Genomic DNA, 72,089 nt, shown 5'->3' on the forward strand with positions numbered 1-72,089 from the left:
CACGAAAGCCTCTTGCTGGCAAGGAATTTGAACGTCTGAGCCTTGTAAAAATGTGATCGTTGAAAACAAAAGCCTACTTTGAACTGTAAAACAAGAGGTGTACAAGGTACTAATTTGGCTTTCCACTCACTGCCAAAACATTGTTTTTTTTTATTTTTAAGGAGAACATTACCTCTGCAATACTGAAAACAGTTATTGCTAATAATAATTGCGTTTATCTAGTGCTTTTTAGCACAAAGTATCCCAAAGAGTTTGACGTTCAGGAATGATCACCCACCACCTGGGTGGAACACAGTAGCCATCCTGTGTCAGCAGACCTACTATACAGCAGGGCAGGCCCAGAGCTTTCAACAACTGAATTAAGGAGAAATGTGAGCAGGGCCAAATTATACATGTCCACAGAGGAATTCAACTGACAGGGATTTAGGACTTCAGGGGTAACAGAGGGCCACAGGATGTTTAATCTCTAAGTGGTTAGCACAGTACCTCAGACTAATGTCTATATCCTCAGATCAGAGTGTTCCTAGTCACCATACTAGGGCATTAGTTTGAAATTCAAGTCCAGAGGAAAGAGTGCTCTTGTTTATATGTTTATACTGTAAGTAAGTAAGAACAAGAGTAATACTGGTTTGATTAATGATGAAGTGCTACAGTACCTAATCCTACTTATGACATACAGCCACACTGAAGTGCATTTTTTCAGTTTTTGATTAGAACCATGACACTATAAGAAAACTGTCTAATTATACAAAATAATTTGGTTAATTGTTTAACTGACTGTTCAGGTTGGGTCAGACACCAGGAGTGCAATTGTCCAATTTTACATCTCTGATATACAGTAGAGTGTTAAAATTTGGAATACCTCATATTTGTTGATTCTTGACACATGTTAACACAAATGCTACAAAATCAGAGTGACTGTGGCATTGCACAGGAGCCTAAGCATGTTTGTTTCCATCTTTGTTTCCATTGCTAGGCTCCAATTGGGATTAGCTCATGGCTCCCAGTATTGATGACCAGCCTGATTTTACCTGTTCTGATTCTGGAGTGTCACATTAGAAAACAGTAAATGCAAAAGATGCTTCTGTTGCTCAGTGTGGCGTGATGTCTTCTGCTTGACATCTGTCAGCAGGTAATTATGCAGAACGCTGACACTCCAGGGTGAGGGAAGAAGGCTTGGTTGCCTACCTTCTCACAATAAATCTGAGCTACACAAATGTTTTCACAGATTAAACTCCTAATGTTAAAATAAGCCAGATTTGACAGTCTTTCAGAGGTTTTCTTAGTGCAACAGAAATATGCATATATTAAATATATAGCTAGACATAACATAGAAATATACAGCCGTGTAGAGATATACATTACAGATCAGATAGCTGGAAACACTATGAACAGAGAGGCTGGGGGAGACAGCAGTAGTGTTGATTTCCATATAACTCTCTCCTCTTTTACAGTACTGTATGCTGAAATGGTAAGCAGGGTGGAGAGACAAGGACAAAGAAGACAGCTGAAGAAACAATGCAGAACTGAGCACTGTTTCACTCTTTTTAGAAATCCAGACATTTGTCCCATCAGGCTTGCCCTGTAATGTCATCTGTTTAAAAATGCCTTTTGATTTAATGTGTGTTTTTTCAGAAGTAAGCACTTCTCCTATTTAGAAGCTGAGAACAAGTCAAGGTTCTTTTTCCTCACTGTCTAAATCCCAAACTACCTGTGGCTGTTGCAGAAAACGAGGCACAGCACTACCTCCACAGGCTGGGAATAACAGCTGAGGGTGCAGGGAGCAAAAGCCGAGACCATAAAGATGTGAATCTGTGCTTCGGTTCAGTGTCTGAACCTTACTAAACTCATACTGTATCTCTGTCCATGTCTAACTACTTTATCCAATAGCGGGTCGTGGAGCCTGTTCCAGCAAGCATTGGGCGCAGGGCTGGAGACACCCTGGACAGCATACCAGGGCACACACAGCCACACACGCTCACACCAGGGCCAAATTTCCCAGAAGGCACTTAACCTTCTGGGTTAAAAATAACCTACCAGGACTGTAGGAGGAAACCCATATAAACAAGGGGGGAACATACAAACTCCAGGCAGATATCACCCCAGGAATTGAACCCAGGGCCCCAGCTCTGAGAGGCAGTGTGACACAGGGCTCTCTGTCACTGGCCACAAGCAGTGCTTTACAGAACAGGCAGCAATGTGAACAACTGCACCACAATGCTTCCCGCCTTACTCAACCAGAGAGTCTAAATAATACTGCCTCTCTGCCCGGCATGCACACAGCACACAGAATGTGATCATAAACACATGACGGAGTCTACAAAGCTGAAATTATGTGATTGCCTAGAGTCGAATTAGCCTCTGATTTTTCCCCTCGTCTATAGTATAAATTTTACTGATGACTCAGTTTTAATAAACTAAAACTAAACAGAACTCAGGGTCACACAAAACCAGACTACATTCACTGCAGACATGGGGAGAAAAGCAATTAGAATTGAGCGGTGGAGACACATCTTGACACAAGGGGAGGTAGGAGTGAGGAACAAGCTTCCCAGCCATGATGTTAAAGCAGATAGCCTGACCTCTTTCAGGAAACGGCTGAATGAGCTTGTTGGTTCAGTTTGGTTGAAAGCAACCAAACAGCCTGATATTCTGAATGGCCCCCTGTCATTTGCAATCATACTAGCGCCCTTATGTTTTTAGAAGTTATCGTTCTTTCTGTCTCTCCGCACTGCTTCCACACATTAGCATTTAACTGTCTCTCCCTGTGCTCTTGTGGATTTTTGCCAGGTTTCCTCTCGCCTTCCAAAGACTCCCATGAGGATGACTGGCTGCTCCAAATCGACCCCCTGAGGGAATGGAGCCGGTCTACCTCTCTCCCGCCCTGCTCGAGGAACTGAAACTATGCAGGAAGGCAGTTAATATACTTTGCCCTCTAATTAATTATCATTTAGCCTTGAGAAGTCTAATCAGTGCAGATCAGAAAGCCATTGGAGATATTTCTCCTCGTCATTATCAAAGCCGTAGCACACGAGCACCTGTTGTTGGCCCATTTGTTTTCGAAGCGAACGGGTGCAGCGAAGACAAATTAGCTTCATCTTGACTCCATCACCTCTCGCAGAAAGTATGGATGTGTCCTGGAATAAACTTTGATTTGCGTTTGACAGTTGTGCAATTTTTAACAATTATAGAAAATTAACAGCATACCCTGCTGCCTAGCCGAGGAATGCCAAGTGGTGCATGAATAAACATTTTTACACTTCTCCTTCTCTCCTGTTGCTAAATCCCAATGGCTGTGTTTACTGCCTCTCTCAAGGATTTACTGTGTCCTTTCAGTAGTAAATTATGCTGCAGATTGTTGAGTCTCTGCTGGTCTACATATCTGCTCCTGGTAGCTGGGATGTCTCATAATCAAACCCAGAGGTTAGTAATAACCCAGGGCAGCCTGCTGTAGTCCTCTATTTACACAGCTACAAGGATATTAATTCAGAGCGTCTAAATGAATGATCAAGACTGACTCTGAAAAGGGCTTGAAATCACAGCAATGAACATAAATATGAACTGTTTTTTCAGTTGCCTGGTGTCGCTGAAAAGAAAAGTGCCTTCTCACACCTAGAAACAAGAAAGGCGCTGTTTTATTTTAACAGTCGTGACTGCTATTTGCACACATTGGCCATGGATATTGCTGAAACCAAACCCCTGCATTCTTCTGATATTGACAGTTTTTTCTGTAACAGCACCATATGGATGAAATGTCACAAGTAAACATTCAGTAAAGAAATTAGCAGGTTAAGAAAACTCCCAAACTATAGTCCACTTAAACCACTAATTAACTGATTTAGTTCATGAGGATCTAAACTAAATAAAACTCACCAGCATTTCAAAAAAAATAAAACTGAATAAAACTCACCAGCACTTCAAGGCCAGATGACTGGACAGCCATGTCACAGAAATGTTGCAAATTTTTAAATGTTTTAATTTCACAGGTCTAAGAACTGAAAATGAACATATGAAGGGTAGATACAGTACATTTCCATCCAACTACTAATATCTTAGATGACATGTTTCACTGTTCTTATAGTTTAACTAAGACAACCATAGTTTTTCTTTCTCAACACACACTTAAGACAGTAAGTAGCGGATGGTTTCATTTACACATTCTGTACAATATACTTCATACACTGTTATGCAGTTCAAAGCTTTATTTTTGTTTTGCTCATGATAAAAAATAACTTTAGCAGCAATAACAATCTGAAATGTCAATTTCAGAAGCCACAGTCGACAGTATTCGGGTTTAAAAGCAGTCTGAACTCGGAGAGCTCCAGGAAAGTGCTGTCAGCATCCTCTGTGCAGTGCCTACAGGCTGGCCACACACAGACAAGACGGACAGGAGGATCACGGGACTGAAGCAGGACAGAGTCACGGCTCTCGTGGATTTAGCTGTGTGTGTGAGGAAGGTTGCTCCTGGGTATCTGCTATGGTCGCCTGCTTATCCCTCCCCACCTAGAATGTGTTTGCATGTGCATAGTCTTTCATTTGTTAGCGCTGTTTTTCACGTCTTCTCTCTGTGCCTGGTCCTCTGCAGTAGACGGTGATCCCTCTGCCCATTAGGCCTGTCGGTCCCTGTGTGGCCGTGCTCCGGGTCTGATTGAAGGCGGAGGTTACATTTTAAACCAGGCTGATCCCGATAAAACTCCATTTACAGGATGTGTGGCTTCCAAAAAAAAAATGTGTCCATTGTTCCAACAGTTTAATTGTTTTAGCGTTAAATGATGGACTAAGATCTGGACATATAGAAAAATCAAAATCTGAAATCCTCTGCTGTTCACTGGAGAAACATTGTAAAAGCAATACACAGCAGAACAACCTTGATCTAAACTAATTCTCTCTGAGGAATAATATGAAGAATGAAATTCATTAAACACTCTAGAGGTCGATTAAAATTGTTAAGTCATAAGATTATTTTGTATGTTAGTATTAAACTGATTTTAAAGCATTAGAATTGTGATGTTTTTTTAATTAAAACTGTACAACATTTTGAACTTTAAAGTGTTTTAAAATTGATCATCCAACTAGCTACAGCTTTGCAGAAGACTCAAAGGCATCATTCAGGTGATCTTTTTATGAGTCCAACAGGGTTAGAAGGAAACACAGCAGGTAACTGTGAAATCACCACACTGCAACATGTCTGCCTGGAATGTCCTGCACATTTTCTCTGTGGGGAGAGGAAATTTATCACGTAGACCTCTGCCTGTTAATGGCCTGCTACCCTCAAATTTATGTCATAGAACCGAATTCAGAATTAAATCCTATTATAACTTATCGAATCTACTGTACTTGGATTCTAATGTCTGCTTACGACTGACACCACCCCCTTGCGAAGTGTAAAGTGAGGCAAATTTATCAGAGCACTCTTTCTATGAATCATTAATTTTCAAGGCAATGACCTGAAAGTAATACAGATGACACAAGAAGCAAAGATTACATTGCAATGAAATCTGCGAATTTCAATGCACTGAAACACCTTGAGAAATGTGTTTCGGCTACATAAATAATTTTTTCCCGCAATGAATACACATCATGACTTAAATGATGACCATAAATTACAGGCCTTATACCTGTGTCGTGCGCATGAGGAGGGATACTTTGAATGTCAAAGTGAAATTGTTCTGGAACAGTAATGGACAATATAGGTTTCAAGGTGTAATATTGTTGAGGGGATTTTCCTCATGTTATCTGTGGTGAAACTGCAACATGGAGTCTTTGTGTTATCCTGTTCTCTGGCTCTACATGCAGTATGGAGCACAGACCTTAGGCAATCTCGAATCAGCTAATCTTTTTTGTGTTGGAGACTGTTCATCTTGACCTTGTCAAGAACTGAAATTAAAAAGTTAATTGCATTTTGGTGGGATTTGACTCCTGCTCATAATAATAATACTAATAATTGCTTGCACTTATATTGCACTTTTCTGGACTCTCCACTCAAAGCTCTTTACAGGTCATGGGGATCCCCTCCAACACCACCAGTGTGCAGCCCCACCTGGATGATGCACCAGTACACTCCCCACACATCAGCTCTCAGTGGGGAGGAGAACAGAGTGATGAAGCCAGTTCAGAGATGGGGGTTATTAGGAGGCCATGATTGGTAAAGACCAGGGGGAGAATTTGGCCAGGACATCGGGGTAACACCCCTACTCTTTTCAAGAAAGACCCTGAGATTTTTAATGACCACAGACCACAGAGACCACAGTCAGGACCTCGGTTTTATGTCTCATCTGAAGGACAGCACCTTTTTACGGTACAGTGTCCCTGTCACTATACTGGGGCACTAGGACCCTCACAGACTCACAGAGTGCCCCCTGCTGGCCCCACTAACACCTCTTCCGACAACAGCCTAATTTTTTCCCAGGAGGTCTCCCATCCAGGTACTGACCAGGCTCACACCAGCTTCAGTGGGCTGCCAGTGGTGAGTTGCAGGGTGCCATATCAATATACAAAATTATAATGACATAGAACTGCAGCAAAGTTAATTTTTTCCTCACCAGTCCAATCTGATTTTTACCCATTGAAACTCACCTTTCTCCCTGGTTTCATTTTATATTCGTCAGTATGTTAACCTCCCCCTCAACACATACAGTATATCGTCACCGCATGGGATTAGTAACAGATGCCTGTTTGTTCTCTCCTCCCCGGCCTGTGCCTGCTTTCCTGGCTTTGTCTGGCAAAGGGGACAGCGAAAGAGCATCTCACCTCTGCCGAGAGATTTCCACTGGCCTCACGCTCACCAAGGGCCTGTCCCCAAAGCACAGCTCTTACATATTGATTACTCTTTTCTTTTGCTTACAGACACCCTCATTCGTGACTTTTGGTGACTTTTCAAAAAAATAAAACGGGTAGCATAAAAGAAAATTTACAGGAAGTGATGTACAAATTAGTAAAAGGGTGGCTGGCACGAGCTGGACAAGCAACTCAAGTGTCACACAAAGAAAGATAAAAGGACAGGAGCTGAAGCTAGCCAGTGGTGGGGGGTACAGAGCAGTGATGTACTGTAAATACCAGCCCACAGTGACTAAGTGCTTCTCTCGTGTGGCTGGGAAAGGAGATTTCTCTTCACACCAACCTACAGTACCAGACCTTTGAATGTGCAACCAGAGTAATGAAGGTGAAAGCAGGGGTCCAGACAGCTTTGGATAAAGAGGCTGTGGCTCGTAGGACTCCTGTGCTTTTAAAATATACATTGCTCTCCGTTCTTCTGTCTAGGCTGCTCTCAGTGGCTGACATCGTGCCGTATGAACTGCTGACGCTTGCCACCCGTTTATCTTTCTCTCCTGCCGTCACTGTGAGAATTAATTTGAATCCAGGTCAGGACTGGCCTAATCCAAATACAGTATGTGAGAATGGTTTGCAATTTCACAGAATAACAATGCGAGCGCATTACAGCCTGAGACCAGGCATGTGGAATTTCAACTCATCAGTTGTTAAATACAGGTGACATTTTCTATTGTTTCAGTTTTCAAGCACAAAACCGAATTTTGCAATCTAAATACTGATTGGAAAAACATTTTTTTTTACATTTCAGCTCCTGGCTGTGTGCTATGCAGTAATAGCTTTAGGATTTATTAGAAGAGTTGAATGATTCAAGAAAGCTTGTCTCAGGTGTTCAAGGTTTTAACAACTTGCATTTTGCTCCAGTGTGTGTGACAGCAGGCTCGGACACAGAGCCCAGCCTTAACCCTAACCCTGTTCCTGTTGTCTAGCTCTTTTCTTGCTTCATTAAAATGCAGTTTCGAATGATCTAATTTGACCTTCACTCAACAATGCTTTACCTGATAGTATATCCACCTGTTATAAGGCAGGTATACCAAAGAGCTTACCTGCACAGGCTACAGCTAAATATAATATTGGTTCTTAAACACATGTCACTTCTGAACACTGATCTGTCAGCTGAGAGTCCAACCTGCTAGCACTGTGACGGAGTCAGAGTGGGGAGGGAAATATCCAGAAATATACCGTGTTCACACAGACAGAACTGCGTGTAATTCTGGGAATGGTTTTGCTTCTTCTGATTGATTTTGTGTTTTATGGAAGTCATGGGATTATAAACCCCAACACTAGTTCCCTCTATTCAGTCTTCTTCCACATCTTGCTGGCATCAGAGCATAACAGCCACGGCACCAGCTGGAAGACAACTGGCTGAGGTACTGTATGTGCCGCTGAAGATATCATTGAAAAGAGAACTGAAACTGAACCGGCCAGATGAGTCATTCACATACTGGTGAAATACTTCCAGGAGGAAGAATAGAAGCAAGTGATGTGATTTAAAAATAAACTTGTGTGGTTACTGTGCATATTTGCCCTCAAATAAAATTCGGAAATGCTGCATAGAAACTATTGCCACATACAAAATATAAAAATAGTTTAAAAATGCATATAAAAAGACTCAACAGAAGAACATAATAATTTTAATGATATGATTTGTGGTGGTATGAAAACAGAACCCTTACTTATTCTGTGTTGTCCTTTATTGAGCTACACTATGCCTTTCAGGGCTTTTCTGGGCTTTAGGCCTAATGACGACTATAAGAGGACAGCCTCAAGGACAAATACATTCTCAGCACAGTTAAGAAAGTATTTCGTTCCAAAGACAGAGAACTTCTCTCACAATTTAGATTATGCCAAGAGTCCAGTAAGGGCTGCAAGATGACCCTGAAGGATACCTTGGTCAATGTTGGTCAAGTGGTTGGGTCGGTACTGTGTTAACCTGTGAAGTCACAGCCATCAAACTGCTTTCAGCTCCCACTTGCCTCACGCTTTACCTGATGAAATGTCTTGTCGTGGGAAAACTTAAGTTCGAATCTAGCAGGGATGGTGCTCGTTTATATGTTCAGGAAGTGCGCGTCACAGAGCAGCACTGCAGGTCATATGTCCTTAATTTAGAGATAGTCTAAAATAGCTATTTCCTAATTTACTTATAAAAGCAACTGCATCCAACAAGGTTTACATTTCTAAAGTTAGAACTGTGCATGAAAAACAGTTACTCTGATGATTCTTCTTGCCACCATACTTGGTATCCAGAACATGTATGAAATTCTTCTCTGCTTCCTATAGCCACCGTAGACTACACTACAATTTTTTTAATTAATCAGACCTGGCTTGCGTTTAATGAAATCGTTATCGGGTTTCTTGATGCATGGAGACGATGGCACTCCTTCCTCTTAATTTCCTCTGAGCAGCTGCTTTCACAGATTCTCCTGCTTTGCCCAAGTCTTAAGGTAAAAGACTAATCTGAAAATGTCAAATGTAATAACACTATCTAGTTCTTCTGAGCAAAAAACGTATTTCCTGTCTTCTTCCAGATGGAAGGATATGATACTGCTTGCTATAGATCTCATAATAATTCTCAAACCAACCTCTCAGTTCTTGGAAAGAAAGCATTTGTATACAGAAGCACATAGAAATTGTAATTATTTTTGTTCATGTGGTTTTAAAATGCTGATTAACATCACAACAAATTAATAGTAAGAATTTATAAGATGCTGAAGATACTTAGGTTCAGGATGACCTTTAAATTAAAGTTTTTTTTTATTTAAAAGTTTGCTGTGCAGAGATTTGTGACAGCTCACTGATACAGTTAGGAGCCTAATATGGCTGAGAACAGGCTTCACTTCAGTACAGCTATACAAATCTTATACGGGTAGCCAGTAGCCTGCTAATAAGTAGCCCACTAAAAACCAATCAGCATAAAAAGTACCTTACAATCACTTGTTTGGTGCTGATACTTGATGTGCTAATGGTGATTTCAAACAGAAGTTCAAAAAGGAGGTCAGATCTCTAATCTGCGCCACTTCCACTCTCCTACACAGGAATATCCCCCCCCCCCCGAGCTCCTCCTTTGCACTTTATTCTCTATCCCCTCCCCCCACCTCAGCTTCACCCTTGCATTAGCACCCTGGCTTATTCCTCATGAGGAGTGGGGGGACCACTCAGCCTCGTCCTGGGGGGCAGGCTGCTGTTCCTTCAGCCAGGCCAAAATGATGGCATGCCAAATAAACTTCAATACATGTCATCTCTACATTGCCTTAAATAGGATCTGCCCAAACTGCTGCTTGTTTGAAATGGTCACAAACATCTGCATAATAAATGCCTTAAACTGTATGCAAATAATATGAAATTGTAATTTTTGTGCAGAGCTTGACGACAGCTTACTGATACTCTGAGTGTGGGTAACCAGGGAAAGTGTTCTGCGAGTCTGTGGTATTGTGCTTTTCCCAAAGGTGTTATAATTCACTTCTTTTAAAGTATAAGCTGTTTTGGGGTGTGAATTTGCATTGATAACTCGCAGTTGTGCAGAAATGTGTCGATTTTATATTTTGGACTGGCAGTGGGAGGGGGCAGGGGGTGATGCAGAGGACAGCAGGATATGTGCAGGAACAGGGAGCTGATGGAGAACATGAAGCAGCAGAGCTGCACTGGAGAACTCAGGCTGAGAGAGTAAACCGCTAGAGCAGCGAAGAGAGTCAGGATGAGCGAAGACACTTCCAGACAGAAGTGTGATAGAAACAACCGGCTTGTTTATCAAGTCAAAAAGCAAAAGCATCATGGTCAGTAATCAAATATGAGAAGCAAAAGTTTATAAAACAACATTGTTTGACTTTCATTTGTTAAGAAAATCATTCAGTGTGAAATCAGAAACAAAATAGAATGCAAGGTTGTGGTGTCCGTCCTGTGACTCCGACCTAGGTGGTACAAGTGACACCAGCATCCTCAGAGTGTGAACAGTCATTCCTGCCCCATCCAGGAAAGGTACAGTCAACAATGGATCTCTCTCTTCCTGTACAAGCAACATTATCCATGAGTATCTTCCCAGATCCTACAGTAAATAAAAAACAGGGAATTTTATTTAAAACCATGAACAGAAAGAAACCCAAAGAACTTCTTTCCACAAAAGTTGCAGGGAGTCTGGAAAAAGCTGCTCAGCCTTTGTCAAAGTCAATAACATCGCTAGCTTGAAGAATGGCCGGAGGAGATACTGTACATGGAGTTAAAGGGGCCAGATAGCCTCCTCTCATTTGTAACCTCTGTTATGTTCTTGGGTTAGTTTGAACTTTTCCAAACTAACTCTTCACCTGCTTTTCGATTTTAGTGATGGTTTGTTAGTCAAACCTCTTTTTAAAATTGAGCAAACAGGAAAGAAAAGGAGGTGGCCCAATTCAGAGGAACTGTCAGAAATCCACGTAGACAGTTCTCCATTTACCCCTCCAGGGCAAGATTACACTGTTCCAGTTTCTGTCTGCATCCTGTCACAGGGTTTCCTGGACTGTTACTCCAGAAAGACATCAGAAAAGAAACTTATCCTTACATTTGGTGCATCTTCCAGATCAGCTAATCTCTTTTCAATCTCTCCACTCATCTTCAGATTGCTACCTGCTGCATTTTCTTTCCACTTTTCAGTGTAGAATTAACCTTGTGCCTCTCTCATGGACCCAGCTTCAACTCTAAGCTCTGCTATATAAAGACCATTACAATGTTCTACAGTATATGAAAATAAAACTCCAAATTTAAAATGTCACTTTTATATATATGAAATATATGCACAATCAACTAAATTTGATGTCTGCAGATGTGTGGTTAACTTACTATGCCCTAAAGTCTTTTCTTTGATAGGACACTCATTATTGTTCTTGTTGGTATTTACCTTTTCCAAAATAGGCGCTTGAATGTACTTTTAAAGAAGTTCTAAATCCAAGCATTTTGCAGACAACCATTCCATCTAGCAAGTCCCACTTGTCATCGCAGATGGTGCCCCACTCTCCTTCATGCAAAACTTCAACTCTGCCTTCATTATTTGTGAGTCCATTAACCAGCCGCACAACAGCTACATGCATAAGAAAACAAGACACCCCTGATGAGCTGACTAGTATCACACATTCATTTTTTAAAATCCTTACAGTACAGTATAACAATGTTCACGTGCCTGCTCTACATTGTAAAATTTGTTTCTGGAAAGTCAAAACATGTTTAACATGTCATTGAGTATTCTGATATGTTTTTTTAATTCACTCATTAAATATTTTTGCACTCAATTTAGTCAGGCTTTTCTGACTTGGGTCAGAATTAAATCAGGGTTTTTGCACCATGAAAGCAATTTTACAGTGTAAAGTACTGCTGCTCTTAATGTAGGCCTTGATTGAAAAAACTACAAATATCCAAAGCAATGTTTTAACAGACATAAGGAATCAACAAGCATATGGACCAGTTCATTATTGCTTCGTAAGAACTGTGATCCCCAACTACTTTAATGCAATGTCTTCTGTTGGCTCTTACCAGCAGGAGCAGGAGGAGAAAAAGAAGGCTCAGCTACCACACCTTAGAATCACACAAAGACACAACCACAGAAGATTAAACATCTGGAAGAAGTAACATTTAGACTAATTTACTACATGTATGATGCTTTTTATTATAATAATATATGAGGAACACTAGTACTATGATTAAAATGGATTTTGTATATACAGAGACATAATTTGTGCATGTTTTCTGACACTGCATTGCACAGATAAAAATAATTTATCAGTGTTAAAAATCTCTTTCTGAAGTGTAAATATATGCATTTGGATATCGGTAAAATCACATTGTTAAAACACTCTTTGTTAGCTGATTATTTATAGAAATGAATGTCACTCATAAACAAATGCTGAATTACCTGGATCACCCTTCTCTCCCTTTTCACCCTTAAGCCTTTGAAGATCTTAAAAAAGAAAAGAAATTGGCATCACTTGGATTTGTAATTAGGATATACAATATAAATAAAAACACTGCCTACCTTTTGAAAACGAGACATCATTTTGAAGTTGTGTTTTTCTGCTTTGGTACTGTTACTTTTTCATCTTATGTTACTTTTTTATCTTTAAGCAATGTATTTAAAAATGTATTATGTAAAACTTTATATAACTTATTTGGAGAATGCATGCTTAAACATACAGTATATTGAGATTCTCTTTACATGGGCAGACAGTAGTTAGTTCATTTTACAGTAGATTGAGATCTTAGACTAATGTTTTGTAGTTTATCTTAGGCACTAGTCTGGCTAAACCCGATATCGAGAAAAAGGACTATACTGAACTGTCTACAGATTCCCTCTTTGTAAATTTATCCACTGTTCTCAATGTATGTATGATAGGAGCATGATAACCTTCTGACTTTTTACTAGAAATCGTAAAAACAGAAATGCCAAAGACATTCTGAGCCATAAATCAACAATAAAACAGTCTGGATTGTAATTAAAAATGTATAAATGTATATCTATTAAATCCCTGTTAAAAATATTATGTTACTAAAATAAATATACAGTGCAATGAAAACTGACATTCCACCATTGAACAAAGGAAACAAGTATCTTACCTGCATTCTTATTTTTGCCTTTTTAAAACCCAACCAAGCTCTTGGATTTTTTAATGTTTATCTGCATTTGGATTCAATCAAGCTCAGTAAAGACTTTTATTTAAGTTGTTTAAGTAAAGCTCTTTGTTTGATACCTCTATATTTATTTTTTGGGAAAGTCACCTGAGCTAGAACGCACTCCTTTCACTTTACTTTACCTTGGAGCCCAATCACACCTTCGCTTCCTTTTGGTCCAGGGGGCCCTTAAACAAGACAAACAGGCAAAAGAAAAAACGCAGGTTTATATGCTGTATAGAAACTATTTCAAATTGAAAACAGACTGTCCTTCCGGGAAATGGGTTGGGCAAGCACTTATGAACAAGTGGGCCTGTCAGGTAAAATAGGCCACTGTCTGTTGCAACGTTGTGAAACTGTGCCTTGGAAATGTCATCTCACAAAGAAGACCCCCGTCTTGTGTAAATCTAATTTCTGTTCGGGATGAAGAAGGGAGGCTCTGCTTCCCTGGTTTCCTTGAGTGCTTTTAAGTGCTACTGTATGTGTTTCTGAAAACGACAATCTGCACTGATAAAAAGATGGGCAGACGTGGCCCGTGTGCCCTGCTTAGCTGAGGCTGGTTCAGAGCCATTACGTGAAAAAAGCAAAGTCTGAAAGCGTTTTCTGTTGTCCATTCTGTTTTTGTGTGGGAAGTATCAGGAATCAATGGCTTGTGAGCACAGGGAATGAAAATGACCAGTGAGCCCCAGCCTTTGTACTGCATGGTTAGACTGTATAAGCCACACCTGGGATTCCAGGTATCCCAATTCCTCTTTCTCCTTTGTCTCCTTTCTGCCCTGGCAGACCTGGAACACCTGAAACAGGGAAAATAAATAAAGTGCATGAACTATATCATAACTTCCAGAGCCTTTTGGATGCTAGTGTACTGTCTTTCAAAGTCATTGTATCAGCTGTCTATCTGTTTCAGAGCAAGTGAAGTTATATTTTTTAATTTCATCTTCATTTTGTGTTTTTTTATCCTTTCAAAAATTTATTAATTATACCCCCCCCCCCCCCCCCATTCTTTGTGTTGCTTGTTGCTTTTATTTGTTAATTTTCTAGTAAATGACAAACAGGTGTTTTCACGGATAGCCTGCTCTGCTGATCCAACTCTCCCCGACTCCCAGGAGATCTACTGGATCTGTGCAAGACCCGCACCCACCAGAACTGAGCTCTGAATCACTTCCTCCTGACAATTTAACCTGGGCTCAGGCTTGAATTTGTCAGAAGGACCCCAAGCCATCACCTGCTCAAATTCCACCCCCTGCAAGGGAGCACTGTGGGACGACAAAGCGCGGAGCTCCTTCTCTGGAGCCCGGGCTGTCTGCCCGTGTCCGCGGGTCTGTACGCGGTTCCCAGGATGAGGAAGTACAGACTCACGGGCAAGGCCTTTCCCTATTGTAAACGACAACACCGATTTAAAGCCACTGCTTTCCAAAAATCGTGTTGAGTTACGGTGTGCCACTTTGCCACCAAGATTTCAAATTTGATTCCAAATTCACCTTCCACATGTCTACTGTACGTGCAGCAGCTGTCTGCACTGGTGTATAGACTGCCAGCACTGAGGCAGTGTTTTCCAGTGCAGCTGTGTGAGAATGCCTTATATATCCGTACCAGGAGGCCCAGGAATCCCAGGAAAACCCCATTCTCCCTTGTCGCCTTTCTCTCCCCTGGGCCCCGGGGGACCTCAAAAACAGACAGAAAAAATACAATTCTTAGGGTAATGAAAGCCACCACACTTGAACAATCCCCCCGTCCCTGTCCCTTAGGAAAGGTGACTAACTCAGCCATGCGTGGAGACAGACACAGAGTAAAAGGATTCAGATACTGTAGATCCTCATTCGAGTTTTTCATGTTCCTTTCTGCAGAATTAGCAAACATTGTCAATCATATCACACCCATACGATGAACAGAGATATTATTCATAATGCTATAATGATAATCAAACATACCCAGTGTTATGGAAACCTAATTATTAGGAATTACAATTACATGTCATGTAAAAACGAGAACATATTGTGATGGATGTTTTACATCTTGGATGTACAAAATCAATTTCTTTGGTCCAAATTGGAATATTTTCCAAAAAAATCATTGCTACTGAGTAAAAACAATTATTTTCCAGAAGAAAGAAAGCTCAAATGTACAGTATACGAGGAAAAGTATGCTAATTAACATGCTCACCTTGGATGGCTGTGATGTTGCTTAGGGCCAATGACTGTTCCCAGTCTTTCAGTCTCAGGTCCTCAGTAATATTTTTCAAAATAGCCATTTCTTCTTTCACTTCAGTGGCAATATTGATGTGTTTTTCTTTCAACCATTTAGTTGTTAGAGACAAGTTACGAAGAGCAGAAGTTATCTGATCAATATTCTGTTGGTTAATGTGATTCCATTAGACTTGACTTTACAACTTATTGGAAAACATTGTTTGATGTTTCTACATTTATATAACAGAGATCATTTTGTATGCGCGCTACTGTCCATATTACTGTTGCAGCTCAAAACTTATAAATCACATTCATAAACTATCAATCTTTTATATAGCCCTGTAGATAAAGATACTTGCAAGAGAAACAGAAACAACAAAGACTTAAATGACAGAAATACTTAGAAGAATAAAATCCATGCTGAGAAGCAATAAAATCAGTAAGAAAAGTAATAACAATTGATAGAGATCCAAAATGTAAATGTAAATATTGATGCAAACAATATTATTAAGAAAAGTTTGTGTTTAGTAAAATATTGTTTTAATGTAATTAAAATTAATTAATTTAATTATTTTAATTGAATTAAAGATGAAAGGAGAAAGCCTCCTTCATAAATGGTGGCTGGTCATTCCACAATTCGGGGCCTCACAGGGGAACGATTGGACACCCCAATTTGAAAACCCTGATAAGGACTGTTACAGTCAAAAGACTGAAAACCAGACTGAAATCTTATTTCAATAAACCAGTAAAGCTGATTATCTGCAGCTTTCCCTAGAACAGGTGCTTTAGTGGATTATGTGTTTATTGGTTCTTTCTACTTCAGAGAACCATTATTTTTGTTTTGTCTGAGTGTCATGAGTTATTTATTTACACCTCTCCTAAAAAGATGTTTAGCACCCTATCTGGAGACCCCAGATCCCTCATTCGCTATGACAGATCCGGAGCCTGAGGTTGGATTTATTTCTACCTTGAGACTCGCAGATCTATAGACCTGTGCCTCTGTGTGTATTTTCTATTAGTGACTCCTTCTGTGTGCCTGTCAGTCATGCCGCAGTTGTGGCAACGAGATAATGGAGATGGGAAAGGTGAATGATGTCTTTGTACCTGTGAATGAATCGAGATGTCTCCCATGCAGGTGCTATTCACAGACTTCACCATCCCACGGATTCCATTGATATCGTCTTTCAAGTCATTGATTGAGTTGGCTGTGTCCTGCAGCGTGCTCTCAGTAGTTTGTATCACGGAAAGAGTGTAATTCACTTTCAGATCTAGAGTGTACGTCAGCTGTTTCACGTCTTCAGTCAGTTTTGATATGTTGCCCTCCAAGGCAGAGGACGATCTGCTCAGGGATTCCTTGACAAAGTCAACCTGCTCAGTCAGGGCCTCCACATTTTGTGTGAGCTTTGTCAGCGAGCCAGAATGACCGTCTTCGTAGACATTTTTAAAACCCTTCCGCATGTCTCCTTTGATCTCATCTGTTCCACCTGTCTGTTTGGAAACAGCACTCTCACTCATTGTCTTCCCAGTGCCTGCTACGTAATTAAAAGTAGGAAGGGAATAATTTTGAAAAAAAATCACTGTTTTACATAGTTTACAATAATCATGAGAAGTGCCGTAAACTAGGAGCAAACATATTTTTCAATAGAAAAAAAAATAACATTATGAATATATACATGAAACTTGTAAGATAAAACCACTATACAAATCAAGAAATATCTGGCAACATCTATCCAAATAAAAGTAATTGAAGCCAAACTCAAATCTTCTTAAGTGCAGATAAGCTTTTTAGTAATTGGAAACGGTGGTAGATTAATGCTGTTGCTTTAAAATACAGCCCTCGCTGTACTTTTGCTGAATTTAAAGATGGGGAGAGTTATTCCTGTATCACCGGTATCCTGCCATGTGCGTGGAAAGAATTTTTTGGGGGTCTTTTCAAATTAAATGAAGTGCACATCGAAGAAAGGAAGGAAGAGCTTACACAACTGGAAGCTTGTGACAAGGAAGGCAGGAGACGAGCAAGGCAAACTAAACCCACTCACAAATGTACTAACAGAATAGTTTCGAAACAGTGGAAATAGGATTAGGTTTCTTTTATACCTATAATGTAGATGAAACCTGCCATCATGCACATAACAATCACATAGATTACAATGATTGCTGTTCTCAGTGAACACAGCTTTTTCTTCATTTCTTCAGATTCTTTGTTCTTCAGACAATCTGAAATGGAAACGACAACAGGTCTTCTGGAAAAATGCTTTTTAAAACGTTCCAAGCATCCCAAATGATAAAAAGTAGAAGTTTAACTCTCTGTAGTGATGTAAATGAAAATATTGTACAGCCCAACATTCTATAAAATACAGTAAGAAAATGGTTATTGAAATGTTTAGTCATTATGAATAATGAACAATTCATTTCTCTTTTGTTGACAAGCATAATATATAGCCACCGATTCACCGAGCAACATGACTTCAAAGCAAACAAAATTATTACTATCTGTGGACCAGTACAATTTCAAATCATGCAACTCAATATGATACGCGACACGTAAAGATTTTTGCAGTTAAGTGCACTAAATAATGAAAGATGGCGAACATTAAAAAATAAAAATCATAAAAGCACGTGATATGCTCAAGAATGTAATACTACCAAGACGTGTAATGCTGGCCCTCGAGAACTGTAGTCTGCCCAGACAGTCTCCATGTGAGTCTGTTACCTGCATTCAGAGAGCTGGCGTCCAGTGAGTTGTCCACAAAAGTGATTTGTTCTGTATCGTCAGTGCATTTATTCCACTTCGCCATCTTGTGCAGGAAAAAAAAAACACTTCTCCTGAAGTTAAAACAATACATGAATACTCAGTAAAGCCAAAGAACACCAGAATACCTTTGGTAAAAACAAAGGAAGAGTTTATTTTTTTTTATGTATCAATTTGAGAATTTGAAAAATTTAACTTGGGTCTGTGTAAAATGGTTGTCTTAAGCCCTGAGTGACCGTGCTGTACCTGCTAAACACGGGGTGCTGTCCAAAGTACATGCCACATGCCACACTGGCATACAAGCAGGCGAGCCGCTGTGGCCCCCACGCAGTTTTTTAAATTAAAGAGTCCCTTTTGTTTCACTCTTATAGATTGCTCAGTCAAGACACCACACAATGAAAAATCTTACCGGGATGAAACTGTGATTTTCTCCTTGATTTTGATCAGATTTCCTTTTAGCTCAGATCCCGGACTTTACTGGTGTGATACAAGTAAAGGAGGAATGAAGATCAACCGGTGCCTCCTTCGTTATAAGCAATTAGTTTTAAGACTGCAGTAAGTCAGCTGACAGGACAGCCAGAGCACAGAAAGGCATAGAATATTAGGTTTAAATGGTCCTTCTTTCACGTTTAAAAGACACACAAAAGATGCAACTTTAATCCTAAAAAGTTCTTTTGTTACATATTAGAGAAAGTACAGATGAAACCTCAACTTATATATGAGAGCATTATGATTGAAATTACTCCTACAAAGTGGCAGAGATCAAGGAGAATGAGAGGCTACGAGGACAGAAAACATCATACAGTCTGTGAATTAAATCTTAACATCAACAAATAATAACAAATAAAAATAATGCTGATGAATTTTGAGCATTACTGAAAGAGTCAAACAAATAGTCTCATAATTAATAAAACTAATATAAACTGTATAGGTTAAACAAAAAATGCAATTTTTTAACAAACAATAAATGTTATTAGTGATTGTTTTTCAATATTCTCATTAAATGTCCAGTCCATGTACAGTTTTCAGTTTTCTTCTACAGAAAAAGCAAAACACAAGAAATAGATTTAAATTATTTCCTTCCATATACTGATACTGTATAAATTTCATTTTTAAGAGTTATTATCTTGCAGAACCATTGTTTTCTCTGACAAAAATGAGAAAAGGCTGTGAGGCGGAGTGAATACAGAGTTCTACTGAGAACAATAAATTTGAGGCCAGTCTGTAGGCTTCTTAATGACAAATTCAGCCACCTGTTATTACATATGAACTGTCTGCTTTCTTTCAATTTATGCTTCCATTCATCATTGTGCAGTCAGACATGATCAAATTTCATAAATGATTCATTGAAACAAACAGTCTATGTTGTTCATTCAAGGTCTCGGCAGTCAAACAATTATCAATTTCTAATGGTTAGCATTTTCAGAACTGAATCTCAAAAATAATTTGTAATATGCTTCTGGAGAATAAATGCAATTCCCTGACATCTCCAATATTACCGTACACCTGACCACATAGAGCCACGACATTCAGCAAAAATGATTAATGTGAGGTTAAGGAAAGCAGAAGAATAGAGCAAGGTAAAACAAGGCGAATTAAAAAATGTGCCAAGCACCCTTGTTTACTGCATTCATTTAAAAAAAAAAAATTAAATATTACTTAAGGCAGCTTGTTTGAGATTCCCTCAGTCTCCAGGTCCACAGTCTGTACTTTAGTTCCAAACCACTTCTGAACCCTGAGACAAGGCAAGATTGTTAAAAAAGCACATCAGCAAGCTGCTGATTCAGGAATGGACACGACGTACTTCCTTGGCACTTGTGCAAGTCAGTGTGTGTAAAGATAATTCACATCGTTCAAATGTAAAACTCAGATTTCAATCACATTCTTTTTCAACAGCTTTTGTTCCACCTTTAAGTGTTTTCTAGAAACCTGGATAAAAGGAGGTTTCAGCCAAGGACAGTCAATGGCTCAGTGAGGGATCTGTTAACGTAACGAGCTCAGCTGCAGTGAAGCCCAGCAGGTGAGGGGGGCACCAGGATCAGAATTGAGGACCCCTGCTCTAGAACATCTACACCCTAGACTCTGGGGGGAACTGGTCAGTGAATTTGGATTACAAGGGCAGAGAAAATGCAAAAGTAGGAAAATGACAGCAGAGAAGTCCGCTTCGCCAACAAGTTGGGCTTCAGCCCATTGTCAGAAAGTCTCTTGTTCCTGGTCAGGGCGATGGCAGCCCAGAGTCTAGGGGAACCAGTTCAACTAGTCCACATGCCTTCTGGGATGTGAGAGGAAACCAGTGCACACAGGGAGACTGTGCAGACTCCACACGGAAGGTGACCCAGTTTGAAATCAAACCCAGAACTTGAGGACTGTGGAGCAGCGGCACAGCAATACCACTCTGCCCCCCCGGCCACTCCTCCATTTTACACACAATCCATATTTAGGGACATGGGTATTGTACTAATAAACTAAACGTGATCCCCTTATACTGCTGTTTTTTTATGTGCAATTATTGCAAAACAGTATGACAACATATGACCTCCAGATAAATGAGTGGTGTAATGCAAGATGTTTTATTTTTAGTATGGTCTGCAGCTGCACATCACAAGACAAAACCAAATATGGCTGATGAACAGAAAACATAGACAACATGGAAGACTCAATCTCCCATTTCCAGCATGTCACTACATGGGACATGGGGGGAAACTGGTGCACCTGGATAAACTGAATAAAACATTCATACTCTAGATTTTTGGAAATGTCTTGCTTTTGGAAAAAGAGATTATTTTTTCTCCTGCTACCGTCCGAAGTTACAGTTCTCTTGTTTCTCCTTTTAGATTTTGGTAATGTTGCCATGAAGAACACAATCTCTGGTTTTCAGTCTCCTGTACAGCTGACCAATATACCTACAAACAGCAAAAATCTCTCTGGTTGAAATAACATTACAGATGCAATATTAACCATGCACATTTCTTTTCTGACTAAAACAAAGTTTAGCAGTGTGTTCCCATTTGCATTTTCCAAAACACTTGTTAATAACCCCAGTCTCCGTACTGTTACAATGATTTTATTTATGAATCAAGGTACAAGGCTTTGTTTTATAAAATGCTGCAATTAAGTCTACATATTGATCCAAACAAGTTGTTGTTCACACTGAGGAGTTCCCTTTGTTATGAAGCTGTTTTATTATTATTTTCCACTGCAGTGAAGTTGATCATGTCCTTTTTATTGTTTTCATCGACATTATTAGGGGCAGGTTAGAGTGAGGTGTCACTCACAAAGGTGTTCTCTTTAACTCCCTCCTTTCATTTTCTCTTGTTCTTTCGTTTTTCCCACTACCACTCTCTCTCCCTCTAGTCTGCACAAACCTGAAGCATCTTAATTTCTTCTCTTTGTTACTGCTAAGCACAGAACCTCTGGACCCATAAATGGTGAATCGATTCTGGTTATTTTGCAATATTTAAAATCATATGATCATACATATCATATATCATACAGTAGAATGTCTATACTTGGCTTTCACGTACAGTATGTCACTCACACACTTGTTGAAATAATCTGTTGTGCTCATTGAGAAAAATCTGGCTGCAGTGTTACCACCTAGTGGCTTGATCCCAGAGGCTCAGCAAAAAGTGTTGGTGGTCCCTAATAAAAGAGCTCATGATTAAAAATGAAACATGTTACAGTATTTGCTTTTTCCACTCAAAATTCAATTTGGTTGTAAAGAGATGATTGCTAGATAAAAGTTAGTGATCCACCTTACGAGATGACAGGCCCGAGCGTCTGTAGTGATTGGTTTATAAATGCTCTACAAATTAAAACGATTGGAAGTTATCACAGCCATGCAGGATAATCATCTCTTTTTATTGCCATCCACTGCTCTCCTTTCAAGAAAGACCTCTGGCAGTGTGGAACACCAGTGCCGTTGTGTGAAGGTCACTCAAATAGCTCTTGACTGTGCTGAGGGTCACCGGAAAATAAGCTGATGGGTTCAGTAATTACATTGCACAATATTGCTAAATATAGAGTGTGGTTTTAGTTGTGAACAAGTGAAACGCAGCCAGACCTGTTCCCCCTTCGATTATGTAATTTTCTCTAGTTTTCAATCCCAGCCAATGGGCCCTTTGAGATATAGAAAATTTTAGACATGCCACTTACGTGTCTAGTTCTACTGTGACAGCAGTACGCATATTCTTTTCCATGGCTTGTTGGTCCAAAAAGTCCACTAGTTCAAGAGTTCCAACCCAAATGCCCATTAGTCCAACAATTCTGGCCAAAACCTGGTCCAACCTAATCTAAACCCTGACCCTGCTGTCTGGCAAAATGGGTGATTTGGACCAACAGCCAGTCAGAAAATTGTTCAGAATTGCTTAGCATCCATTAAAACATTAAAATCAGTAATGGCAGTAAGCTCACTGACTGCTTATCTGAAGAAAACAAAAACATCTGTGAAAAAATTTGCTTATTCTTTCCCTTGCTAGGCAGGAGAGAATTGTACCCAGCTGAGCTGTCTTTTCTTTGGAGATTAACACAGTGAATTAATTAATCAGTCCTACAGCATTCAGCCTAAACATAACAGCTATTTCTGCCTACGAGTCTCCCTTGTGTGTGGTTACCCCAGCAGATCCCAGCTCTTGAGATGAATCTTAGGGTTTGATGAGGCAGAATGTACTTTAACAGCACAGATATTAATTAATTAATTATAGTGCGATGAAGGTGGTGCTGTTTTATTCTTAAAATATTTCAGCTTTATAAATTGTAACTATGCATAATTGTTAAACAAGTACGTTTTCAAGAAGCACCTTTTTTGTAATCCTAAATTATCCATCAGTTTTCTAACCGCTGTAGCCAATACAGGGTTACTGGGGAGCTGGAACAGGTGCAAGGCAGGGTACACCCTGGACACACAGACACAAACACACGCCAGAGCACCTGCTGGAAACCCACACGAACATGGGGAGAACATACAAACTCCACGCAGACAGCAGCCCATGAACTGGGCCCAGGGCACCAGGGCTGTGAGGCAGCCATGTTAACCACTGCGTCACTGTGCTGCCCAATGTTAAGTTAAGTATAGTATAATTACAGTATTATTAGTACAGTATTATAATTACAGTATTATTACTAATTACAGTAAACATATCTCTGATTTCCTTTCTAATACTGTATTTCCACTTGTTTTGGTTATACTTGTGACCGTGTGTACAATACCTTAGAATATTTTGTTTTGAAAACTTAAACCTCTGGCTTCTACGTTTATCCTGGCATGTTTTAACTCAATTCCAAATAGGGGATTTTTGACTGAAATATGCAAACCAGCCCTTCAGAACAGCCACTATTCAAAACAAGTATTTCTGTGCTTTCTTGTCAACATCAACAGGGCAAAAGCTTTTAAAAAAAAAAAGCTGAACTCAGATACTTCTTACTTCCAGGGGGTAAGAAGTATCTAAATTTGTGCAATTTGAAGAGTTACATAGAAAGCAAAACCTGGCGGGAAGTGATTATGCCTGCACATAAAAGAATGACAGCTTGCAGATTTGCTATTGATCAAGAATTGTTATACTGAAGGGTGTGTTGCGTAACCAGAGCTTGATTTCCTCTTTCCCTGGCTCTGAGTAACGTTTCTATAACTCATTCTCTTCATTTCTGCTTTTCCTAGATTTCTGAAGCACAAAAACATTTTCACCATTTGAAATATTTCAAAAGACACAGGAGTGTCTTTTGACTTTATATACAAAGCTCTGCTCTGCCTCATTGGTTTTTTTTTATTTACATGGGCCTGTCCTTCTCTGCTATGATTACTGTGCATATTGGATTTTTTAGAAAAATTAGAGTTCTGACATATTCTGTTCTGGAAATAGAGTTTATAACAGAAGTTCAGGAGGTAGGTTAGAACCTAATCTTGCACACTTCCACTTGCCCTTGTATATAAGTTTCACACCCAAGATTTCTCTTCCTAAATCTCGCTCACACTCCTCCTGCCACTCCATCTACACCCTTGGAGCAGCTCCCTAGCTCATTCCTTGCAATAGTGGGGTGGAAGGGGGTTTAGCAACCTCATCCTCCCAAGTAGGTTGGCATTCCCCCAGCTAAGATGTCTCATCACATTTTGTCCCCTAATCACATTATTTAGGATCTAATGGAAACATTATGCAAGAAGATTCAGCCTAGTCAATATCATTGAAAATATAGAAATTAGATCAAAATCAGACTCCCCCAAATGTTCAAGACTAAAAGGTTCTGTTCCTTCGGTCTACACATTCCTTTAATTAAGCCCAAGAAAATATCTGGTCACTCTTCTCTGAACTGATTCCTGGGCAGCCATATCCTTTTTTGACATGTTGACCCATATTGTACACAATAATGTACAAAAATCTATTCTAAAAGTCTCACAAGTATATTGTACAATTGTATCATAGTACATGTGATTTAAATTCTACGAATACAGGCACAATCCAGACCTTCCTGCCATTGCTGATGTCTGCTTCTCGATTTCCATGTCTCAGCTTTAATACTCTTCAATAACCTTCAAACCCTTAAATACGTTCCACACATTGTTTTAGAAAACATTTAAACATATGTAATTGTTGATGTGGGTAGAGAGATATGATGGGTGTTTTCCTTCATTTGCTCTCTAACAGACAGGAGCCAGCACTTTAAATTTAAATCTTTCTTTAAACCCCTCCTGTATTTGGCTCTGTGTGTTTTCTGCGTTGCTCCTAATCAGAATAATACATTCTTGCTATTGGATGCTAAAACATGACTGTCATCTCCACATGACAAGGGTCACTCAGTGATAGCTGGAAAGCAGTGGTCCACTGCTTCACGGCACACGTTAGACCAGCTGAGTTCTCAAAGACAAATCTGACAAACATCGATGTCAACAGCAGCCACGGCCTAACAATAATGTTGATCTCAGAGTTGGGATGAAGACTGAAAATCCTTAAATCACATTCGGGTGCATTCATTGGGTTGCACTGTAGGGGGGCAAGAGGTGAGGGGGCAGTTTGCTGCTGATTTGGAAGAGTCAAGAGGACACCCCTGTTCTTTCATTTCTTCAACTGTAAAGAACAAGCATTTCTAATGTTTCTTGTTCCCTGGACACAACCACAATCTCTTATGTTACCATAAATCTCATGACAGTCAATGAGGCTTTTCTGGAAAGTCCTTGTGCATTTAAGAAGAATATGACTGACCCCCAAAAGTGCTACCCTTTCAACGTCCAGTTGTCTCATATCTCTCATAGTCCCAGTTGTCTTAAACACAGACATCTGCCAGAAAACCCATCTCTACAGTACATTTTTAACATGACAGGAGGTACAGCTTAATTGTATTTTTGTCAGTACAGAAAGCCCAGACTCAGACACGTTTGGTCTTTCTTTCAGGACTTTAATGTTTAATTAGCCCCTCCTCCTAAAATTGCTTCAAAATTGCGTGCTCTGTGCTTCTTCAGCCCAGTCTATATCACACCTATGTCACACCATTTTACACTTTAATGATTGACACCCCACGTATTGATAACTTACATAGGAGTAGTTGACTTGAATACACCATGTGACTCTCTACACCACTTGTGTTTTGACCTGTCTTGTTGGAAACATGTTCAGAAGTCATGGATTGACATCACAAACTCTTCAACTTCACCCCATCAAACCATAGACTCGAGTCAGAGGCTCATTTCAAAAGTGCTTCAGTATTTTGTCGATCTGCTTTTGATTTTGCAGTTTTTGTCATATTGTCCAAAAACACAGCCATTACTACACTAAGCACTATTTTGAGAAAGAAAAAAAAAGGCTTGTGACCTCATGAGCTGGGGTTTGTACTAATTTCAGTTTTGAAAACTTTTTCAGTTTGTTTTCTAGGAGTCCAGGTTTATAAAATAGCCTGGGGTAGCTATTGATTTTCTGTAGAGCCGTATTGAGAGTATACTAAATTATTCATTGTGTTTACGTGCTCCTTTCTGGCTCTTCTTGAGCTCACTGGTCATTGACATGCTTCTCTCAAAGTGTTTAGTCATTACTACTTCAAATCAAAAAGTAAATGGGCCTTAAAACCATGTTTAGTCAGTAATTTGTAAATAGCAATGCTAAATGAATATATGTACATCTGGACTGAATTAATTTGGAAAAACATTGTTAATTAACATCAATGTAAAGAATAAAAATCCCACTCTTCTGTGTTTGAATGCCACGTGTTGATAGGTTAAAAAATAAATGTCAAAGTGCCAAAAGTCACGAAAGGGAGAGGGCAGAGATGTATCTTTCTTTAAGTTCCCACATCTTGTGCATTTCAAATCTCTTACTGAAACACCACAAGGGAAGCGCTTCTCATTTTATTCTTTTTCTTTGGCTAATTGGTATTGTATATAGACCCATTTTGGAAGTGGTTCCCAAATGAAATCTTGTTCTCATGTGTTTGTTGTATCTGAAATAGTTGTGAGGTAGAATAATCGCATGACGTTTCGACTTCCCAGGTTGTCAAGCACGTGGGTTGAAATGTACGTCGTTGGTAAAAACCACAACAAGTGATGCTTCAAGGCAAGCAGTATCTGGATTGAGAAAGCAATAAGAACAGCATGGTACTACGAAACACAAATGTGCGGACATTCACAAATATAAAGTCCTACTTTCAGGGTGGACTTCAAAATCCTTCTACTTACTTACAAGGCTCTCAGAGGTCAGGCACCTGTCCATCTAATGGAACGTATTAATATTTACCATCCAAGTCGCCTTCTTAGATCACAGAATGCAGGTCTTCTTCATATTCCACACATTAATAAAAAAAACAGTCAGCGGTAAAGCCTTTAGTTACAGGGCCCCTAGCTTATGGAACAGTCTCCCACCCCATATTCGGGAGGCCGAGTCAATCTCCGTATTCAAATCCAGACTGAAGACCTATTACTTCAGCCTAGCCTACTCACACCTTACATCATAGCCTGCTGTAACCATGGCTGCTGGTGCTGCTGTCCATGCCATTGTGTGTCTCTGTGTTGGCCCACCAGGTAGATACATCTGTTCTGACCAAACTCTCCTATTCTCCTCCCCACATGTCCGGATGGCGCCCGGGCTGGGCACCCTCTGAGTTGGATACTGCATCACTGCCATGGATCCAAGAGGGACATCGTGGATGTAGCTATTGTTTAGGAGGATTTTGCTGGTCTACAGATATCTGCATGGAGTACTAACACACAGAAGACTTGATGGATGGATTAATACCCTTATTAATTTATTTCCTTTTTTATATTATATAATGTTAGCATGCCCAAAGGGGTTGGGCAGCCAGTTGACCTTGGACCCCGAGAGGTTTTTTTGTCTCCTTACTAAGGAGTTTTTGGTTCCTCTCCTCTGTTGTCTTCTGGTCTTCTGTTCTGTATTGACAAAATGTAGGGTCACTTGCATTGTTAAGCGCCTTAGGGCAACCTTGTTGTGAAAGGTGCTATATAAAGATACATTGAATTGAATTGACTTAGATAATTACTGCTTGTGCAATATTGTGTATCTTCGTTAGTCATCTTGACAAAAGGCTCTTATTTTTTGCTACATGTTACAGATAATGAAATGTTAAGAATTGTAATGAAGATGGGCTTTTGCCCCTCAGAAAGAACAAAATTTTCATCTAAATAACATCTTGCTAACCAAGAAAATGAGCTTTCTGACACATTCTAGCTGAATCATTGTTACTCATGCCCAGGCAATTTTGTGTTGTGTGACATTTTCAGTACGGTGCTTGTGAAAGCAGTGAGCCAGGACTGTCACTTCCGGTGGTCTCTGTATCTGTTGTGTAGCCTCTTGTACATTCCTTGTTTCTTACTGAGCTGCTCCAGAGGTGGTCTCACCATGCAAGATTTAAATAAAACGGGACAAACATCTCATTTTCAGTTTATTATTCATCTTTTGTCTCTTATTTCTTCTGCTTGTGTCCTTGTATGCTTAGTCAGGGATATGTTTTAGTTTTGGAAAGAATACAAATACAAATAATATCCATAAACCCAAACAGGTTTTGGATTAAATTATTTTCAGAATTAATTAACTAGATAGATCTAATTATGTGAGGTAAATTAGTACAAAATGTTGATGTTATCTGTGGGAAGATACAGGGGAGAAAGTTTCTATACTAAATAGTTTGATTTTATCACACCATGTACTATTGACTATATACAGTACTTGCAGCCTTAACCTTTGCTGAGAATAAATCAAGGAAGTAGAATCGTTACCTGCCCTGCAGAAGTATTCATTGAAAGAGGCCTGTTCTCATTCTCAAGAGCTGGCAATTTAGCAAACGCACATAGTTGCATATTGTTTGTGGTCTACAATGTGTCTGGACAGCGTTGAAAGAAAGAGCTGGGTTCAGATGTAAACAGTTCAAGAAATGTTCAAAGCAGTCTTATATGTGAAGAGGCTTTAGCATGATCACAATATGGTGCTCCAAATTCATTTGCCACAGTTTCATCCCAGAAGAGCAGACATGCGATTTATTTCAGGGTCTGTCAAAGCATTTGCAAATGTAAACATCCCAGTTTCTTAAACATGTGGTACAAATCAATTTCAAAATGCATATTTCTATAACAACAAGAAGAAAACACAAACACTGTGCGGCAGGCGGCACCTAGTAAAAAGCTGTGTAGACACATGTGCTTCCTCTTCTGCTATCGATGGGCGCACAACATAACCCAAAAAATGAAAACACAGATTCATATTTCAGACCGCAGCTTTCTGCTCGGGAGCACCAGGGAAGTGCGAGGGGCACCGCGCCTCCTTACTCACGATCTGCCTCCAGCTCCTGCTCGGGAACGTCAGCTCAATTTGTCAGCTCATTTTTCACAGCGGCCTGGCAGGTGCGCGGAGGTGGCGGGCGGCTGGTGTGAGACCAGCGGGTGGAGGGGTGGCGACAGAAGGGCCAGATGACGCCGCAGCGCCACGCTGCTGGCGGGGGGGCGGGCGCAGCAGATGGCACGGCAGCAGCGGGGAGCGGCCGAGCAGCGTGTGCCGGGCAGACGACATAACAGCAGTGCCTGGCACGTGCCCGAGGAGGGGGCGCCCGCTTCCAGTGCCTCCCAGCCATCCTGACCGGAGGCCTTTCCAAGAGGAAACGAAAAGACAGAAACCCATCGGCGGCTGGCGTGTGGCAAAGGCCTGCGAATGAAGGCTTGCTGGTCGCCAGGGGACAACATTTTAGTTTTAGGGAAGTAAACTGAAGACAGAAGGGACCCGCCATTCAGGACGGTACACAGCCATTCTCTTGCTGGGCCGAAGACCATTCACTCTCATTCAGCACAAAGTGGCCCCAACAACTTCTGTCATAAAGCACCACTATTGAACTGCTGAAAATGTGAAATTGATGAACCAGGATATTTTGGGGGGTCTCATATGAATGTAAAGGTCATTCTGTGAGTGTATGTTTTTTTTTTCTATTTAGAGATCCTACCAGGCAGGAGAGACACGGCAGTAATAGATTAGTATTTATACAACCATGTCGTGAAACTTCTGGACAACTCCACTGTGTCTGGGCTCATAATAATAAAGCGAAACTGGGTTCTGCAAATCAAAATCAAATCAAGAGTGCGCCTTTTAAAATTGAAAGAGTGACTTTTTGAAGTTACTCTTTTTTTAGTTATTTTTAGTTATTTTTAAAGTTACTCTTTAAATACATTTAGAAAGAATATCATTTTTCCACAGTAAATTATTTCATGACCATGTTAATTTTTTTTATCAGATCCTGGTGTATGTTTGAAGATTTACTATGTATGTTGACTTCACTGAACGAAGGTGTGTAAAGTTAGTATCTGTTCACATTCTTAGCTTTCTTGGCCTTTAAAGACTAATTTGGAAACCATCTTCAAACCAGAGGACTATAGTCTAGTTCCAGTGGAAACTACAGAAAATTGCATTGAAAACTGGAAACAGCAGGCAATGCCTTACCTAAAGAGTGCAACAAAACACCCAGCCATGTGGTTGAAGCCAATACCCTGGCTTCTTTCAAAAAAAGGCTGAATACGTTCTTCAGATGCATTAGCTATTAAAAAGAAGGGTTGCTGATGGGCCTGATGGCCTCCTCATGCCTACTACAGATCTTCTATTCATCTGCAACCACACGTGCATCGTGAATGTTGACCCCCTGAACCTTGAATGTCAGCACCTTCTCAGATCACCCAAAGAAGGCTTCACAGCCAAAATGTGTTTCTGTTCTTCTCTTTTCAGCAGGAATAAACCTTTACTTGTTCCTTTGCAGCCTACGCATGCTGACGCAGCTCCCTACTTTCTCAGGCCACTTTAGATACAATTTGAAATTTCAGCTCCCCCCCCCCCCCCTTTACATGTAGGATGTAAAATATTTCAAATGATCTTTAAGGTATCAAAAAATGGGTATGTGCCATATATAACATTAATTCCAGTCTTTCCCCTTCTTTGGAAGTTGTTGGTGGTGCTGCCTGATGTAGCATTCCCTGTTGAAATGGATCACTATAAGGAATTTGACTGAGCGCTTGCCTTCAGATGCTTTTATGAGCTATGCTGCATCCAAATGAACTCTGAGCCCTCATTTGGCAGCAACATGCTGGGTCCACAGCTCACTTCCAGCTATCAGCATATTCTGGGGAGCAGACAGTTTTCCAGAAAGAGGTGTCATGGAAATAGCTTGCACAACCTTTGCAAGTGATTGATTGCGAAAACGTAAGCTTTTGTCAGAACACTATGTTTTGTACTTTAAACTTTCTGTCTAGGGTATTATGCAATAATTTCTTTTTTAATTATTATTAGTTATTTCTGGAATCAAAATACTGTTTTTCACCAGAAGTTTATTTTTATTGTTGTCATTTTCAATTGTTACACAGGAGACTTTACACACTTTTTGGTTTTTTTCATTACTATGGCAAAAAGCTTTTCCAGTCATCATCCGTTTGTCAAAATGTCAGCACTACAAGCTGTTTAGTTCCACTCATTTCTTGTTCTTTCTGCTTGCAGTAAATCGCTTCTGCTTCCCTGCTTCCAAGAGAATCCTGAATTTTGATTACAGAGGAATAATAAGACATTTTAGCTTCCCTTAGATTTCGTATTTATTTTAGTACAAGACCTTGTTTTCTTAACAGAAACTCAATGGGTATCATCTGTTTGTGTTCATGTTATTTTGCAGTGAAGATTATTGTTGATTTATACAGTAGCTCAGAATGGGACTTGTTAGTTTTTATGATTATTTGCAAAAAAGGTCAGAAAGTTATCATCATGCTCAATCTTGTTATTGACTGATTGCATGATTGAACATTTTGAATTTCTATACAGTTTTTTTAAAGTGCATACTCTTAAAAAGAAGTATTACAAAACAAAAGCAATAGAAAGAAAGACAAAGATGTCATATCTATGAGAGAAATGAAATGTCAGATTTCAAGCACTTTCCTCTTCCGTCTTCTGAGCTCTGCGTTTCATGGAGTTTGCAAATAATGCTTGAGGAGGAGCTGAAAACATGTGTTCGCAAAAGCACATAAATACACCAGTGACAATAATTATAAATGCCCATGGCTGAACTTCATGTTACAAAGTTTTGAAATTCAGATCGTATGTTCATCAAAGTTCTATACATTACTGTACATTTAAACCAGAGGAAATTGTACAAAGAGAGAATCTGTAGAAAGTTTAGTATAGTCCTGTTTCCTGATATGATATTTTGTTTACCCCATTTTCAGATGGCTAAGATCACAAACTAAAATTATATTAACAAAAAGAGCTCAACTTATACAGTATTTAAATATCCATTTTATAAATTATTTTTCAGCGTTTTAATTATAAATCTCTGCAGAGATGATTTACTTATATAATAAAACCAAATTAATAGTAGAGCAACAAAAATATAATTTTAAAATGACCTTTGTCTCAAAATAAGTGTTTCCTACTTGCATGTCAGAATTACCAATCCAAGTGATCTTTTTTTAAAAAGTTCCACTCTTCACGTGCGAAGACTGAGTTCACATTTTGACTTCCTTTTTCTGAGACATGTGATTAGTTTGTGCGTGTGGAATGTGGTCTTTTTAAGGAAAGCAAAGATTTCAGTACACAGAATCTGTTAAAAATCTGTCCAAACAGCAATGTCTTTGGCAATATTTAACTGTTGTTGGGGTGGTTATGAACAACATAAGCTGTTGTTTTTTTAATTTTTATCTACAGGAAGTTAAGCCAAATTTCCATTAACAATTTCTTTCTGGGTTCTACAATAGGGTTTGGTCCTCCAAAGGAAGCAGAATTTAATTTAATCTAGAAACTTGTAAAATTCTTGTCACTTATTATTGACTCATTTCTAAAAGGTTATATTCAAACAACACAGATATTATTTGACTTAACCATGTGAATTATTAAAACAATGTTCAGCATGTTTTAGATGTTTTATTGTTAAAAAATGCAAGAAATATCATTCTTTTTTGCATTTGGGTGTGATGTAGAAGACTCCCATGTTCAATCTCCTGTGTTTTATTAGAGCGGTTGACATTGACACCTCAGTTCTCCACCACTCTACCACTTCCCATGCAGGGAACACAGATCTACAAAGATAATCATGTTGAAGACACCCAACAGCTCAGTCTCACCAGATGTATATGTGTGTGTAGTGTCATTACATATATTTTAGATTAGATTAACTTCTGGCAGAAAGTTACTCAGATTCTAACAGCATGTTTTTAAGGAGTGCTTATTCACCTCTGTATGGTAACTGTTTTGGGCAATGTTTCTGTTTGTCTCAGTTTCAGTTAAAAATAGATTAAGTTTGCTCCAAGAGCTTATTTTTATGGTATGGTATTTTTCTGCTTGTTGTTTTTTTCCTTTGGATTGTCACCTTCTTGGGAGGAATTCTAACCAAACAACAGTTTCAGCTGAAGCAAGTGGACAGCCTGAAAAAGACGCATCTTTAATTAACACACAGAAGTAGGATTTTACCATCGCAAAGTTCTTGTATGTCACATTTCACAGGGGTTTTTTTTCCATTTAGCTGACTTCAACTGCTAATAAATCACAAAGATTTACAGTATGTCTCTCTCTGGCTACACAATACACCATCATATAGTTATAGTATTTTATGATTTGATCTGCAAAGGTTTAACTTTCAAATTATGCATCCTAGGCAACTTGTCATTGGAAGATCCACATAATAAATAATGAAACAGTGATTCTTTTTTTTCAAAAGTATTTTCTATTTTTTTAAAAAATATCATATGTTTCTCTCCCTGCATCCCTGATGCAAGAGTAACTATGAATTCCATCTGCAGGTGGTTTCCGAGGAAGAGTGCTGGGACACCTTTATTTACATCTCTGTCTGCTCCATTAGTCCTTATATTTCCTCCCGAATACAGAAATTCTGAATTTCATCGTGGCTGTCTGCCTATTCCCACATTTTTCAGAATACCCCCAAACACATATGAAAACACATTTAGTGGCACTTCATTTCCACAACCTTTCCGACTGCTCTACTTCTGCTCCTTTTGAGTCTGTCTTCCCCATTCCCTGACTGGTGAGGACCTTGAGGTTACCGTTGATCCCTTTATTGTCCTGCTCTCGGCACATCCCATCCCTTCCCCGACCGTCTTTATCTGAACAAATTGTGCAGGACCTGGCACCTCTTCACACCAATTCTGACTCAGCTCCTGGTCCCAGCTCTTGACTGGCCTGCCCTGTAGACTGGACGACTGCAGCTCTTTCCAGGCCAGCCCCCCATCATCAGCAGCAGGACATCCCTCACCCGACCATCACAGTCTCTCTTCTGCAGCTCCGTCCTCTCCATCTCTATCATTCCTTTCAGCCGGTTTCATTTGATGAAAAATCCTTGACCTTACTTACGGATCCCATTATCCCCTTGTCCTCTCTGAGGTCTCTTCTTTCAGGCCCTCCAGCCCTCTCGTCTCCTGCTGCTTCACTTGGCTGCTCGCTCTCCTCCCTGTCACCCCAGCGATGGAGCCAGGTACGCAGAACCATAAGGAAGGCCCTGTCCTTGTGTCCTTGTCCTACCATCCAGAGCATTCAACATTTCCATGATTAACACTTACTTACAACTTACAACATACGCACAACTGTGGTATTGCAATGAGCAGCACTGACACAGGAAGAAACAGCTGTGCAACAGCAGCGCTAACTACTGCACCACCTTGCAGCCCTGGGAGGAAGTTCCTATTTACCGAAATAGCCGCATGCTGTCTTATGCAGCACCATGCTGAGAAGTTGTAAGGAAGCTGCTGCTGGTGATCAGGCTGCCAGTATAAACCTTGCAAGCATGATTTTTGTCTTCCAAGACTATTCCGGTGACTGCAGGATGCTGGCGTCTTAAGATGTGCACTGTATAATACATTGTCCTCTCTGCATGTGAGTGGGAGTTTCCTGAGCCCTGGCCATCCTATTTCTGCTGAAGCCTTGACAATTACTGTGACAGAAAAGGGGCCCTGGAAAGAAGATTTATTGAGGAATTAACATCAAAAAGAGTAGCAAAAAGCACTTAAACTAAACTCAGTAATTACATACCCTTTGGGCCTGGGCTATTCCATGGCTCTGAATGTGTTAACAGTGCTCCTCAGACGTCAATCCATCATCCAGAGCCTTGTATCCTTAGGATGAAACAGCGAGTCAGAACTGAACCTGGCAGACAATGGCTGTAAAGCAGGACAGGACACCAGTGGCAGGACATACAAATAGCACAGGGACTAGAGACACCAGTTAACCTGCCAGGCAAAAAACCCACATGACTATGGTTTGGAGCACGCAAGTGCCACAGGGAAAGCCAAAGAGATGACCCGTAGATTGGCCGATTGTGACAGTGAAAGTGTTTGTGATAATGCTAGTGATGGTGACTGATAATGTTGATGTAGACAGTAAAAGTGATAGTGATGGCGACAGTGATAATAATAGTGATAATGATGATGGTGACAGTGATAATGATAGTGATGGTGACTGATCATGATGACAGTGATAATAATAGTGATAATGATGATAGTGACAGTGATAATGATAGTGATGGTGACTGATGATGATGTTTGCAGTGATAGTGATGGTGACAGTGATAATAGTGATAGTGATGATGGTGACAAAGATAGTGATGGTGATGGTTACAGTGATAATAATAGTGATAATGATGATGTGACAGTGACAGTGATAATAGTGATATTGATGACGGTGATTGGTGACTGATGATTGTGATCCCAGTGATTTAAAATGATGATATGGGAGTGGGAAAAGGTTAGATATAATGGAGGTTAAAACATACTGTATGAACTGAATGCTTCAAATCAGGAAGCTGAAGAAAAAGGGACACAAAGTATTTAATCTGCTCATCCCATAGCTACCTAAGTGTGGAGCAGTGGTTAGTACTCTGGCCTTGTAACTGGGAAGATGTAGGCTCACGTCTTAGGCAGATTGCTGCTGTTGCAGCCCTGCCCAAGGTACTTCACTTAGATCGCTCAGTGAAATGCACAGCAATATAAATGTGTACCAATGTAAATTGCATTGGATAAAAACACGCTGTGAAAAAGTTAGTTTAAATAGTATATTGAATCAAGGACAGTGTATATCACAAGATAAAGAAATGATGAGAAGGTCCTCAAAAATGAATAATTTAAAGTGATAACCTCCTACTGAGTGACATTTTTTCAAAGACCAAAGAAATTCTCAGAAGCAATATCCAAGGTCAGCAGATCCAGTCTTTGCAAAGACTGTGAAGATCAGGGAGTCAAGAACATTAAATTTAGTTTCAATTTTAAATGAACAGTCTGAGGTAAGAGGCTGAGCCCAACACTGGGCACAATTATGGCACAAGAACTGATGATGTTGTACGGAATAAAATTCAATTTAAAGCAAAGTTTACATCCCAGACTAACAAAAGTGAACAGTTTTGTGTGTGTGTGTGGCTGCTGTTGAGAGAAAACATTTCAGTTGCCAAACTGAAAATAAAATATTCAGAGGGTGTTTGATCTGCAAACTATAAATAATGTACTTGTATGGAATATAAGGAAAACTCCCTAAAATAATCTTGTCAGAGTTGATAGAGTGTTTTCAATGAAATATAAGGACATTTTAATAATTCTGGTATTTATGACTTATTAATTTACATTTGCAGTAAAAAGATAAGAAAGATCAGAGGAACCCATTTTGTCTATATAAACTTGCTAAACCGATTGGTGCTGATTTAATTATCCAGGAACCTTATCAGGACTGATTGAATATGCACATCGTCCAACACAGGCCTAGGCAGTGAATTATACACTTGAGCAAGAATTTATTTGAATGGAATTCAAGAGTTTTTCCGTCAAAATCCTAATCCTGTTTTATTGCATCCTTGCTCCTCCTGGAACGTGCACTGCTGAGTAAACAACAAAAACCAAGTCTTTTCATTCAGTCGCTCTGTTGGATCCATTTACTATTTCTAACAACCAGGTAAACATGCATATAATGATCCATCTCAGCACAAAGCATTAAATCTCCATATGAAAGCCACATGCTTGCCCATATTAGATGCCTGCTTTCCTTGCACAAGTCGGCTTTTACATGTTTGGCGAATCGCTGAGTTCCAACAATTTCTTGGTTCCAAATGACAAAGACTCCATTGGAATTAATCTTCTTTCACTTGTCACCACAAAATAGATAAGCCAAAGTGCTGTTAATGAAGAGGATATCCACATTCCCCCTTTCCTGCCTCATTCCTACTCAAAAAACCACAACAGATCCAAAGATCAAACTCTGAAAGGGATTTTCCTGAAGTACACTCAGACACAGCCACGTAACACACTAACTAGTGTTTTGCCCAAGTTGTACCAAGTGTGCCATAGTCCCAACTTGTATGACCAATTAACACTTCTCTCCTAAATGTAAAACATTACACATTCACTGGTATTGGTTTCTATTTGCCATGCTTTTGCACAGTTCATGTCTGCGTTTTCTTACACAGCTGAATGCTAAGTACTCTTCCCAATTATGTACTGTCTTCAGAGCTTACTAATGGTACCAAACAGTAGGTGATTCATATGAGAACAGAACTGGTCCCGATACTAATCCCCATGATATCATGCTAAGAATGGGGCTGATTACACTCTGGGAAACCCAGACACAGCTGATGAAGAAGAATACCACTATTTCTCAGTCATGCTAGACATAACACAAAGAGGCTGAAGTTCATACAGCATTAAAAATCTATCATCTATACCCCTAAAAAAGGAAAGAGTGGTAAAAATATTTAATTGTGAAAACCTAGAGAATTCATGCTGTAGATTTTTTTTGTAAATTAGTCACTCTGATTATTTGTCTGTCAGCAGAACTATAAAAAAAGAACATATTACAAAATAGCTGTAACTGCACCTTTTCTGATGGCACTAATTATGCTGCCATTATTCTGGGACGATTTAAATTCTATCACAAAGCAAAATTTTTGCCTTCCCCATTTATTCTACTCACTTATGTTAAATGGGTTTGACATAAATGGATGACTAAGTCTATCCCTTGAGCATCCAGTATTGTTTTAATCTCCCAAAAACACAGCACATTCTTAGCACTTATAATGCGTGCAGAGGTTGTTAGATTTTGTATATAAGAACTTAGGAAAGGTGACAACTAAGAGGAAGCCATATGGTCCATCTTACTTATTTGTTTTAGTTTTGCTAAGTGATCCTCCAACTGCTTTTTGGTAAAGCCCAGAATTGTGGGCAACCGATTTGCAGGTCTGTTTCAGACGCCCACTACACATCATGTGAAGAAGTACAGTATTCCTCTTCGTATAGAACGAATGTCCCTACTGTATATTAATTTGTTCAAGTTTCCGATCATGGTCATGTTTACTCGTTTTGCTGCTGATTCTTGCGAGTCTCATGGACCGACCAGACTTTCTGAGGATTTCATGTACATGCCGGACGTCTTTTCTCAAACTACTTTGCCCCTGATGGTGGAGGATTTGCTCTTTTAACGTCTCTATATATGGGGAACGTCCTAGCAATCATTCTTGTAGAGTTATTCTGGAACTCTTTCAAGGGCTAAAATATCCTGTTTGTGGTGGCATGATCAAAACTGAGCACAGTGTTCTAAAGGCCTAAAACAAATCCTTGTGGTACACCTTTCTTGACATCTGCCCCATTAAAGGTTGTGTTTCTAAAGATGACTTTCTCTTTCTTCAGTAATTTAAGACTTAGGTCACCTTGGAATGAAGTTTGGGACTTGCTCAAAGAATTCCAGTACCTTAGTTACACAAGACCTTTCTGTTGTAAATCCATGTTTATATCAATTAAAGTACCATTGTTTTATACTGTACATATTTTTTTTCACTCAGTTTTGTTGCCTCCTCCGACAGTAACACAATTAAGACTGTATGCTGTTCCTGGATTTGTATCTCTTTTTGTAACACCAAATGGAGCAAGTCCACTCCCTTGGGGAGGCTCCCAGTCTTGGTAGGCAACATTGACCGAGATGTGCTTGTTTATGCAAACTACTATCCTGCACCTAGACTACTAGATTACATCCTGGGTTACTTGACTTGAATGATGTAATATATCAAATATAATATTTATTTGAATAGCAGCTGTTTCTGGATTCCCAGCAAAGCTGAATTGTATTTCACTGAGACATTGAATTATTTTTTTTATATAATCTTTTTAGCTGTGTATAGGGGACAGGGATTGGCAGTGAATGGTAATTAAATTCATTCTTTCATATAAAATGAGCTAAGCACTTTCCACAACCACTTACAAAGGAGATTCTGATGTTCTTACTCCTTTTGCAAAAACACTGGCTACAGACTTCAGCCTTTTAAGTTGTAGTAAATGGTTTACAAGAAATATTGTTCTTAAATACTTGAGTAATGCTGAAAAGGTACATGAAATGTTGCAATAAAATGTTCTTTGTTTAATTAAAGTGCTAATAAAATGAGTATAAGATTTGTGTTTAAAGGAAAGAAAGTTTTTTTTGCCTCATTCATAAGTGAGGAAAGATGTTTAATTGGTTTCATTTTCAGTTATCTTGAAAAAGGAGATTGAATTAATGTTGCTCTGTATTAAAGAATGAAATAATTATGTTCAGCAATGATAAATGGTCTTATAAAAAGACAGCACATTATTTTGTTAAAACTGATTACTGACAGTGAAGCTAATGACAAGTATAATGAAATAAAAAGCAGCATTGAATTTATCATTTCCAGCTCAGCATTTATGATTCCTTCTAGTATTGAAGGATCTTACATTGCCTTTCATCAATTGATAAAATTCTTGAAATGTCAAGCAGGACTGTCATGCAGGAGAAAGGGCTTTCTTCTTGATTTGTTTCCTGTCTTATTGAAACCTTTTGCTACTAGTGTACATCTCACATTACATGAATTTCTAACACCTGTACAAAAAAAGCATCATTCACAAAATCTTTACAGGATTGCAATCCATCCTGCAGAGCATTTATGCAGGAATTTTGCATGGATTTTCTATCTCTGCCACTTCTACAGTCAAAAACACAAGTTTCCCGTACATTTATATATTTTAAAATGTACTTTGAAATATGGGCACGCTGTTAAAAAGTACTCCCTACCTTTTTTTCTTGCCCCTCCACAAAATTCTGTGAAACTTTAATAATAATGCTACTTCAGCAAAAGCCAAATATCCTTGCCATATTTTACACTTTGCCTGCTGGCATATTGATATATCTAACCTTGATGGGGTGGGTGGCTTATTCACTCCATCATGACACAGGTCTTACAGAAAAGGATAGTGATTAACACAAACAAGCCGGGTGGTGATACTTATCATCCAAGGAGTAACATATGAGGTCTTGCAGAACTCATAGATAATGTTGTCCTATAGCTCTTCGGAGGTGGGAATGATAAAGTTTCACTGCTACTCTCCGTCTACAGCTGAGATAATACCACAAGTACATGGGATAGCAGCAACTTGAAGCATGTCCCCATTCAGTCAAGGATGTGCTCCAGATCACTCATTTCATTGGTCAGAGTCTGTCACTACAGCCAAGTGGGGTAGGCAAACTAAACTGCCTACCCCAGTTTAGGTTGTTCAGCTATTATAACATTGGTACATGTTTATTCTTAAGATAATGGCCTTTTGGGTTAAAGAAAAGTAGTGTAGGTATCAGGAATAGACCTTATTGCAAATTAATGAAAAGGATTGCAGTTGCTCACATCAGATATTTGTTTGAAAAATATTTTTTTCAGAATGGCAGCGAATAGTGAATGTGTATATCTCACACTTCAGGTATCCAGAAACCAGCTCATGCCTGGCGGTGCACTGCTCATTATTCCAGGACATCACTGAAACGTTAAACATCAGTCTTTATCCCTGGTGTCCTGTACTTTTTTAAATAAAAGAATTACACACCACAGATCACAGCCATATGAATTATATGATTGTTACTGGCACCGGGTTTTGCCATTTTTTAGAAAGATCATTTTTATCTGCTCAATATTGCAGACCCAAGTGACCTTTCAGGGGAATAGAAATTATTTCACCACCTCCGTGTCAAAATACGTTCTTCTAGCTGTTACAAGTCAACAAACTACTATAGAGTTTTGGTGAGGTGTCAAGCCCTCCCCTTGACACATCTTTATCTTGATGACAGAAATGAGGAAGTCCCCTCGCGCTGCACATCTGTTGAGGGGACACGGCAACAGCGGGAGTACTCTAGTGACCTTTATGCAGCAGACGCCAGTGCTCTAGTGACCTCGTTACAAGGGGGATAATGACGAAAATCCAAACAGAGTTCAAGCTGATACTCAATGTCTTTTGAGTGATGACGATAATACTAATCCTTACACCAATATAGGGCTTTTCTGGACACTCCACTCAAAGCACTTTACAGGTAATGGGGATCCCCTCCACCCCCACCAGTGTGCAGCCCCACCTGGATGATGTGACAGCAGCCACAGTGCGCAAGAACGCTCCCCACACACCAGCTCTCAGTGGGGAGGAGAGCAGAGTGATGGAGACAGTTCAGAGATGGGGGTTATTAGGAGGCCATGACTGGTAAAGGCTAATGAACTAACACGTTATTAAGCTAGTAAGTCAGTCTACTCACATTAGAAATAAAATGATTTGTACTTTGTACTTTGTATTGTTCTATATAGCATTGTCTGAACTAAATTGTAATTCGAAGCTGTTTGTATAACACCTGTTTAGTTGATATGAGCCTTCCCAGCTCATGAAGGACTGAGCATGCAACACTGAACCTACAGTAAAAGCATTTTTTAAAGAAATTCGTGGGCTCATTTTTCATAATACCCATTCTGAAATTTTATAGAGGATTTTATAGAAGGTGCACATGCTTTGTTTAAAAATCATAGTAAGGCAAAGCATGTTCCAATATTTCACATTCAATACAGACCTCTTCCTTTTAAGGGGTCAGTCATGTTCAGAATCAAACTGTCTTGTGGAAAATGGAATATACTCCCCCATTAATGTACAGAACTGTATAAAGAAACATTTAATGGGTCACTCTTTTTTAAAACGTCCTGTAAAATAAAATGTGACATGACTCCTACGTGTTAAACTGATATAAATAAATCAAAATAATACAATTGGAAGACATGTCAAAACTTTGATGCCTACCCAAGGAGTTTGTTCTTAGTATTGCATAATTGGCTTGTTAATGCTGAAATCGGATTCCATTTTATTCCCACTCATTGTTATCACTGAAAAAGCTCTTTCGTGCTGCAAAGCAGTAACAATAGATGTTGGCAACAATAAATTGAATCTTCATTTTAATTAAGAAAAGCACATTGACTCAAATTCTCTTAAAAGCCAAACAGATCAATGAAAGCAAGAAATGAAAAGAAAAGCCCCACATGATTGCCATTTACAGCAATGTGACACATTCTGACAAGTTTCATAATACACTTCTGAACGACTTACTGCGTGTCTCCAGGGTCTTCAGTGAATGATGTGCTGTAGATTCTCCCCATGTTCCACCGGCCTGAATGGGAACACTGTGCTGGGGCAATGGGACAGGAAGCCCATCCTCTTCCCTCAGAGGGGATAAACCCGTGGAGGACGGGAGCAGGATTCATCCTCCTGGGAGACTGAAAGGAAACCATACTGCCTGGGAAAAAGCCACCCAAACTCGGGGAAGGTACAGTGTGACTACACACAAATTTAATTTTCTCGTTCACACAAACGCGCAGAAGATACTGTAACGACCGCGGGGTTCGGTACGGAATGGAACGGGCACAGGACTCAGGAGAAGGGGTTGAACAACACATTTATTTACCAGAGCCAGGGAAAGGTACACATACAGGGACAGGGGTTACAGTACTGCAGCTACACCAACACAGACACGGGAGGGAGGAGACCGCCTCACAGCCCCGCCCCCTTATATACAGTCCGGCTCCCCCAAGCCCCGCCCCTCAGGCGCTGTTCCCAGCCTGCCCTGCGGGCACACGGCTAAAGGGGGCGGAGCAGCAGTTAAAGCGCCCCATGTGGGCGCTACAATACTGTGGTGTTCAATGGAAATCAAACGCCGCCCACTCCCTGGTAACAGAGAAACAAAGTTGCAGACATTTTTACCCTTGCACCAGTCACAGAGTGCTCGAACTTAGCAGACAGGGTCGCGGAGGTCAAAGGCGCCATGCACGGTCACATGAATATCCAAAAAAGAAGGTGCTATATCTCGGGAACGAAAGCACCAGGGAAATTACTTTCAACGGCACAGGCTGGCACAAACCCCAGCACTAATGGATGAGATCGGATTGGTTTTCCTGTGACGTTGTAGGGGAGCTGTGTGATGTCATGCACAAAAGCTACTTTCGACGGCACAAACTGGCACAAATGAAGCACTAATGAATGAGGTGGATTTCATCATTTGTGTTGTTTGTAGGGAGGGCCAACTTCACGGAGCTATTTGCCACAGTAGTGCAAACGAACATGACATTTCGCCACCCTTCTTTCTTGCAAAATGTCTGAATGCAGTATATCCACAACCATATACTGTCGTTTAAGAGCAGAAAACGGATTTTAATTTGTTTTTAAAGGCTTTAGTATCTTGACCTGCAAACTTAAGTATTTGTGAGACAAACAGGTTATAGGATTAACAGATTAAAGGCTCTTTTCAATGTTTCTTTTCGCAACAAGTAGCATAAGTTGTGGAATCTTTTTTGTACTGTTTGCTGAAATAAGAATATTTTTTATCACATACACCACAGCCAAAATTAATATATTAACAGTACATCATCTGGTTGAATAATATTTGCAGAGATCTATCACTGCTCGCAATTGAAGAGCCAATCCCATTCTTTTCTGTTTACATTACAATTGCAGTGAGACTGGTTCAGGAAAGAAGTATGAGATGCTTATTAGAAAAATGATTAAGATTCAGGCAGATAACGCCTAAGAATTATTTGCTTTTCATTACAAACATATTGTAACAACTGTTTGAATTCTTATTATATCTTCTCGCTGATGTAATTCAGTATCATTTTTAAGCTATGGAAGACAAAAGTTATGTTGTACATGAAATCGTACTAATGTCCAAAAGTTTCGATCTTTCGTTTGCTTCATTGGAATGGAAGAGATTCCTAAGGTCAATACAACGCCTGATATTCTGCTGTTCGATGTTTGAGAGTGAACATGGTTTGAAGAAACTCAGCTATTAGAGATCCAGAGAAGGCCAAGTTCAACGACCTGTTCAATGAGTGTGGGACTGTATTCTGGGTGTTCCTGAAAGATAAAGAAAGCAAGCTCCAACACCAGTCACAACAAAAGACTAAAATCTGATCTTTATGGCAGGAAGGGCACGTTGAGCTATTCTTACTGATTGATCTCGGGACTTCAGAGCAGACACTTACACAGAGAAGGGCTTTTCCTTTTCTGCACATTTTCTTTAGAGACAACACATCAAAAGAGCAATCGACACTGCTCCATCCCCCCATAAAATGGCTCAATAATCTATTGAGCTTTTAATTTCTCAAAAGAAAGTGTGAAATTAGACTTCAAAGTGCATCTCATTATGTGTATCTGTGGAAAAAGTCCAAAAATCACTATACCAAAAATTTCAGACACAGTTACAGACTTCAAACTTGCATAACAGTGTGGGCAGGAATATTTATGGCAGGCAGCTAGTTATCGAAGTATATCCTGTGCTTTACAGACATTGCATAACTGTACAGACTAACTAGAATGGAAACTTTCTGTTATTTTCTAACCTTGTGTCAAATTTTCATCCTGAATCTCACTTCCAGGGCCTCATGAGTGGAGGTCTTCTTGGAAAAAATAAACAATGGCATGAAACCACATATTCTGTGTCAGACAATCCATTCTGACATGATAAAGCTCATTGATACTGTATATTACTGATTGTTATACGAGCTCAACCATGTTGCACAGTCACTTTAAGGAGGCCAAGTATAAGTATAATAATTTGAAATTAAACTCATAAAAGTCAGATATTTATTGTTGCCCAAAGGAAGCAGCTTCTCTCCTTTTTGAGAGGAAAATATAGACTTTTACCTAGTGCACTAATTTTAATTTCTGGACCTGTACTTTGCTGTACATGCTTAAAAAAACAGGATACTCAGTATAATTTATATTTTAATACTCTTAGTACACTATATATGTAATGCAAATTTTGAAGAATCTGTTTTACATTATATTTTAAGTTATATTAGTTTCCCAATATGTTGTGTACTTTGAGTACCAATCACAAATTAAAAAGTGGAAAAAATAAGTAAGACATTTAATGTTTAGGAAAAAAATAGTACCTGATTCGGAGTTATCATTTTTTCATACAAAACTAAGCAAATCCCACACCTCACATCCCTTAATAACGGTTAATTCAATTCCAATATCATTATAAAAATGTTTCAATATTTAATGAAAAGAACAAAACTAATTTGCTGACTTCTGTTCTCCTTACTAAGAATATCACGGTAGAAAAAAATGTGATAATTACAATGATCTTTTTACACAGGTACGGGAGAAAAATGTATTTTTAAGCCTGAGGGAGAGAAAGAGCTGCTTTTATACTGCTGACATAAGGTATCATACAAAATGCAGAACTAAACAGATTTACTAAAGCAATAATGGCCACTACCTTGTCACTGTTGGGCCTAAATCATGGCTTTAAACAGTCAATGGCCCAAGGCAAAGTTGAGTTTTTTTATTACTGGGCTGGTAACTCATCTTGCTGATTACATTGTTTTTTCCCTGGTTGATCACGCACAGAGAAACACACATGAAGGTCACCTCTCCCATCACTCACCACGCTCAGTGTCTCAGATCTCTGCCATCCTCAGTTCCTGAGGTGAGATCCACACTCTGCTCTTTCACTATTTCAAAAAACATCACCATCAGATACAGGAAACCAGGGCCAAGAGGACGTTTTCTTTTTTCCGGGAATACATGCATCTAGCAAATCATGACAGAAAAATAACACACCTGTCATGTGCTCACGTTCTGATTTGCTTCACAGAAATGAACACCAATGAACTCGCCCCTGTTTCCAACATCCTGACCCTGCACTTGTCCCCACAGCTGATCACCGCGGACATCTGCAGCAAACTGGCCCAAAGTGGACGCTAGAGCAAAGCACAGTAAACACCGTTTCTTACAGCACCGTCATCAGGAACAACGGGGTGGCACAAACGGGTTGTCTCTTTCTCACGCACAGATCTCCCGTCGCAATGCAACATCTTTCAGAGAATCGCCACTTACCTCATCTTCTGGTTAGCTGTTAATATGAGGCTTGCTCAGCTTTTTCAGAGAGGAGCAGTCCGTGGTGGAGCTTAACAAAGAAGAAGGGAACAAAGTAGATGAGAGGAGGCAGAAGCGTTTGCCAGATATAATGACGTATTGATATAAGAAAAGGCAAACAGATACCGAAATTCATCTGAGGATCTTAATATTTTTTAAAAGATGGCAAATGCACTCTGACCCCAGGCTCTCTCCCTATATGTGTGTCTGTGTCTCTCATGGAGAGCAAGCTGGGGTATGTGAAAAGACGAATTCCTAATGCAAGAAATTGTAAAGGGTTATTAAAGCGATGTTAAAAAAAAAATTGGCTCGGTGGTACAGCCAGGCAGCTCCAGACCCCTTTGTCCAAAGATGTGTCTCCTGTTCTCAGCTTTAAGTGCACACGTCATTAATGGCCCGTCTGTGGAGAGAGTGGACTCCTTCAAGTATCATAGCACGACCAGCTGTGACTCACAGAAGTGGGAATTTATCACAGATGGACAACCTTCTTTCAGGGTTCTTGAGTTAGGTGGACACCATACCCACTATTTTGTAATTCAATCCAACGCTGATAAACAATAGACAACTGATTAAACCATTTAAGATTAATTTAATTTAAATCAAATAGATGTGTCACTTATTCATTAGTACACATTCAGTAAGCATAAACACATGTAGAAATCGTTTGTTTGAAACCTCTTTAAGGAAATAATTTGAAGTACTAAGAAAAAATCATTCTAAGCAGTATGTGAAATTTCTATAAGCATGCTCATGAGTTTCTAATTAATTTTAAAGTCACACAACTTTGAGCTTAACAGTTCACTGATTGTGTTGAAATTGAGCTGATTTCAATTAAATTATGATTTATCTTCTGATGACTTAATTAATTTTTTCATGTCTTTTATATTTTTTGTAAAAAGTTGAAACCTAAGTAATGCCACCATAAAACAGACAAAAAAAAACTAGACTTTGGGAATTAAACAAATTCAGAGGTTAATCTTATAGCTCTAATGCTCAGCAGAACTAAAAATGTGATTACCAGGTGCAGAAAGAACAAAATCCATCTCTAGCAAAATAATTATCCCTTCTTCATTTTTTGTAATACACAGGATTACTGCACAATCAACAATTTCATTACATTAAAGGTTTCAATCATTGCAATGTGGGACTCCCATTTTTACATTTGAAGGCTATTTTAAACATAGAGCTACACAATTTTGTAACTGTCATTACAATCTTCACTGCACAGTACAATTTGATGTAAGACAACATAATTCATTATTTGAAAAAATGTAAAAATTCGCGTTAACACATCAAAACAAATGTGCGTGTTCTTGCATGTGATTCAATTGGCTCAATGGCTCAAATAATGCTTTTCAGCATGACAGTTTCTGTTTAGGCCTAAGCAAAGGAAATTCCCATGCTGAAAAACAGAAAAGAGATAAAAACACGATTGAGTTGCGTAGTCTCTTCAAGTGTGGGTGTATGTTGTGCCTTGCAATATTCAATCATAAAATGTCAGTGTAAGTAGAACCTGATTCTTTCGTTGTGTAATTGCAAGAATGTATTGAAGAATCCCTATAATCTTGCAATTAACTAGTACCTGCCTGAACCTTGTTGTTCTTGCTCTTTTTCATTCCATTCACCACAGTAGTAATATTCGAAGCAAAACAGCCAAGCTTTATATAACGAAACAAACAAAACCGCAATATTCACAGAAAATAAGTACTGCACAAGTCCCAGACACTGTATGTTCCTGGTGGACTTCAATCCGCAACATGGCTTCCACTGAGGTAACAGTGATCACAGTGTTGAGAGAGCTTGTTTATCCACCGGTCATTTCGAAATTCTAGAACCAAGTTCATGGGAGTTCAGCCGGGCATGTTTTAATATACTGTAAGTATCTGTGACCGTCGCGGTTCCGCGCCCCCCGCCACCGGCTCCGTCCCGCAGCACCTGGGGCGCGAACCCGGGTCTCTGGCGTAACACAACAGGGAACCAGCCGGGTGAGCTAAAGGAGACCTCCCCCAGCCCAGGCAGCTGAGGTCCCTGCTACGCGCTGACATCACCGTATCTGAACTAGCTTATATTGTATGAATAAAAAGGGGGTGATGGATGTTATCCCCAGCACTCCACAGAGGTAGAGGTAATCAGCCGTGGGTTGCACTGTCTACAAATGGCAATTTATCGATTTCAAACAGCCGAATAATGCATTTTTATAAGCTTAAAGTGGAAACTTTGCTCAAGGAGCTTTAAAAGTCAGCGTCAATACAGATTTGTTCTTACTTCTATCGTGATTTGGGCAGGGCACAGAATTCATGAATACACTTTCGAAGAAAGCGAGCTCTTGTGTGAAGTGATTAAAAAAAGAACAAGTTCCGGTTATAAAAATGAGCTGCTAGCACAGGTATAAAGGGGTATTAGGGAGCAAAAGTATAATGGAGATCATGTAAAAAATGAAAGGTTATTTTTAATACAAAAGCAAAAGGAAAGTAAGGGATGGATTCTCAGAGAACAGTTCCCTAAAGATGCACAGCTGTCAGATTATGGCAATGAAATGTACTAAATGCATTTTACTCTGGTGTTTAAGAAGGGAGAAATCAACAGCAGACATGAGGCTAAAGAAAGACCAAACTCCGTCTTGAAACTAATTAGCAAAGAAGAGGTAGAAGTGTCGCAAGCGATCGAAACATTTAATTTTGGGGGCCTGATAGTGTTGTTTGCAGTAATGAACACTCGTTGGAAGTGTTCACTGAAAATAACGTGGTACTGTACTGTATATGCCCCTTGAAGACAGGTCACAATAAAGTGGGAAATTGACAAAAGCACACAATAAAGGATTACAAAACCAAATTAATAATTAGACATGTAACAGTGCGGGGCTGGGAGTGCTTTGCACTGGCAAAAAGCCAACGCCCCTAACTGAGAGACGGAAGCACCGGTGTGAGGTCAGCAGGCACCGAAAATAACACAAAAAGGCGTGGGGAAAATGAAACAAAAAGGCAAAAAGGAAGGCGTACCGCTGTGCACCGCGACCTCCAGGCTGGGCTTGCCCTGTTTAACGGGGTCCAGCCTGGTAGAGCAGGGCGTGTAGGCTAAAAACAAAACAAAACTAAGTGTGCCCGCCCCGGTGAAGATACTGTACGTGATGGGACAGACAAAAAGACAAAGAAAAAAATAACGCCTTACGCGGGTGCAACCCCCTCCGGGACCGCATGTGTAAACTACCCCTTCGGGGGGTGTCCAGTGTGTCTTTCTAGGACCCGCCCAGCTGGGGCTCATCCTCTGGCACCCGGGACAGCTGGGACTACAAAGGCGGGGCGTCGCCCTTCCTCCAGGGCTCCGCCTCCACGCTGCACACGCCCCTCGCTAATGTCATATACAGTACAAGCAAGTCTCACGTCTATTACATGACAGGTTATGTAAAATTAGACCAGCACACAGGCGCAGTGGTTAACATTGCCGCCTCGTAGCTCTGGGCCCAATTCTGGTGGTGCTGGAGTTTGTGTGTTCTCTCCATGTTCTCTCAGGGTGTGCCCTGGTTTCCTCCCACAGTCCGAAGACACGCTGCTAGGATGTGAATTGGTTTCTGGGAAAACTGGTCCTGGTGTGAGTGTGTGTCTGTGCCTCTATCTGCCCTGCGATGGACTTGGGCCCGTTGCTTGCTGGGTCAGTCTCCGGCTCCCCTGTGACACTGAATTGGAGGAAGTGATTTGCAAAGGGATAGACAGGCAGTAGTACAGAATTAAACTAGGGGGTCATCCCTATGACAGCAGGATTCTAGGAGATGGCTAATGTGGATTTAGAAAAGATAGGTCTTGGTTAACTCACTTCTTATCTAGTAGTTCTTTGAATAAACAATAGAAGTAAAGAATACACACAGAGCACACGATATAGTACATTTACATTTTCAGATGGCTTTTGATAGAATTCCACATTAAATATTAATTCTTAGATTGCAGGCAGTAGACATTCAGGGAAGGTACTGTAGTGTCATTTAATTGAGAACTGGTTAATGGGTTTAAACAGAGAGAGGAAGTAAGGGGTATACGTTCAAATATGGGAGATGTAATTAGTGGAGAACCACAGGGATCTGTATTAGAACCACTTCTGCTAATTTTTATCTATGATTGGGATTCCAGTATAGCTAGTAAATTAGTCAACTAGACGTGTTCCCAAATAACACCAAAGTATCTGGCAGATGACATTTGATGTAGACAAGTGCAAGGTGTTGCATGCAGGTGGCAAAAACCCAAGATATAAACATAGCAAACACTGAGCTTAACAAAGCTACAAATAAAACAGTTTTAAGTTGACAGATCATTTCATCTGCAAGACACTGTGAAGAAGCGATTAAAAAGACAAAGAAAATGTTAGTCTACTGTATGTACTGTATAATGTGTAGAATTCTAGTCAAGTGATGTAATAACAATATTGTGCAATTCAGTAGTAGAACCTATAATAATTTGCCCAATTTTGGTCAACACATTAAAAAATAATATTGCTGTTCTGAAAACAGCCCAGAGGAGAGGAACTGAACCTTTTTAATCTTGAACGGAGAAGACTCCAAGGAGACCTACTGAACTGTTCAGAATCTGCAAAGGCACTGTCAGAGTGAACCCAATGAAGTTCTTCAGAAACCAAAATGAAACATGGATCAGAAAAAAAACAGATGTGTTTCTAAGCAGGAAAAGCTTGTTTAACATCACAGGAAATCGGAATGCTTGTTACTTTGTTGGGTTGTTTGTTTTTCTGTTTTTGTACAGCCCTGTAAGGTCTAGAATTAGTTAACCTTGAATGACAGCCAGTGAAATTTGGAAACCTATTAAAAGCCAGCAAGACTTTTGAGGTCAAGACTTAAAAAATTGGTCTGTGTTATATTTATGTATCGGGAACTATATATAAGGTTCTGTGCTTTACAACTGTTAGTCTTTGTAAAATATGTTTAGCAAAGAAATTGGTTCTGAAGTAATCGATATTATAGATTTGTTTACTGTGAAGGACATTAATACGGTAACACTCAGAAGACCCTCCAGGGCTCCCCCTTCTTTCTGGTAATTACTCTGTAATGGAGCCCTTGAGACAGATTTACCGAGGACTGAGGTCTTTATGAGAGGGAACAGGAGACAGAAATATACTAGGAGGCTTAACTTTGCACCTTCTTACTTTCAAAGCTTTTGCGCCATCTCAGCCATTAACTTTTTAACGCCACTAGGCGGGTTATTCTGAATAAATAATCCATGAATGTGGTGATTTATAAGGAGCGTTGTTTCATATTCTCTAGTTTACAAACGTGACCTACTATGGAGCCTCTAACGCGCGATTATACCCACTGTAAACATTTTGTTGTTTTCTCAGCCTCCTGTTCACTTGAAGTAAAAGATTCAAATGGAAAAAAACAAAAAATGGGTCCTGAGTACTATTTAGAGATGGACAGTGGGATGTAAATAACCCAAGAAGCCGTGGCTGTGTGGCAATATTTCATTTTCTTCTCTATGGCACGAGTCCATGAGTGCTGTTTAAAGGGTTAATGTTCTTTACAGAAAAGACTTTACAAGTATTCCTTAACCACTTCACAGATAACGAATAAAACATTTTCCTTAGTAACCTGAAACGAAATTGGACCTCTCCATTGTAGCAGAAATGTGTTGAAAACGGCATATTATTCAATTAAAAGAGCTGTCACTGAATGCTGTGCTGAACCGCTGTGAATGAATGCTTTTGAATTTAATAAGTCATTCACTGGGTGTCATGACAAAATAATACCTTTTGCTTTGTGGCAAAATTAATATTCCTTTTGTCCAAGAAGTGAATGTTTTGATGTAAAGTAATCCATGACCCGTAAAGCTCAATATTTGTCTAGTTTTAGTCAATTATCCTTTTAAAAACGCTTTCATTTTTCACAATTAAACACATATACACTAGCAGTTGTCAAGAAAATAATTGTGGGGAACATCAACATACAATAAAAAGACTATATTCCCTCAGCTGTCAAGGATAAATTAATTCCATTAGCAGTTTAGAAATCGATAAGTCGATTGACGCAAACTAAAACACCAGTTGTATCTATGCTAGCTAGAAACAGTAGCTAATTGCTGAATTTATCAATGAAGTGATCCTAAGCTTCTGTTCATTTGTTCTCCTCAAATTACAGAAAGTACTTACTGTAGGTGCTTTTCTGTTTCAGGTTTTATATTTAAAATATTTCTAACGATTAATCATTTTAAACTCAGATAGCATAAGACATGCATAAATGGTTATAAACCAGGCAATGGAATTCATTTGCCTTCCTGAAATCATTCCACATAATGCTGCTCTGTCTGTACTGAGATTCCCTCTATATTAGGTGTAAAATTGCCAATCTGAATAAAAAAGATGGATTCACATCACATTTCATAAATTGAAAATGTTCCTGCCTGAGAAGACTGAACTGCAGAACCAGGAATTGCTCCCTCCTCAGTCCTCATGTCATAATTTCAAAAAATACTCCTCCACTGTAATAAGTGACAAGCACTTATTCTGTACGGTGTGACACAAAACCTGAACACAAACCTGTATTCTTGTACAGGCCCGGTCAATACTGGGATGGAGACCTCTAAGGAAAACCAGGTTGCTGCTGTACTGCTGGTGCACCAATAGGTGGTGCTGGACCAGAATTTCCTGGTCATTTCCCACAGCATTCTGCTACAGGAGGTGCCATTCTTGAGTGGAGATGTTAAACCAAGGTTTACTTGGTCATTAAAGATCTGCTCCAAAGAGTAGGGGTACTAACCCCAATGTCCTGGCTAAGTTCTGCTCTTGACGTTCACGGTCTGCCCTTCCTAAAGTGTAACCAGCAGTTTCTCACTTCCCCACCTGACCTCCTGTGCAGTAGGACTGCTGGTACTGAACGTCTCTCACCGTTTTCATTTTCACCAAGTACTTACTGTACTTCTTCTTCATCCTCTTTTTTTTGGGGGGTGTGGATTTCAGTTCTGAGCCGTTGAAGGATTTCTAAACCACATTTAAATAATTTCATTTGTTACACACAGATGTAATGAAGAGTTTTTTTCTGTTCCCTAACTAGGTTAATGCCATTAAAATTGAGCTTCTTTTTATGTGTTAATTAATCTTCAGTGATAACCGTGGTCCCTGTGGAGTATCCCTCTAGAACAGATTTGGTCCCTAGGAGGTTAATGAAAAAATAAATAAATGGTAGACTCCTGTGTGTTTCGGATTAACGGATTCTGTTTTTATGTTGTTTATAATGTACATTCTGTACTAGGAGATATTTGAACTTGTCTCATCTTTAACACTGTATACCTGGCTTTGCATATTGGTGCATATGCTATTGAATTTCAATTAATGCTTTGTAAGCAAATCTACTGTGCTTTGCACCAAGACTAAATAAGAATATCATTTCCTTGCACACATAAAAGGATTTTTGTCCCAGAGGATTTTTTTCAGCAGAATTAACCCCACTACAACACAGATCAGGTGGAGGAGTGAGAAACTCTTCGCCGTTTCGATGAAGTGGGAAAATTTAAGAAACGTAGTTCAGGTGGGTAACTGCATCAGCATGTGTAGGCTACAAAGGAACAAGTAATAGGTTTATTCCCTGCTGAAAAGAGAAGAAAGAAAACACAACGTTTCGGCCGTGGAGCCTTCTTCAGGTGTGTGTGGGAACGTCTGTCTTGAGAGCACTACCATTTGAAAAACCATGAATTTCTACTCACTTTTAAAAGGGCACCATACACAGTTCATCACATTCCACTTGCAACAATCCTTACAATAACAATACAGAACCAATTCTATTGTTATTTCAGGTGCACCAGTATGGGAAAGGAGACGAGCTTCCCTGCAGATTTAATTTACTTTCCTATGGAGTCCTACAGCCTGTGGAATGTACTCTCTGCCATGTTGTCCTGGTGCATTTCACTAAGCTGCTTTCAATAATTTGTGATTATTAAATTGATGTTTCAACATCACCTTACATACTGGCCCCACGACGCGCTGAGGCTGCCCATGAGAATTCCTCTTCGAGACCACAAAGGGAGAATCGTTCCATATTGAAATGGAAGCGATAAAAACGAGTGTGTGGGAGAGATCTGCTTTAAACACAGTCATGTTGAAACTGTATGAAACCAGTTTTGCCACCGCAGCAGTTTTGCCAAGAGATTGATGCCACCACAAACACCAGAAATTATGCTGCATGCCAGCAAAACCGTGAGAGTCTCAAACAAGTAAAATAAACTTAAAATTAATGTAACTCATCAGCATGATGAGAGTGTCGCTCCTGATGTCTGCATAAAGTTGAAGAAGCAGACAAGTAGCATCCAGGAAAATTAAATGAGCTCAAGTACTGTAAATAAAGTGGATCCCAATGCGTTGCCTGGCAGGACGCCACACGTAGATCATTTCGAATTATAATCATGCATTTCGCATGATTGCTAGGATTTCAGGGTGATGGGAGGAAAGACCCTTGAGGTTAATTAAGATGCCCCTAGCAGATTAATGGCGGATGCTTCTCTTCGAAGTTCAGTTTCGGTGACCGTAAACTAAGTCAGTGTTAACAGAGGGCAAAGATTAGCAGCTGATTAACAAGAAATACTTGTTGTGTTTGCATATTTACACATCCTTGGAGAATTCAGCAGTAAGACACAGAAGCACAGGACCTCCTGGATTTGGGTTAAGTCCTTCCTGAGCCCGGCTGAATGTTAAACTGAGAGGCTCAAGGCTGCTGCAGAATGGGAACCTAATCCTGCACAGGCAGAGCCTGGCTCCTGTTTTTACATGCAGGCGGACCGGAGCGCCTGGGCTTCCGCTACTTCCCCGAAGATCCAGCAGCAGTGCACGCGCCGGGCAGCGCGGGCCGGAAAACACAGCGACTGCAGGGAGGAGGCCTGACGGCACCTGATCGGCGGAGTTTAAATCACACAGCCAGGTGTCTCTCTCTTCCGGATCGTCATTTTGAAAGCATTTTACCTCGAGAAAATTAAAACGTAAGAACCGTCACCGAACGAGAGGAGACCACGCAGGCCCATCCATCCTGTTCGGAGTTCAGCGGTTTCCGATCCAAGGATCCTTTCCAGCCGTTTCTTGAGAGGTACCAGGGTATCGGCTTCACCGCCATGGCTGGATAGCTTGTTCCATACCCCCACGACCTGTTATAAATGCATTTCCACAGGTATCCACTTGTGCACTCTGGTTCTTGTCTCACTGCTCATTCAGAAGAAAGCCACTGGATTGACCTAGTCTGTGCCTTTGAGGGCTTTGAATACATCTAAATATAACCTGAAGTTTTATAGTTGGTAAATTACACTCTTCAGTTTGCCCACTGACTTTTTACTGACCACTCAGGTTCAAGAGGATTATGGCTTGTCTGGAATCTTCCCCTTCTCTGCTGCTGATTTGTTATTAATTTGCTTTTCGGGAAACATATTGTGCAGTATGGTTATTGCTCTCCTGTCAGTGGATGAATTTATCGACACATTGTCAATGTCTGGCAATCAGAGTGTAGTAAGATTTGAGCAGGTGCATTTTGTATGATTTATTCTTCAGATTTTTAACTAGAAGTACACAGTATATTTGCACATTTTCTCTACTACTTATCTTTCATAGTTTATAGTGGAAAGTCAATATTTTTATTTTTTTGCTGTTAATAAACGTAATTTAATTTATTTAATACCAGTTTGGCATTGCCTGCTTTGCAACCGACATTAAACTTTATTTCCTTACTGTGGAACTTGAGAAGATGAAAACCCAGAGCCCGCAGAGAAAAATAAAGCTAAACCCACAAAACACAATTGATTGTAAATCATCCACCTGTTGGGATTTTCCAGGCAAGTGCTTAAAGGTCAGCACTGGGCCTGGGGGAAATAATTAAAATAAATCTGTGGCTAATTAGCGGTTTTAAAACATAGGAGTACCTGAAAATAGAAACCACAGTAAAATAAGGAAATGTGATTAATTTCTTGCAAAGTGTCAGAGTTCAGGGTTATATATACAGTATAGCAACTACATGGTATGTACTTTGGTAGTATTATTTGATTAATGAAGGATGGATAGAGTTAGCCTTGCAACTCCTCATTTTTGAAGTTTTGTCATTTAATTTTGTTATGAATTTCCCTAATCTCACTGCCATCTTGATAGTACACTTTAGATGGAGCTCTACCTCTCCTGTCCCTTCTGCAAAGCACAGCCGATTGATCCATTCATCATTTAGCTCAGCTTCAAGACACCTGCGCGCTATGCGATGTGGCCAAGGCTTGGTCAGCACAGCTGTGAGGAAAAGGAGATCTGGTGCAGAGGAGAGGCTAGGAGCAAAGACACTGCAGCGAAGGTTTGAAGTAGCAGGCCAAGTAAATTAGGAGCGGGAAAAGTATTATGTACCGCGTGGACTTTGCATGTTCTCTCAGTGTTTGCGTGGGTTTTTCCCCAGGTACTCAGGTGACCTCCCTCAGTCCAAAGTCATACCTGTCGGTTAACTGGTTCCTGGGAAAATTGAACCTGTTGCGAGTGTGTGTCTGTTCGTATGAGTCCTGCGACGGACTGGCATCCCATCCAGGGTGTAGGGTCCTGCTTTTCCTGCCCTCCCGACCCTGAATCGGATTATTAGATCATGGATGGACGGAAAGTTATATGTATTAGGAATGTGGGGCACATTTGTGGTGGGAATGCGTTATGGACCAAGAGTTCTAAGATGCCTCTGCCCTCTGAAACCTTGTATTGCAGGTCACAGCATAGCAGCCATGTGATCACCATGGGTGTCATGAAAGAATATTAAGAGCAGATGGGGAGTTGGTGTGCTTTTGTTTCCTCTCGTTGACTTAAACTAAGAGCATGACTTAGTCACTAGTCCCCTGTCCACTCTCTTCTTCTTTCAACAAAGACCAGAAGAGCCCACATTTCCCAAGAGGCACCTGGAAGAAGGCTACAGTAGGTAACGTGCTGTAACCTGGGATACTGTATAAGGCACAGCTGGTTTCAATTGATGCTGTATCTCAAAGCAGGAAAGGATACAGCAAAACCCAATCTGCTTCTCTTTGTTGAGACCTGACGTTTTCTGTTTGTACCGTGAAAACCCCTTGGTGCTGTTGAATGGTGACTGGTATAGAATGGTGTAGAACATGAAAAGGGTCTAAAAAACGGTGATTTGTGGTTTTTCAATGGCTTAGCCATCCAACCATTCAGAAAGGCCAGAGAACCAAAGTTGTAGTCAAGGCTACTCCAAAAAATAAAGATTTTTTCCCCCCACTTATGTTAATGTTGAGCCTCATGAAGTGTGTTTCCCATGACAGCACTTCCAGGAATACAGCTGTTTATTTTCTTTTGTAACGCTTACGGCCGACAGGTACTGTGTAAGAGCCGGCTTACCAGAGCAGGTGACGTCGCCGCCCTTCCCAGTGATAGCAGGACCACAGCCCCTGGGCTGTGGAGAGATCTCTCTTTGGCTCACCGGGCTGGGTCCCTGCTGAGTGACGTGAGAGTCCCAGGTTCGAGCCCCTGATGGTGGGGGGCTGACCTAATGTGGCAAGGGCGCCTGCCTGAGCCCCCGTTGCGTTACATTTTCTTTTTTCTAAACTTGCTGTTTAGAAAAGTATTTGCCGGTTTTTAGCCAATGTAAAAAAGCAATAATGTATTGGCTGCATGTGATTAGTTTTTTAAAAATATAATCTGCGTTCAATAAGGAATTCTGCTAGGCAACATGTCCAAAAAAACCATGACACACCTGAATTGAAAGAGGCTGAGTTTGGGTGCAACGACTACAAACCCTCAAATGAAGACACAGGCCAGGCTGAGGGCGTTGTTACATTTTGATTTACAGTGCTCCTGTTTTCCACCTTCTTAGTGTGCCTGGGACAGGACAGCTGTCTTTCTGGGTGCTTACTGTCCCCCCTGCACTCTCAGTCACTGCTGCTAATCCCTTCAGCTGTCTGTGGAAAGTTTTTGTTTACCTGTCTCTGTCCTCAGCTGTTGTTTTGCGTCAGGTGCAGTATATTGGCCCTTACAGGGTTCCCCTCAACTTGCTTTGATATTCCGTATCAGCGTGTTAACACGCTCGCCACGTCCGTCGTGTTCTTCCTTCTGCAGAGGTGCTCCTCCGGGAATGCGTGAATGAGGGTCACTCTGAAACTCACAGGGTTCATGCCAATTACAAATTCCCTTTCACCTTAAGCGCTGAAAGCAAATAAAAAAAAAACATGCCTCGCATAGGAAATTTAAAGCAATTAACCTGAATATAACTAGAAAATAAAGCAGAAGAGTAGTAGTTAGAGGATAGTTAGTCTAACCAAAATTCACTGAGACATGGAACATAGTTAAAGACATTTCTGAAGTTAGGTCTCTTTAATTTTCGAAAAGGGTGTTGGATATACTGTACATGCTCTAAAGTGGAAATGCAAAGAGAGGTTCTTCACTTTAAAGGTGGTCTTTGAAAAAGCAAAACATTGTTTCAACAGGCAGGTGTACTCTTGAACGAACTTTCAGTTCCGCCACACTGTACATATTTATTCTGTTTCATTCCAGCCTGACAGAAGTACTGGTCGAGAGAGAGACCTTTCATTATTTCACCATCCGAAACCATTTGTTGGGAAGCACTGCACTAACATCCCTTAATCCCTAACAAAAATGGATCTCATCAGCTTTAGAGATTTTGAAGATTATCCAGAGTGAAGACAGGCACATATTTCCAAGGTTATGGCCCCTCAAAGAAAAGAATGAAGAACATAACAGAGTTCTGAGATGTTCCAGATATGGTGTTCTGAAAAAAATACATCTACTCCAATTAAGTACAGTTAGGCGATTCAGATTAGCTCGCAATACAGTTCAAACTTGATCTGGATCCATTAAAACCAATCTGCAGAGGTGAGGAACCCCTGAAATGCAAAGTATGTCACGTTATTTTTTTTGACCTGTTAATAAAATGGCACAATGACTTTGAATCACCATGTTTTTCATTAGTATCATAATGCACTGTGTATAAGTAATTGCAGATGAATATTTAATAACATTTATGGAACATACTTATTAAATTACAAACATGGGCCATGTGTATTTATTAAACCAAAGATCTATTCAAGTTGGCTGTGAATTAATGACTATTTGAACACAGGAATTATTGCAAAGATATTCAATACATTTGAAAGGTCTCTTTTTGATTAAAACAAGTACATTTCTCACACAGGATCTGGTTTAAAACAGATGGTGTAAAATTAAATGCATGTCACTATTTGTGCTTTCAGTTTTGTGATAATGAGTAGCAGTGGTGTCTAGTGGACCAATATTATGTAGCAGGAATGCATAAAATATGGTAATCAGATGTCAATGGTATTCTAAGATTAAGAGGAATGCCTTGGCTGTAACTGCATAGCATTTTTTTCAGTGTCATAAATTATTCTGCTTTGATTTTGAGACCATGCAAATTAAACAATATACGTGTATTTTCTAAATCCTTGTCTACGTAAAGAACATAGGTGGTCACAAAGGCTTACATGTATTCTGATTCTTCACTTTGTAACGGTGAACCTTAGGCAATCATGTATTGTATCTTTTTTTCTAGGTTTTATTTCATCTGTCGTTCTTCAGAGTAAAGCCTTTTTCCATGGAATTTGAGATAATTGTAATGTTTTTTTTTTCATAAAGGAATGAGCAAATCATTCAATGATATGAACATGTATGCTCTAAAAATATATGATTTGGATTCAAAATAAGAATGTAAGAATGGATAGAAATGAGAGGAAGTCTTTCAGCCCATTGTGCCCATTAAGTAGATATAACAGAATAGCACACATTTGTGTGTTTTTAAATGTAAATCTTGTCCTAAAGGAAACAATTTTGCAGGCAGCCCATGGTCCATAAATGTTTTAACATATTTCTTTTAAAAAATGTTATACATCAACTAAATCCACGATTTTCCAACAGATCAAAAGATTTTTTTCTGCTTTTCATTAGTTGAGCACAAATTAGTATTTTCACCCAATGTTTTTAACTGCTGCAAACTGTCCTGTTAAAAGAAGGATTGATATTTACCAGGCATTAGAATAAACCTCACTACATTTATGTACTGTATGCATGTTTTTAGGAAAATAATGGACAGATTTTAGATATTGATGAAACGTTATTTTTATTTAATAACGATTATGAAACATGCTTATTCAATTACACTGAATCATTCATGAATCAGCTTAATATACCCTGATCATTGGCTGGTGCAGGAGCACTAAATCGCCTTATTAGTGAGGGACTTGATTGGGCACAGGTGATGAGGTGATTTAAGCTGCTGAATGTCAGGCCTGGTGAGAATCCAGAAGCAGAGAATGAAACCTATATGCCCCACCTCTCATTCTCTCGCCATCGGGACGCTGGGATCAAGGTGCAGTTGTCTCTGGCTGGGTGCTCACAGCTAGCAACGTCCAGCCTTTGCCAAGATGTCACAGCCATGCAAAGTCTGTCAATGGCAAGACCTGGTCTAGAGGTGACATCGATGGGGAGTGCCTCGGTGCTACAGACTCTGTCCAGTAGTGGCTAATGGTACTTGGACTGTGCAGCCCTCCACCGACCCAGTCCTGGGACCACCTGGGGCCTCCTCTCGACAAGACCGCATTCCAGCAGGACAGCACACGCGCTCCTGCTGCTCGTGTGGCATGACTCACAGCTACGCCCTACAAGAGGCCAAGCCACCCAGACTCACTCCAAGCATTTTATAAGGTCTGACTACACTGATCGGAGGTGTTCAGCATAAATGTAGCACTACCTTCTAACATGGGGTCAGACATTTCTATAGTGTGACAGTAGTTCTCCAAGTACAAGACAAGAATTACTTTGCTACGTTCAAATACAAGACATACACATACAGTTCACCTCTCTTTTTTCTAATGTAAAATGTACAACATTAATCGGGTTATCTTCCCAAATACCACTCATTTACCTCTGAATCCAAGTATTGCAAATGCCTGAATGCTTGCTGAACCTAAACCTTACAGCTACAAGAGCATCTTCTGAAATACAGAAGCTCTGAGCCACAGCTTCCTTCTGTGTACCAATGAAAATCAAGTAAAACTTCACTGCTCTTGTGAGTGTTTGGGTCCATTCCTCTGGACTAGGTGAATTTGTCATGCCTCACTCTGTATCGTTCTTTTAACTTAAAGCTCTTACTTTACAAACTCTCTCTATTATTAACTGCTTTGCTATCCAGAAAATAGATACAGATTTTTAATAAGTTAAATTCCTCACGGCAATTTCAAAAGAACGCTGCGCTTTTAATCGAACTGCCAGTACTAGCTGTTGTAAGAAATATCCCAAAGTATGAAGAGAAAAATGTAAAATAGATATATATGTCAGTAAAGAGCATACATATCCAACTATAATTGTCAATAATTTTTTTTCAGCTTTTTACTGCAAAGTACTTTTCTAAGAAAAGTACACAAGCATTTTTGGTTGAAATACTATAGCTAATATGTTTTTTTGTATTAACAAAGTACTATATTGTAAAGCCTAGCAAGTTATTTCAAGGCACTGTGGACTGGTGAGAGGGCAGGCACACCCCATGTACCCGAGGAAGGTCTTGAGTGTTCACTCACTCCTGGGATGATCTTTAAATGCACACAGAGCGAGATGAGCACCCTTGCATGTGCACGTGTCTCAGCTCTGCTCCATGAACCAGCTGTTACGCTGGTGCGTATTCGTTGGCATTTCTTAGCTTAATGGACCCTGTGGGGACATTAAGGAGGTAATGAAGATTTGCAAACAAAACCAGAATGGGGTATCCAAAAGCCATTAACCAGGAAGCCAAAGCCAGTGTATATTACCCAGAGCCGCAGTTACGAGCCAGGATGCATAGTCCAGAAAGCCAAGTCAGGAAGTCAGAGCTGGAGTCAAAACACCAGGAAAACACTTAGAGAACGCAGGTGGTAGTTGAGCTCACCGGGGTAAATCCCAATACTGAGCGAGGAGTGCTGCGTGGGGCAGGACTAGGTAGTCCTGAGAAGGGAATCGGACTGGGTGTCTAATTAGAGACTAATTAAGTCTTCCCCTGCGAGGTGAGGCGGAGGCTCGAGGGCGGAGCAAGTCCCGATGACGTGAAGCTGATCTCCTTACATCAGCAATCCTCAGAATGCACCAGCCTCCCTCTCTCGAGACTCTCTGGACAAGACCGCGCGGTCCTGGCTTTAAACAAGTTCTAGTTTTAAACAGAGCACGTTTCACACTGGGCAAAAGTGCCGTGAGGACATTCCCATGATGCCCTAGGTGTTCCCTGCCCTGGGCCTGAGTGCCCGCAGGCCTGCTGGAGTTAAAGGCAGCCTCCAATATGTTTAGGACATGAGTGCAATTTAAAAAGAAAATAAATTCATCATATTATTGGGGTCAATTAAGGGTTACATAGGGGGGCAAAACAGAGCAGGTGTGGGGCCCTTCGACACCACAGGGAGCCCCTAGTCCAGGTAAAGCTCTGAACACAGTAGCTTGTGTTCGCTTTTCTAGCACTCCAAACCTGTGCTTGTTTCTTCCCTCTTGTGTAATATTATCCTTCACAGCACATGGCAGAGGAATATCAGGGCAGTCGCACCGCAGATCCAGACTTCTGCCCCTGACTGGTACCGTGCCCACTGCGCCCCACGAACCCTCTGCCTCCAGTAGTGTTTAAGCTTAATAAACGTGCAGATTGTCGCTGCTTATAGGTCATTAGATTAGATTCCTCATCTCCTTCCGGACCATTAGACTAGATTCTAGGACGTCTTCCAGGCCATTAGATTAAGAACAACAGTGGATTTTTATCCATGTTAATGTTTTCCCCTCATGACAAGCTGTTTTTGGCTTAAGTAGGACCCTCTCATGCAGAACTTGAAGGCTCTCTGAAAGATCCAGATAAATGATGCCCTGCCCTGACAGCCTCATCTGTAACACTCTCGCGGATGGAAAAGCAGGTTATTTGCCAGACTTCTCTCCCACTTTTCTTTAAATTTGCTTACTGCTCTCCATAAATTAATTTCTACAGAATGACCACAGCCCAGGGGTGTCCAGTCCTGGTCCTGGAGGGATGGCGAGGCTGCAGGGTTTAGTTCCAGTTCAGCTCTTGATTATATGAACCAGCTGGTTATTAGCCTAACTGGATCTGTTAAGCAGCTCCTCCCAGCCCTTAAGATGCTGCTGCTATACCCCCCTGCAGCTCCCAGCTGTCAGCCCACTGGAGCTCAGCAAGTGTGAGCCTGGTCAGTACCTGGATGGGAGACTCCTGGGAAAGCTGAGGCTGCTGCTGGAAGTGAAGTTAGTGGGCCCAGCAGGGGGTGCTCACCCTGCGGTCTGTGTGGGTCCTAATGCCTTAGTATAGTGACTGTTGACAGTATAGTTTACTATACTTTAGAAGAGATATAAAACCAAGGTCCTGATTTTCTGTGGTCATTAAAAATCCCAGGGCATTTCTAGAAAAGAGTAGGGGTGTTACCCCAGTATCCTAGTGGAATTTCTCCTGGCCTTTACCAATCATGACCTCCTAAAAGTCCCCATCTCTGAACTGGCTTCATCACTCTGTTCTCCTCCCCACTGAGAGCTGGTGTGTGGGGAGTGTACTGGTGCACTCTGTACTGGTCGCATCATCCAGGTGGGGGGACACATTGGTGGTGGTGGAGAGGATCCCCATTATCTGTAAAGAGCTTTGAGTGGAGTGTTCAGAAAAGCGCTATATAAGTGTAAGGACTATTTCTTTATTATGTTAATGGCGAATGGCAGACCAGGGTAAGATACCACTGTTGTAGCCTCTATGATGTTGAAAAAGCTTTTCAGAAGCATCAGGTCCTGTTTCAGAAGGGAGTCCGAGCCTGGTCTGGCTCAGCCACTCAGCCTCTGAAAGAGTGGGTATTCCCAGTGCTATGGCTGACACTGTGACCCACAAACCTAAGCAGTAAAGCAGACAAGCAGACAAGGTCAGTCAAGTACACACACACAGTACGGTTTCTGGGGATAAGCCATAGAACAGACCTGTGCAGGTGTTGTATTTTGGAGTTCTGGTGCGAACTCTGCATTGATAAGCCAGAGCTTAGCGCATCAGAGGAATATAGGAAGTCTTCAAATAACTTGGATTGGCCAAGATCAAAACAACTTAATCCCAGGATTTGTGTACCCAGTGCTTACTTGCTAATTAAGTTACATTCAAAAGAATTAACAGGTAAACCCTCAAAAAGTCAAGTTTGTAAATTCAAAATAATTACTAATAAAGCATGTGCTGAATAAAATTGAATCACGTTGTAAAAGAAATTAGTACTCAATGCTTTCTTTGTGTATACTGCACCTTAATTTAGGCTTAAATGCAACATGAGACCTGTTTTTTCTTTATTTTAAATGCTTAAATGCTTAAATGCTTTTCTATGTTTTAAAAATTGTTTTCCATTATTAAAAATGTCTTTACCTATCATGTTCAACAATTTAAACTTTAGATCTGTCATTTAGCATTTAATATTGTACCTGCAATGTTTATTAAAAATTAAAATATTTTTTTCAGGTATGTGGACTGTTAATTTTTATAATTAAAAATAACAAAGTGGATTTTGACCAGGTCATCCTAAATTTGAGAATTCGTTTATAATTAACTTAACATGGTTAAATACAGATTGTAATTTAATATAAAGAAATATGCTCTTAGGTTAATTGAAAAAAAAAACATGACCATCAAAAACAGTGGTAAAAGTGAGACAGTTTCAAATCAATATTAAACCACTGAAGAAAAGGCTTTTACTGTGTTAGTGAAACTGCTGATTGCTGTACAGGTGCATCTCTGCCTGTGCCCGGGTCCTGACAATGGAAGGTGACCTGAATGGACGGTTTATTAGGTTGACTCGATCAAAGAGGAACCTGGGAGCCTGAAGGTCTTGGCATTCAAGCAATCGAAAGCAGAGATTAGGAAGACCTCCCCTAAACATCTACCTTAAAAGCACTAAAGGGATACTTATGGTGAAAAAGAAAAATGTCAGGGACGAGAACTCTTCTAGGACTTTTATATATCATTTTAAAGGACAGACATTTAATGCACAATAGAGGCTTCATCTGTTAAAGCCTGGTTTTGAGCACAGCAACGGCAAAAATACTTGACTACAATTCACTTTTCCGAACACTTGCAACAGTGAAGTCTCTGGCAGCTAATATATTACAGTAAATGCTTTATATATTAACGCAGGCTGCCGGCAAATTTTCTTTCTCCATTTAGTCTCGGCTGTGACACTATTCCGATTTTATTGAGCACCTTGAGATATTCAGATATTATCGCAATATAAATCTAACACGCAGCAGTATGAGATTAATTGAGGTGGTGTGGCAGTACTACGTAGTCTTCAAAACAAATAACTTAATGATGATGCTGGGCAGCTTTTCAAACATTTGAACCAAAGCCTAAATATTTTTTCTCAACATTTTGTGGATATATTTGTGGAGTCGTTCTCCAAACAGTGCCTAAGAAGTTTCCTTGAAAATAGAAGGTATCAGCTTCAATCACGTGGCTGGGTAACTTGTTCCAGACACTCACCACCCTTTGAGTAAAGAAGGGCCTCCTGTTCTCAGTTCAAAATGTGCTTTCACTTAGCTCCCACTTGTATCCACTTTTGGGAGCCTCACGTCTGATTCGGAGTCAAGTAGGTTGAGTTAATCAGGGCTGCTGAGGATACTGAATACTTGAATCAGGTCCATTCATTCTGGTCATTTCTGATATAATCTAAAGCAGTTGAGTTTTTGGCCTGTCGGTGTAGGATATTCTTAAAACCCAGAGATGTATCCAGTCACGATTCTCTGGCCTTACTTTACATGTTAACTAAAATTATGCACGGGGTTCCCCTAGGAAGGTGTCCTTCATGAATGGCGATTTACCGATATTAATTAAAATAGCATTTCAGATTTAGAAACTGCACCCAAACACAATGTAAAGAGGTATCCCTGGAAGGCTTTCCTCATCATTATTCAAACTGACCCAGCTGCTGTAAGCTGTGGGGAAAATTTGAACTTCCCTATAACTTACAGCAGTGGGCAACTAGCATTACCGTTGACAGAGACTGGTGCAGAAGAAAATCATTTCCACTGAAGAAATGGTGTGCAATGAGTGCCTGTCGACATAATCAGCGCTAATGGCGTTTTAAAAAAGGACTTAATTTTCTTCAAGCACATGCTCATATCAGGTTATTGATTAGAACAATATTTCCTATTATGATACAATTAACTTTTTATGCTTAATACAAAAGGGGGTCAATATTCTGTAAAAGTCTGTTTCTAAAACTTTGTTGTTAAAAATTTGGACTTTGTTGCCAGTTCTAAATAGTCCAATAGTGATTGACAAAGTCAAAGGGACAATCACTCAGTTTTAGCATGTTTTTACAATCAGTGTGCATCAGTTTGACAGGTGTCTGAGCATGCATCTAAGTTAATGCAGACTCTCAACTCTTGGATCCAGCTGTTGGCAAACAGTTCAATCATAGAACATCAGGATGTGCTCACAAAAACACAGCTGGAAGGGAGAACTGGACTTTTAATTATGGGATGTTATAAAATTATACACAAAAAGCTAACATGATCAAACTGTTTTGTCCTAAACATTGTTTTGAACTGCTAGCAATACTATACAAATAACACCAACACTAACAATGCTAGCATTAATAACTGTGATATTAAACTTGTCACCACTACCTGTATTAGCAACCATAATTATTCAGTCTTGCAGCATAAGTCTTTGTTTACTAAGCAGCAGTTTCAAAGGCTCACTGCAGATGTTCCTCAGTCGTGAGTGGCAGGCAGACAGACTGCATGTGCTTGTGATCACAGTTATTTTTAGGAATAAAGTAGTTTATATTCTTCATTCTCATGAAAAAAACAGCAATAGCCATTGCCAAATCTGTAAAAAAAACAACAATAAAGCATTAGGAGTCCTTTTGCTCAATCAGAGATTTTTTTATTACTGTTGTTCAATTGATCTTCCAGTTTCTGCTCAGAAACCAAGAGCTCACCTATTACCAACAGACACAGTGTAGTGGAAGACTTCAATCTGCATGCAGATTATCCCCCTGAAACAGCCGAGAACAAGAGACTGCTCTCACCAGTCTATCATTCTGCACAGGTGATCTCATGTATCACAGCTCTCCCATCAATTGGAATAAACAAACAGTGCCCCTTGACCATTAAGTTATGTATGAGCTGGTTAACTGGCCTTGATGAGACAATTGCAGCAGCTGTGAGCCATTGTTGTTATGATGCCAGGAAAGAAGCACAACCAGTGCTGTTCTCCAGGGGAAAATGTGCAAACTAGGAGTAATACTATAATTTAACCACCGGCACTCCTCAGAGCTTCAAAAGGAAAAATCTAACAGGGAGAATGTCGTGGGCCAAACACACAGCTTACATCTGTTTGTTGTTGTTATCCTGCAGAGAGCTCCTAAATCTGATCCTCGCAGGGCTGGTTGTGGTGGCTTTACAGCCCAGGAGGACCAGGTAATGACCTGATCGACACCTGAGCTGGCAGTAAAAGCTGCTTTGAAAACATTTTCTGGACTGAAGTCCCAGTTGTTTAAATGTATTAATTAAGGGTAGAAAGATGTTAATTCATGCGGAACCAATGTTACATCGGGAAATTCAATTAGGATGTGCAGTTTTCCACATGTGCATTAAAAGAACAGAGTTAAGTGCTCCTTGTTGTAGACTGTCATCACCTATAGCAGCAGATGAATGGCAGGGCAGATCAACAGAAAGGGCACAGAGAGGTGACTTTGATCAGGTTTCCAAACTGGGCTTTTTCATTACCTGATGTATGAGCAGTCTGAGGAGAAAAACAGTTAAAGGTGTAGATTAATCATGACATAGTTTAACACAGAATGTCACATGCAAGGAATGGATTTTTTAATAGAAATGCTGCAGGAAGGTCAGATCCTAATGTCTCCCACTTCTGATCTCCTACACACTGTGTATACTGTATACTATATATCTCACCTTCTGGACGTCCCTCTGTGCATCTTTCTCTGACTCCTCCTGCCACCACATCTCCACTCCTGCAGCAGCTCCCTGGCTCATTCCTTGTGAACGTGAATGGGGAGGGTTCAGCTTCATTCCTATGTTCAGACTGCTGTTCTCTCAGCCAGAAAAGTTTCTCCACATAACCTCTAGTACATTTGAGCTCTGTATCACTTTCGTTAGGATCTGACTGAACTAGTGAACTAGAGTTTATACTGGAGACTTCTCTTGCAAACCACTCTATATGTTTAAAGGGAGAAAAGATAGTACATTTTTTGAAAGCAGTAGCATTTTTCTACATATTTGCCATGTTCCAAAAATCGGAAAGAAAACTTTTGTTACATGGACGAAGCATCTTCGGTAAATAGTTTTTGTAACTTCCCGTGAAGCATAGTTCAGGACCCTATGCAGACGGTGTAATCCGGAAGTAAGTGGCGAAGGACAACAGGGAGGAGACGACGAGGATCAGGGCAGGTTGACAAGAAGGGGGGCGTGATGAGAGTGAACTGGTTCTCGGGGGGCGTGGCTAAGGCAGACAAGTCCTAGGAGTTGAGGGGGGAAATCGAAGTCCAAGGTCCAGAACCAGGTGATCCATCCGAGACGAAAACAAAACAAGGTAAAAAACCGTAGCAGGATCCGGTACAGGGATGGGGAATAAAAACAGGTTCATGAGGCCAGGCGCTCCGAGCCCCGGACTCAGCAGATCAGGATGCCGTGATGAAGCCTGTGCCATCGGGTCTCTCCTGGACCCGCTGGTAGGCGGGCTTCCGAGCGTCCATCTCCCAGTGCTGAGCCAGGAATAGCGTTTGGCTTAAATAAGGAGGGGCAGGATAGGAGGCAGGTGCACATAATCAGCAAAATAAGAAAGAGCTGGTGCGCCCTTAAGAGGAGGGATTACGATCGTGACAGTTTTGGAAGTATGGTTCTCGTAAGGTACGGAGTATTGTCTTAATAGCCATATAATGAACATGCACTCATCCTGCTATTTACTTCCTCCAAATATTATGTTTTTTTCAACAGTGAAATCTCCGTACACTTGGGAGCACATTCCTTTGAGCTTGGCCACCCCCTTCCGCTAGTGCAATTTCTTTCAGAAAATAATGATAAGAAAAGGAGTAGAAATCCCCCAAAGTTTTTCTTAATGGATCTCTTTCAGCAAGCCTCAGAGTGGCATACCAGAATTTAGATGGGTGACCAGAATGTGCTCCCAGTGGGAGACGCAATAGCACATTCGCTATAGACACCATCCTGCTGTCTCTCACACCTCACACTTTTTCAAGAAGGATCCAACAGCACATTGGCTGGTACGATAAACGTGCTGCTAGCAGTATTCCCCACCTTTTTCTAAAAAGGGTTATCCCTATTCTTTTTTTTTAAAAAAAGACAGCATACCCACAGGAAAGGCATCAGGTAATGAAACCTGACAGGGATAGAGATGTGGACCACCTCAGCAGTTCTGTCACTGGTCTGTTCTCTGACTTCTCCTGCACACAACTCTGTGTTGGCTCCCTGATCCCCCTTCTGTCGCATGGACTTTGCTAACCCTTAGCTTGAACCTCACAATTGTCCTTAACCTTAGTATCTCATTGTGCAGACCCCAGCGTCTCTGGAATACCCATTTCTCTGTCTTCGGCTACCTTTGGGACTGCAGCAAAAGAGGACAAATGTGATCAAATGATTCACCCTGAAGTTTACCCTTCGAGGAGGCTCAATAATTCAACTAGCTTGGAGTGGAGTCTGTTGAGCTGACTCAAGAAGATTTTTTTTTTCTATTCTATTTTGTCTATGTGCGTTTTGAACATCAGAAGAAAGTTAGCACTCTGTTCATGTATGCATGGTTTTAGAAGAATAAGGTACGTGGAATTTGGATATTGATTATATGATTCCTGCATCGTTTTGATTAATTATTCATGACTGACCTTGATACCCTGGACTTCGGCTGTTGCATAACCCCTCTATCAGCTCATTAGTGAGGAGCACTGCTTAGGCGCAGGTGCTGAGGGGATTCCACTTGTTAAATATCAAGCCTGCTGAGAATCCAGGCAGAACAACAAGGGAAGGAATCAGCATACCCCGGTTATCAAGAGAGCAGCTCCTTTGTTCCATTAGCGTGTTTGAGGCCAGACTAAGTCAGCTTACTGGTGCTCACTGTCTGGTATTTTCACAGGCGGCAATTTCAATTTCTGACCTGGAAAGACGTTACAGCCAGGCACAGTCTGTCAGTGCTAGGATGTGACCTGGGAGACGAGGTGTTGTCACGATGGATGGGGTTCCAGGTGTGCTGGTCAGGGCAGGAGCGTCTAGTTCCCTCAGAGCGCTGCCTGTAGTGATTGATGGCCGTCTGACTGCACGGCGCTACATTAATCAAGTCCCGGGACCTCTCCGGCTGCCCTTCCTGTGAGCTCAAACGACAGAATTCCAGCAGAACAGCGTGCCTCCTCCTCTTTTATGAGAGGATCATAAATCGCCATTCACTGTCCATTGAAATGTACGTTACCAGTTGACATTTGGGAGGCAAAACCTTCAAGGTTACGCTAGCTGTGTTTTCTTGGCCACTGCTGACAGGTGAAAAACAACCTTTCCAAATAATCTTCCTGAGAATATTTCACACTATTGAAGAATGGAACAGTGTTGAACCTTATACAGTACACGTATAATTCATGGTGCTGCAGTTTTTAGCAAGTTATCTGTAGCAGAGGATGCTGTAGATGTATTCCACGGAAAGCTGGCCTTTGGACTCCTTGAGTGTTATTTTACAGTATCCCTAGAGTGCACTAACTTTTGCATACCATACTGCATTTGAAAGAAGCAGTCTATTCTATTCTATTTGAAAGCCGTCGAAAAAGTTATATTGCTTGTTGCTGCCATCTAGTGGCATTTTTAAAACACTTGTGCCAAAACTATTTCGTAGATCTTTGAAGCTTAGTTGATTCCTTCTTTTATTTTTCAACTAGTTCAGGTGCTAGTGGTTTGCTCGGGGGGTAGTAATAGATATTGCACATCTCGAATTTATAAAAGATGCAATTTAGACTCCAGGATTGTTTAGCTTAAAGGTTTCTTTCTTCTTTCTGCTATTTTAAGCAGCTGATAAAATGTGCTTTGTTATCGCAGCCTAAAACAAAATAAACTGTAAAATAAGGGCAGAAACATAATACTTTGTAAACTGTGCAACCTCACATAAAAACTTGACAGAAATTATTATCCTATCTGTCAACTTGAGAGATTATTAAACTTTGTATAACATCCCAGAAAACAGCTTTCAGCGCATGTGTTTGTATGTATTTTATTTATTTAAGTGGAACACACATTCAGGCTCTGCAGGTGCTGTGGCAGAATAGTGGGGCTGATTCCAGGCTGAGCTGAGCGTGTGGAGATTGTAGAGTAGGGCCATGTGGGCTTTCTTCTCATGCTGCAGCCTTCCCCATGAGCTACAGGCATTGGACTGCCACCCTGCTGCTGCTCCATTTCCTGTGCCCATGCTGGGCACCAGGTTCTATGAGATAAGGCCATTACACTTGCAAAGATTGTAATAGGTGGGGCTGGAGGTCTGTGAGTCCCTATAGTTTAATTTCTTGATGGATTACAGTGCTTCCAATCTCTAACTCTCTCTTAAACTTGTCCACAGTTCCAGAAAGAACTTTTTTTTGTCATTACTGGTGTATATTATACTTAATTGAGCAATTGTAATAAATTTGGACACATTTCGTATATTTTAATGATGGAGGAAGTCTGAATAGTAAACAGTTTAAGCCATCTTGTGGACTGACTGGTACAAAACATGATCTGCTCTCCAGTTTTGCACGGGAAATGCATCCAAATTAAAATGCATTCTGTACATTTTTTATTTGTTCAGGGGCTTAATTTATGTTTCATAATTGTTTAACTCATGTAGAAAATAATATTTTTATACTGGTGTTTATTTGTTCAGCTTTTAAAACGGTACATATACAGTATGCACTTTAACCCATTGTTAAGTTTACCCTGTCATTATTAAAATGTGCTGATAATATATTTTAAAAGCAATATCCAGTAATGTCAATCAGAAAATTTAAGATTTTTGTACAAGTTAGAAATTCAAATTGAATAAATCATG

General features: G+C 40.2%; 1 protein-coding gene across 2 annotated transcripts; it reads right to left on the minus strand.

Moving 5' to 3' along the window:
* Window positions 1–10,609: 10,609 nt before the first annotated feature.
* Window positions 10,610–20,131, minus strand: LOC148840385 (macrophage scavenger receptor types I and II-like). 2 transcript variants are annotated; one of them, XM_088923915.1, is made up of 13 exons: window positions 20,053–20,131; window positions 18,803–18,870; window positions 18,355–18,439; window positions 17,739–17,858; window positions 16,746–17,173; window positions 15,619–15,805; window positions 15,049–15,120; window positions 14,181–14,249; window positions 13,599–13,643; window positions 12,704–12,748; window positions 12,325–12,366; window positions 11,696–11,875; window positions 10,610–10,870 (listed from the first exon to the last, which is right to left on the minus strand). In XM_088923915.1, the coding sequence occupies exons 3-13, from the start codon at window positions 18,437–18,439 to the stop codon at window positions 10,737–10,739; spliced, it is 1,407 nt and encodes a 468-aa protein (XP_088780041.1). In that variant the 5' UTR covers window positions 18,803–18,870; window positions 20,053–20,131; the 3' UTR covers window positions 10,610–10,736. The 2 variants fall into 2 exon arrangements, with proteins under 2 accessions (XP_088780041.1, XP_088780049.1); XM_088923923.1 differs by having other exon boundaries at window positions 18,355–18,467; window positions 20,053–20,124.
* Window positions 20,132–72,089: the final 51,958 nt, after the last annotated feature.

Source organism: Atractosteus spatula, chromosome 1, assembly GCF_055471065.1.
Source record: "Atractosteus spatula isolate fAtrSpa1 chromosome 1, fAtrSpa1.hap1, whole genome shotgun sequence".
NCBI lineage: Eukaryota > Metazoa > Chordata > Actinopteri > Semionotiformes > Lepisosteidae > Atractosteus > Atractosteus spatula.

What these genes read in the sequence shown, in the direction of transcription:
- LOC148840385 (XM_088923915.1), bottom strand. Translation starts at nt 18,439, where the DNA reads ATGGCGAAGTGGAATAAATGCACTGACGATACAGAACAAATCACTTTT. An exon ending in TGGGATTCCTGGGCCTCCTG is followed by an intron (nt 14,250 to 15,048) that starts GTACGGATATAT and finishes TCCCTGTTTCAG; the next exon opens with GTGTTCCAGGTCTGCCAGGG. An exon ending in TGGGATACCTGGAATCCCAG is followed by an intron (nt 13,644 to 14,180) that starts GTGTGGCTTATA and finishes GTCTTGTTTAAG; the next exon opens with GGCCCCCTGGACCAAAAGGA.